This window comes from Habropoda laboriosa, unplaced genomic scaffold, assembly GCF_001263275.1.
Source record: "Habropoda laboriosa isolate 0110345459 unplaced genomic scaffold, ASM126327v1 scaffold212, whole genome shotgun sequence".
NCBI lineage: Eukaryota > Metazoa > Arthropoda > Insecta > Hymenoptera > Apidae > Habropoda > Habropoda laboriosa.
The window spans coordinates 2,126,127-2,192,685 of NW_017100509.1; the positions used below are offsets into that span (position 1 = coordinate 2,126,127).

Below are 66,559 nucleotides of genomic sequence, written 5' to 3' on the forward strand. Positions count from 1 at the left end.
TCTCTTCACCCCCCATTTTTTCTTCTCCACTTTTTCTTTCGGAAACACGCGCTCGTATCGAGAGGCTGCTCTATTCGGTGCGATTTCGTGGAATTTCTTATTAGGCTGGATTAGACAATTTTTTGAATATAGATTCCAGGAAACTTTGTTTTGCATTCTTTATCGGTGGAATTTGTATGGATAGAGAAGTAGTTGGGAAAGTGACGAAGTGTTTGAAAAATTTTGGAATAATTTCAAGTTTTAAATATGACACAAAATTCAGGAGAGTTGGAAAGCTCAAAGATTAGAAATTAATTAATCTGTGACAAATTTGCAGGAAAATTGGAAATGTTACCTTATATTTGTTAATTTTGCTTGCTCAGTAATTGATCGACACATTTATTCCAGTAATTTCCTGAATAATTTGGACACGCATATTACTATCTGTTGCTGTGAAAATTAAACGTGCAAGCAAACAATTTTCTTCATTGTTACGATGAAATTTTGCATAAATTTAAATTGCTAAAAATTCAAGAGTTACACTTGCTTAATCTTCATGTATATTTCTATATCAACTAGCACAAAAAAATGTATCTGTCACTTTGCTGAATTTTTCTATGTTCTCCTTCTGTGAAAAGTTTCTTTAGGAAATTACAAAGTACAGAAAGATAGATACAGAAACAACAATTTACTCTCCAACTACTTATTACGAAACTTATAAGCAAGAATAATTCATGCTATAAAAAGTGGTTCGTGCAAGAAATGATTCGAGATCGTTTAATTAATCGGGTCGTTTTTCCGTAATTTCAAGGGCTGATTCACATGGGCGATAAAACGAGTCGTTCGATAGTTGTTATTTCGCGACGGTGTCGCGCGAACAAACTTGGCGATTTCAAGTCGAGTATCCTTAAATATCCTGAAAGGCAAGAAAAGTTCAAGCGCATCGAGGTCAGACCTATCGATCTTCCCGACCTACGCCTTCGCTCTACTTCCCATTACTTCTGAATCACAATCGACCCTTGGAGATGCCTTTAAGGTCTAAACGCCGCCTCAAAAAGCAAACCTTTTGAACCGCGTAAATCATCTTGATGATAACAGTTTCTCCTTTCGAAATTCTTACGTCTCACATATGAAACACAAAAAATCTCAATCATACTTTAAAGAAATATACTTTCAAAATGAAGCAATTGAAACGGTCCCAAGATTTTCTCTGTTTATTTTTCCGTGTGTAAAATAAAAAGAGCACACTAAATTATACGTAAATTATTTTTCTCAATTTTTCCCAAAAATGGACTTGCGCCATTTTCATAAATAGTACAGTAGTGCATGCATAAGCGTCCGCATTTAACCCTTTCGCGACTAGCGCCGGTTATATCCGGCATCCACTAAATGCTTCACACTGGCTAGCGCCGGTTATATCCGGCATCCACTAAGCGCGTCGCATTGGCTCGCGCCTCGACAACTCAAAGTGAAGATTTATTTTAAAACACAGAACAAGGCCTCGACAACATTCCCTTTATCCGATACATCCTTGAGTCCTCTGTTGTTCCAACGAAATCCTCTAAGATTTGAAAAAACGCGAGACACTCTTAATGTGTACGGTGTGCACTAATGGCACGACGACCCGTTCGTTAGCGGCGTACCGATGGCTAGTTCCGCCGTCGCGAAATTTTTGGAAATGGGACTTCGGAGTGGAGTTCGAGCGTTCCGACGCTTGATATATCGGTATCCCACTCAGACACATCTCCTCTCTTTTGTTTAGTTCAATTCGCACAAGTCACCTCCCCGCTTAATTCGGTGCCGACTGCGGACGCTTACGCGTGCACTACTGTAGATACATATACTTTTATTTGATAAAAATTCTTACCTGTTTTGCAACGCATCCATTATTCTTCCTTTTTCTATAGTTGAATTTTTTCACTTTAAACAGAAGGATAATATTAATTAACCCTTTCGTTACTATTGGCGTTTTGAAAATTTGCTCACACCACACTATTGGAGCCTTTTGGTTCACTTCCACCTTAATTTAATACTTCACTCTATCCTTTAACACACTTTCACCTTAATTTAGTAAACCGAATTTTAAAAGGACATGGCCAAAATAAGAAATTTTGCAGCGGTGGTTAAAAATCTACCAGTCACGTCACGCGTTAAAATTTGTCGCAACGAAAGGGTTAAGAATGAACGCAACTGGAGTGGAATCAACTGACTCCTCCGGATCATATGGATAGTTTATTTACAAGAGTAAAACATTATGTACAAGAATGCGTCGAGAATCGTGTGAAAACAATACGTGCTGAGGGGGACGTGGAAAGGGAACACAGTTTCGTTCGTTTTCTTATTATTTTTTTTTCTCTTCTTTTTATCGGCTTTGTTAATCTCACGCTGGAAATTATACAAAAGTTCAGATGGTTCACACACAGAAATTTTCCTATGTTCTTACAATACTGTGCGCTTTACGCTTTCACCTCCTTCTTCTTCTCTTCTGAACTGCTACCATGCTTGCTCTCGCGAATGTTCAGTCTCGTCTCAACCCTGAAGTCTAGTAACGACAGCTCCGTTCAGTGCAAAATTAAATTTACCGCAAATTATTAATCAGCTTAACTTGAATTTTGAGAAATTTCGCTGGAAAATTGGAGAAGAAAAGTTTCAAATTTCTTCTGGTTTTATTGGAAATAAATAACTCGAGATTTTTCACCCTTTATGCATTCTTGGAAAGAATCAGAAATTAATCTTCGTGAAAAGTAATTGTGTTCGGTAATTTCAAATTTACAAATGGAAAGTGATTCACGTTACGAAGATTGCATTAAAAATATTTCAAGCAACGACAAATTTTTCACCCTTTGTGCATTGTCAGAAGGAATTGAAAATGAATTTCTTCGAGAGTAATCTTCGCTAATTTCAAATTTCCCAATAAAAAGGACTAAAATAATGAATTAGAAAAATTTTCTGTACGTCAAGATCTAAATCAGATAATACCTCATTCCCATTTTTCAAATTTACTCATTCACTCATCAACGAGTGTTAATTTTCTACATAAAATAACACAAAAAATAATTTTCTACATCTCTATCTCGCAGTCTAAATTTCTCAAATTAAATTACAAGCTTACAAGCTTACACTTGAAATCGAGAAGAAATCACGAAGACAGAATGACTTGGAATACAAATCGGAAACGATGTGACAAATCCACACGTTGCTCGATCAGGGTTTCAACGCTGTTAAGAGTCCGGGAGCGTCATTAAAACCTGGGAAATCGTTAAAATCGCGACGGGGACAGATGAATATATTTGGTATAAAATTCGAGGCGACGACACATCGAGAAATTTTCGTTGCTTCTCGTATATATGGAACAAACGAGAACCTACTCGATGGTAGCAGTTCATTCAGCAAGAAATTCTCATTTTTCTCTCTTTCTCTCCTTCGTTTTACGTTAACACTTACTCTGTAGTAGAAAGTATTTCGTCAAGGGATAGGGCGTAAATTGGGGGAAGGTGGGGATAATTCGGTGGACGTCGTTTTCCTACGTCGACGTCTGGCCTTTTCTTTGGTTTCGCTTCTTTCTTCGGGGGACAAGGGAATTTTAATACATTCTTCGTCTACTTAACGCTCCTCTTACAAGCTCTCCTTCGTTCTCTCTCTTTCGGTTCATTCGCTCTCTTTCTTTCTGCTCTTTATTTTCATACCCTCTGTCACGCGACGAACCAGCGAAATTAAAGGGACGATCGCACGGTGCATCGGAAGTTGCATTTAAATGCACGATAAATCGACGTGATTGTACATTTTATTTAATACAGCGTAAGTATAAAATTGTAATGAAATTTATTATGAAAATTTTTTCAATTTTCAATTGAATTTATGAAAATTTTAATAAAATCCTAAGTTGATTAGAACGTGAAACATTGTTAAATGTTATTTTGTCAAATTAAACCATTGAAATAAATGTGTAATATGGAACGTGACATTTTTAAATTACTTCTTGTTTAAGTTGATTAGAATGAGAAACACTTCTGAATGCTTTCTTTGTAAAATTAAACAATTGTAATGAAAGTTTAAGTTGATTGATTAACTTCTTGTAAAGAGTGACAATGGTAATGATCAGTATTATTCAATTGGAACAAAATTTAGATGTTATTTTGTAAAATGAAACAATTGAAATAGATGTATGACGTTAAATGTGATATTTTTGAATAGTGCTTCTTGCAAAGAGCGTATTCAAGTTAAAAAAAAAAAATTCTATGGAGAACATTCAATACGCCCATGGCGCAACGAAAATTGAAAACGATCGTGATCTACTTTTGAATTAAATTCTGATATTGAAATATGTTGCACTGAAACGGCGCACATTGTACAAATGAAACGCGTTTATTCATCGAAACCTTTTAACAAACTGTGTTCAATAAAACCGATTTCTAAGTATGTAACCCTTTCCAATTGTTTCATTATACTTTCAATTAAAATCCTGCACAAAAACAACAATACGTATTAACTTTCGTTAATTCCCCTTTAAACGTTCCCTTCCAACATATTTCTATTTAAAAAAAAAATACCTCTGGAAGAAAAATTTCTCATTACCTAAAGTGATAAACCAGAATTCAATTAAAAATCTCCTCGATTTTCGTCCATTTCGATACACCATATTTTTCCGAAAGGAAAAAAAGGAAGAAAAAAACGTAGAAAATTTCTCATTTGTATCAGACACTCGTTCTCGATCGATTCTGAGATCCTTGAAACGAAACTTCCCCCGGCGATTCGATCGAGACTGAACGTCGCACTTGAACGACACAAGTCGAGGACTTGAAAATCCTTCTGGATTCGACGAGGAACGAACAACTCGACGATAGGAAAGAATAATTGGTACGCGAACGAGAAGGATTCGTTTCGCCTCTTTTACGGCTACTTAACCCTCCGCAGAGAACTCGCTATTTTAATTTATCACCGAATCCAGAGCGATTTTCTCCATTTCCATCGCCACGTCGCTCCTGTAATTCCTCCGTGTCCTGTACAAACTCATTCCGTTCACCGTACAGACGTGTGTTTTTCTGTATACATACTCATTTGCGCGAGAAAATTCGCGTTACAAAAAATCTCGCTTGATTAATCGTCGAAATTACGCGTAGCGATTTATATTTATAATTAATATCCATCGTGGTACGTAAGCGTACATCGCGCGATTCTAATTCAGGTGAAACTTCAAATTAAACTCCTTCATTCTCAGTAGATCATTTTTGGGTGGAGAAACTTTTCTTTATTTTTTTATTCGTTTTCTTTATTAAACAGCTGTTAGTTAGAATAGTTGAGCTTCTGTAATTTGGCGACTGTAAAAATATCGATGATAGAAACGGTGTAGAAAAAGATTGAGAGAAATGATAATGAGTAAACGATATTATGAGACACTTTTAGATTAATTACGATTGAGACTGAGCCACTTTTGATCGACAGCGATTTGGTTCGTGAATTGTCGAATAGTCTTTGGTAATTAACAAGTAGAATGCTATTGGGACAACAGATCGGTGAATTCGTTCGTTCTAAAATGATTTTTAATTAATAAGCTGTGTGATCGCAGGTTTTCTACTTCTGCGAGATATTTTTGAAAATTGGATGTTTCATAGCGAGGAAAAACGAAAGAAAAACACCGTTAAACGACAAAGAATCTCGTTGGAGTACACAATTCAGGCGTCAATGCTCGCTTTGTTTCCTCTTCGGCCAAGAATCCTTTCTTCTCTTAGCCTCAGATACGAGATCGAGTTATCTCACCGCAAAAACAATCAAACAAACTCTTTGTACCACAAAGACATTTTGCGTGGATTTGCCCGTAGGAGAGCACGTTCGAACGTTTCCAAAGGTTTCCGCAATGAAATTCACAATCGACGCTGTTGATATGCGTGTTTGTCGTAAAAGAGGTCCACCCTTTTTCTTCCTCGACTATCCAACAGCGTCGTATTCTTTAATTCTCTTCCGTGTATCGTAAAAGAACGGAAAAGCCACTATTATTTGTACACCGAACTGTAAATTTTTCCGAAGAATCGGAGATGCATTCCACCGTTCTCTTCTCGATTTCCTAAAGCCGAAGATTTCGATAGTTTCACGTTACGTTTCTGTGGCTTGGAGATAGTAAAAGTTTATTTCTGCGACAGTTTTGTTACAATGCTTGCTGAAAAAGTAACTTTTGTGAAAGCAAGCTTTGTCAAATTTACCATTTTGTTACAGCTGAATAATACTGTTAATTACTGTAATAGTGCTGATCTGTCATTACTACAATAGTAATGATCGGTATTGTTCAATTGGAATAAAATGGCAATTTTGACAAAATTTGCAAAAAATTTACTACTTTACTAATATTCTGTAAAATTTGTCTTGGCAAAAATTGTAACAAAAGTGTCACAGAAATAAAATTTTATTACTAATCTACTAATTAATGCTCTGCCATTTTTTTTTGAAAGCCTAAAGTATATTCCGATCACTTCAAATCTTACGAATTCCCATTTTTCAATTTTCCAAATATTTCAATTTAATAATTTCGATCATATTTGCCAATTTTTTGCAAGTCTAAAATATATTCATATCCTCTCAATTCACCAAATATTTCAATTTAGCAATTTCGACCAAATTTGCAATTTTTTTGCAAGCCTAAAATATATTCGTATCCCTTCAATTCTTACGAACGATTCTTTCTCAATTCGCCAAATATTTAAATTTAGCAATTTCGACCATGTTTGCCATTTTTTTGCAAGCCTAAAATATATTCGTATCCCTTCAATTCTTACAAACATTTTTTTCTCAATTCACCAAATATTTCAATTTAGCAATTTCGACCAAATTTGCAATTTTTTTGCAAGTCTAAAATATATTCGTATCCCTTCAATTCTTACGAACGATTTTTTCTCAATTCGCCAAATATTTCAATTTAAGAATTTCGACCATATTTGCCATTTATTTGCAAGTCCAAAATACAAGTTCTCACGAGCCCTCTTTTCTCAATTCACCAAATACCTCGACGAGCTAAGAAACAGATAAAAGTAACATGTGTATCATTCCACGGAGTTACCTAAATTCGTCTTTCGTTCCCTTTCAAGTCCTCCTCGAATATCGACGAGAATCTCGCGTTGTTACATCGGCGGAGCATCTGCAACGGGAAATGCATCTCGTTCAAGGAACACACAACGAAAAGTGAAATTTGATTTGCCCGAGAATCCACGGGTCTTACTAGAAAACGGCGGCGTGTTATCGTGGATTCGTTGTAATATCAGAATTTTTCCTTTTCGTTCAACCTACGAGAGCATTCGCGAGAGAATCTCTTGTCAATATTGGCTTGCGTTACAAAATAATGCCAGCAGCGTCTTCTTTGTTGTAGTTGAAAGCCCTATAGCTGGACAAAAGGAAAGAAAATGAGCGTGTGCTCGCATGAAATTCCACCGTCTTTACCTGTTTTCACATTCCTCATACGCCTTCCAGATTTACAGCGTACGCCGAGAAACGGGGAAAACCGGTTAATTGAATTTTTAACAATCACCGGACTTTCACGATATTTGCGAAGGTTGAAGAAATATAACAACGAGTTAGAAAATATTATTGCGTTGAAGTGAGATTTCTTAGCTTAAATTCCACCTTTTTACTCGATATTTTTGATCCCGTTGATTCAGAGTCAGTCAATTACTCAAAATTACCATCCTTTCAAGACCTAAGCGACAAAAGGAATTTCGATAATTCTGTATTGTCCTATGACAATCTGTGTGTCCCATTCATAATATTGCTTTGTTACTTTCTATTATTACAGTTATTTCTTTTTTCAAAATATATAATCATAATTATTTTCCAAAAATGTTAAGAAAACTCTGATCAATTCGCAAGGTTAGAAAACTGTGAAAAATTCAATTCTCAATAAATACTCGAACCGACCACGAAAATACAGAAAAAAATTTGTCGAATAATTTCGGTACACCGAAAATCTGACTTTTCCTTTTTCCCCCAGAAAACAGAAGACACAACCTCTCGCAGGAAATTTGCACAGCCATGAAAAAGAAAAAGAAATTCATCAGCACACCATTTACCAACGAACGAATTTCAGCCGGTCGAAACGATCGCGTTCGTCTTCGCAATTGCAATATACATAATCGTCCCTACTAATCCGCACACTTACACACCGAACTATCATATTCGAGCACACACGTTCACACGCAATATTATCCTTGTTCATTGTTGAATCGCCATTTACAACACACCATGTACAACGTTATCTCGATACTTCATTTTTTTTTGGATTACTTCGACGACACTAGAACGCAGTAATAATCTGCAAGTTATTACACATATCGAACCTGGGATACTACGACGACGTTCTCGACAGAGTGTCCGTTTTCCTTTTATCGGACGCACTGTGAAAGTCGCGATTTCCACGTGAAACCGGCTGCGACAGAGTTCCTTCATCGTTGATCTCCCTCTTTTCTTTCTCTCCGCACCGAAAAATCGTGGTGTCGAAAGGAACGAAAAAGCACGATCAGAGAGACAGTTATTCCCTCGTTTGCTTCGTCTCTGTCGCGGTGGAAAAGAAAAAAATTGAAATCGGAAGAAGCTTTCCCTTTCGTTGTTATGTGAAATCAACGTCTCGTTCGAAATGTTCCTCGGAACAACTCAATTTTGCGTCGAAAATTCTGTGAGTTGGATTTTCATATTAGAATTGAACGAAAGTTACCCGAATTCACGGGGAGAATTAGATAGATCTACTATTTCAACAGTTGCATAGAAATTTGCGATTAAGGGTAAAGATTTCTTGAGCAGCAATGTGGTTCAGTGTACTTATCAATTCGTTATACTTTTACAATATTATCTCTTACATATTAATTACTTTATTACTGTACTTTCTATTAGACGAAAGAGTCCGCGAAATTTCCCTCCAATGAATCCAACTCCGAAACGAAATCGTAACCGCTGTCTCGAAATAGTCTTTTGAATCAGAAAGTACAACAGAAGAATACTGAAAGAAAACAAATTTCAGAAAATCAGATAACGTAAAACCAACTCACCAGACAGCCTTGTTCGTGAAACGTCGAAAACGCAAGCGGCGCAAGGAAGCTTCTTAATCGATGATCCTTCCGCTGCATACACGGTCGTCAATTAAATTTCGATCAAGGTACAAACAGGATAGTGGGTGTCCTACGTCTTATCGTGTCCAACGATCCATCGAGTTTCACTTTAATTCTCGGCATAAGATTCATCATGTTCGCGGAAACTCGCATGTGCACACCTTCCTCCATACACTCTCCGACGTTCATACACACGCACAGGCATACGTACACGTACGTTACAGAGCACACACAAACATGTTGGGGCCACACGCGCAAACACGTACGAGAACACACATTATCTCAATTGACCCAAAAAGAAAGCGAGCATTACGAGGACTGTCTTCGATGTTGGCGAGCCTGCTGCCGTGTTCCCGTGCTGCATTGCAGCTGGATGCTCTTCTGGAACAAGAACAACAAACGTCGGATTAGTGTCTGTCCTGCACTTCCGGTTTCCAACCGGAACACTTCGCTTAGGCGAGGACGAAAGGGGATAGCTTTTCTTTTCTGGTTCTCCCTTTTTTCTCTCTCGCTGTTTCTCCTTTACCTTGGTTCCGGTGTTGCGCCCGGAGGGCTGATTAATTGATAAATCGCAAGAAGCGAGGGTTTTGGGGATGTGGTTGTTTTGGTTCGTTGTGAAATATTTGGAAGCGGAGAATTTTCTTGGTAAATATAGACAATTTTAGTTGAATATATTTTTGTTAATTTAATACCGATTTTTAGTGGATATTTGGCAAAGGAATACGTGTGTTTAAAGTATTCTTTAAAGTGGTTTATTGTTAACCCTTTCGTTACTATGGGCGATTGAAACCTGAGTACTCCGAGTACCGAGAACGTGTGAGTTATTATCAGAAAAGTATTGTCAAACATTGGGAAGTTTAAAAAAATGAAATTTTAAAGCTCTGACTGTTTAATTGTACGCACGGTAATTCGTAAGTATTAAGACACCCGTTATCTTCGTGCAGAAAGTGTCATATGATTTAAATTACATTTTCCCGCCAAAATTAGCGTCCGATATTAGTAACAATATACATGGGTATTCGTTACACTTCAAGATTCAAGAATGAATAATTTCTTTTTAGGATTTCAATAATTTCACAATGACTCTTGTGAGTCAAATAATTTTCTATCAAACTTGCAACGACAAACAGGCTCGCTTCACATTCAGTGCGCACGAGATTTCGTTTGATTAATTACGAAACCCGCCTGACTCCCCAGAAAAGGGATAAAAGTAATTTTCAAGTTTCGTTTAAGCATTTACGGCAGCATCGAGCGAAAACCACACATGTTGGAGAAATAATCACCCGGGAAACATCTATTCTGAATATGTCAGAAACATCCAACCCGAGTAATCAAGCGAGGGATGAAATCGAACTTCTTCCAACGGCCACGTCGTATCTTTCTAACGATCGCGATAAACGATGCTCGACTTCGAAAGTTAACGAATAAAAAGAGAAGGGACTATTTTTTAAATTATAATACTATAAAATGCTAATAATATATTACATTATATCGTGTAATATCTAAGTTTACTATAGCAGCTACGATATAACTAATTTTCCAACAGAAAAATACCATTCTTACATCGCCTTTTCTTTCCACGTTCGCCATATGTTCACTTTGAAGATTAAACCGTGACTGATTAGGAAGTTTCAGAGGCGATTTAGAGCTCACTGTGGACCATTAACGGCGATTTTTGATTTTCAGGAAAAAGCCGGCTGACTGTTTTCTGATTGGCGTGGAACTTTAGCTTAGCAAGAACAGGATAACCGTTCTCATTAAATAGGTCACACTTTAGGGTATAAGAAACCGCGAGGTAATGCACAAAAACATTCTCCGCGCTTCTTCCAAATGGTCCCGAGGGTCGTAAACTCATGAAACATAAACAGCTTGCTACTGGCTTAAATGGACAAACTTTGGAAACACGCGGAGATACTCAAAATACGAACGAAATTTGCGGGAACATAAAGTCGCGGTCGCTTCATTACTAATATATTGTCGTGCCGTTCCGAAAAGTATTTCACATCAATTTTTATACCGACGTACAATCGGAAACTTTACTCGTCGTTTTTTATAATCGCCCGATAAGTGAGCAATTTCTTTTAATTATTTTCTTTGCGTATTACGTTATGCTTTAATCGGTGCAATTTTTTTGAATTATTTTCTTTGCATAGTAGGTTGTCCTTTAATCGGTGCAATTTTTCACTTTCAATATTACGCTATCCTCTCTATTATGGCTAAAACGTAAGTTGCAGCATTGTAAATAACAGCAAACTTATTTTTACACGCCTGGAAATTAAATTAAAAAAAAAAAAGAAAAAACAAAATTGATAATTTTTGTCACATCGAGTTGAGAAAAATGTGATCGTTAAAGGGTTAAATACCAAAATTTTCAGATATATTAAATATTACAAGATACCTAAGTGTACATTTTTAAATACCCACGATTTTTAAGTAATTTGTTGATTTTCAATTGATCGAAGAGACCAAGAGAATTTTAAATTACTCAAAGAGATCAGGGGAAAATTAATTCTCAATTAATCGAAGAGACCAGGAGAAAATTAATTCTGAACCAAGGAAACGGTAGAAATTTCACAATACACCAGAAAGGAGCCAATAAACAACGACTCAGACGGCTAAAACGAGGCTGCATATATCAGAACAAGAGGACGACAATGTGATAGAAGACATTCTCGACTACAATCGCATTCTTGATTGATTTCTCGCTAATAACTGCAAGCTAGAGCGACGTTCGTTGACGGGATAAGCCAGAGAATTACTGCTATCGGCTACAGGAGAACCATGATGTATACCAGATTAGATGTCCATTTCGTATAGGCAATTAGATAGTAATTGCATCCAGCAGGCTTCAATGTGCTCTACAGATGAATCGAGCGCGTTGCTTCCGCTATGAAAAATCCTATTCAACCCCTGGCGCGGTTCAATATACACTACCGGCCAAAAGTTTGGAATCACTGAGCACTGCAATTGACACAAAAATTTCCAGAAAAAAGTCAGCGACTATGAGAATTTTTTATCGTTCGAATCAATTGACATGAGATACATTGATAAATGTAGAATTGAGATAAACTTCAAATCTATAAAAAATTAGCAGCAGGTTTAATATTGACGAGAAGTGGGAGGTGATTTCAAACCTTTTGCTGGTAGTGTATACTGAATTATTTACCGAATAAATTGGACTAATTTTGTTAAAAATTAGTAATGAAATAATCCCAACGAATCCTCAAATCTACATTTCCACGATTACCATCTTCGCTCTATCGTTTCTCCAATTCTACCATAATTCTTCCAAGAAGTATATCTTTCAACCTCAATTTCGTTTCACAGTGAGAGAGCAATACTATTCTCCTCAAAGCTTCTCAGTTTATGACGCGAGCGCTAAACGAAGCTATTTCACAGTTTAAAGATCTTCAGCTCATCGTTAGCAGTGTTGATTGCTCCGAGTTTTAACAGTTCACTCTTCTCACCTTCCATAATGTGAAGACGTGTTATAAATCTACGGACTTGGTGTAAAAAAGAGGTAACTAATACAATTGCTGAACTTATTCGTCGAAACTGAAAATTCAACATGTAAATCGTTCTTCATTAATCAGGCAAAAATAATATTTATCCACTGACAGTGAGCAAAATTTTGGTGTCACTATCTTATCTTTGTCAATTTTTCCAGCAATAGCTAATTAATTTGAATTCAAAATAAAAAATTTTCTTAAAATAATTATTGGAAGATCCTTCGATCCTTTATAAGTGGAATCTAGAAATACTGAAACAATAAATATTTAATAATATCCTGACTATAAATTATGAATATTCTCAAATGTCTAACTACTTTTCAATAATTATATGGATAGTTACTTTTATCTTTGATAAAATGAAAAGGATGCACCAGCAAGTGAAACGCAACTTCACTAATTTTAATTAGACGTGTATTACAATTTGTATCAACCCGACTAGAAATTTCTGTTAGGCAGATATTAGGTCCGTTTTAGGCTAGCCTAATTTGCCTGTTAGGCCCGCATGCGGTATGTAACGCGGAATATTCACGACCGCCTAATTGGAAAAGCCGCGTTAGGGCCGCATTAGGCCCACATTAGAATAGCTTTATTAGGCTGTCAGTGGGAGACATTAATGAAATCCCACGAGGAATACCGTAAAAACTTTTATCTTGTTGAAAGCTCTCACGCAAGCGTACGTCCGACACTGAGATGTCTGTAAATATTCCTACGTATAAGTTTGAGAGCCCCACTCCACCTAACTTAGGTGTGCTCTCGGCCATCCCCATTCCAGCCACGTATGGCAACTGTTAGGAATGCCCAACCTAAGCGTGCGCTCGGCCACCCGTATTTGGGCCACGTATGGCACTGTTAGGAATGCCTAACTTAGGCGTGCGCTCGGCCATCCCCATTTGGGCCACGTATGGCAACTGTTAGGAATGCCCAACTTAGGCGTGCATTATTCCTTCCGAATTAGGACCTAATGCGGTAACGATTAGGCTTGCAGCATTTAAGTATGCCTAATCGTTTCCACATTAGGCCCACATTCGTCTTTAGGCATGTCTAACTGAAATTCTAGTCTGGAAAATTATTAGCATATTTCTGAAGCACTTTGTAATACAAAAGTGCCAAACAACACCTGAAAAATCCCCCCCAAATAGAAGCAAAAAATCTAGAACACATTAAAAAGTCCAATTTTATCCGAAATGACCAGTTACACTAGTTCCAGCGGAACGAGAAAAACCGAGAAACAAAGGTTTGTTAATATCTGCATAGCTCGCGGAATCGCGTCCGATTGCGTCCACTCTCTGTCCTCTAATGGACGCGAAAAATCTCTCTAACCATCGCGCATCCATCGTTGATAATAGAATATTTAATGATTCCGGCAAGCCAGGGAAATCGCGCGTCGACTACTACGTGAGTCCCGTACCGAATGCTTTTAATTATCGACGGTTAACTAATTATATTTTGGACGGTGCGCGTATAGTCCGTAACGATCTACATTCCCAGCACGAGTATTCCGGCTGGAAGCGTCGAATTACTCGTACTATGTCTGCCCGACGCAATTCCATAATTGACCGTCTAATCGATGCTCTAATTCCTGTTCTGTCGTGACGCTTTAGAGGGGGACCATCGCCCTACGCAATTGACGGCCTGCCTGATAAACGTCGCGCGTCTTAATTCCCAGCGAGAAAGGGAATTGACGTCGCTGATGAGAGATCACGTTCTGCCACCCACCCGATATCGTGAGCAGAGGAGCCGGCACAGATTGAAGAGGGAATCTGAGATCACAGAGCTATCAAAAACGTGTTAGCCGGAGAAAATTAGGACACAGCGAAGAGTAGTGATCGGTCGAGGAAGCTGAAGTGAAATTACTTGGATCATTTTTGTTCTGAAAATGACTTCCGAAAAGGTTAGAAAATTGTGGCGGTTCCAAGAGTGGCCCGAATTGAAGCTGAAGAAAGTTCACAGGGCTATCAAAAGAGAAGAGCAACGATTGGTCAAGGAAGCTGAAATGAAATTACTTCGATCATTTTTGTTTTGAAAGTCAGAAATTTGGAAAGGTTAGAAAATTGTGACGATTCCAAAAATGTCCAGATTGAAGCAGAAGAAAGTTCACAAAAAGTTATCAAAGACGTGTTAGAGTACTCAGAGAAGGATAACGAAGCGAATTGAAATTACTTGGATCAGTTTTGTATTGAAAATCAAAAATTTGGAAAAATTAGAGAATTGTGACGGTTCCAAAAGTGGTCCAAAGGTACTCAGATTAGGGTATACTATTACGGTACTCAGAGAAGGATAACGACTAGGTTAATCACAAGATAGAACTAACACAATCTCAGTTTATTCGTACTCGATAGTCAGATGAGTAAATCACCGGTAATTTGTAAATTAACCTAAGTTTCGAAGCGAAGTTTAAGTTACGATCAGTTGTGTGCGAGAAAGCTTGGAGTTTGGTATTTAGAGGTGTCTAATATTCATTTGGTCCCTCTGCTTTTGATAAAGTTGCCTTCTGTTGTCAAGGCAAGATAATCTGCATAATCGTCTTATAGTATCTATGAAGACTTCGTTAATCCTAAGAGTAAAGGATTGCGAAGAGAAGGGTAATAGGTCACGATTATGCTGGATACCTTCTCTGGAACAGCGGAGAGATCGTTGATTATGCGATGTTTGAAGAATATTCGATAGAGGTATGAATTTCATATGAAACATGAAAAGATTTTTGGCGAATAATAATCGTTAGCTACGATCGTGGAAATGCAGATTTGAAATAATACGATTTTTCTCGGAAATAGTACGGCTACTGTGAAAGGGAGCAGGCATTGTTGACGAGATAATGTCCATATTATACTTGATGAAGTCCGCGAACAGAGGAAAGAAGATTTTGTGCTTCATTTGAAGTAATACTCCCGAAGGATAATGAAGATTGTCCACACAGAACTAATCTAAATGAGAAGAGGAGGAGATTATCCTCGTTACGATTTTTTGCAATTTAGGACGAATTAGATGAAATTCTCGTGGATATATTTCTGACGTTATGGAGTATATTATATTTTTACGTCGATCTAGTAAAGAAGTAATCTTCGAGTTTGTATCAGATATCTTTCCGCGAACGAAATTTTGAATAATTGGATCACCTGTATTAATTACTTCGGGTTTATACCGAAACGTAAACATTTACGTGCTACTGTAATTATAGTAATTAGTAGCTTTGCTAATTGCAATATGATTTAACGAGGAAGTCTAGAGCGGAAGTAAAACAAAACTGATTAAAGGGAAATCAATATGCCGACTGCTTCCTTTTTTCTCTTTCCTTTTCCGCTTCGAGTTGAGGAATTTTGTAAGGGAGTGTAACTTTTCTTTTTAAACTTAACACAAATTGTTATTAAGTATCGCGTCTTCTTTGGGAGGTATACAGCTTTATTTTAGTCGTAAAATTTATTATCTATTTACCTTTTACAATTGCAAAATTCATAAATTTGAAGATTTTAAGAATGTAAGGTTTAATGCTACAGAACTTGAAATTTCCAGAGATTTAAAGTCTCAAAATTTCTAAATTTCTAAATTAAAAATTTCAAGATCCTAAAAACCTAAGGTTTAATATTTTAGAATTTTAAATTTCCAAAGATTTAAAGTCTCAAAATTTCTAAATTTCTAAATTAAGAATTTTCAGATCCTAAAAATCCAAGATCTAATCCTCCAAAATTTGAAATTTCCAAAGATTTTAATTCTCTAAATTAGAGAACTCGAAATTCTAAGATTCCATAATTAAAAAATTTCAATATTCCAATTCTCCACAATTTCCGAATTCTGTATATTTATTATTTCAAAATTAACTCCACAACACACAATTACTACATAAACCCAACATCAATCTATCATCCTCTATAACATTTCACTTCCAATTTATCACAGAACAGCTCTCAGTTACCTTTTCTTCTTCAATTTTATCATCGAAACGACCGACAGTCCTTTCCTTTCACCTTTTTAAGAGCGTTAGAATTGCACGAGCTCTATTTAGAACGCGTTAACCTCGAATCAGTAGTGTGATATTTTCGTTTGGAATTACCAGGTAAGGGAATGCAGGCTTGTTATGGAACACTGGGAAAGCTCGTCACGAGGCCGTCCACGTCACGTAAATCGTATTGCGCGTGATGTGCAACTGCAAGTAAGGTGTATGACGGGCTGAAATTAGTAGCGAAAGCAAGCCTCGCCCTCGTGTCCGAAAATACATAGCAATTTTATTTCGGCGCACCTCGAAAAATGGGGAAAAAAAGGAGAGACAGAGAGAGAGAGAGAGAGAAGCAGCCCCATGGCGCGTGATAAATCACGAACCGTGACTGTTAAATAATAAATCAAAGCTACGTATGGCAAGATCGCCGTAAAATTACCAAATATTTCCTAGATCGATACAAAAAATGGAACAACTAATGAAACGGTTGTTATTTATATTAAAGAAAGTAAATTGCACTGCGGAGTTATTTTTACTTTAACTCCAAAATGATCGATAAAATTACGCGAGGATGACTGGGATTTAACGTTAAGTGGAAAACTTGAAGAGCTAGTCGAATACTTAATTTTTATCGATTGTGAAAAAGCTACAACTGGTTCTCAGTGATTTTTATATTTATTAAATAAGGAATTTTAGATTTAAATTCACAAGTGTTAAATAACTTAGTATTTTTGTTGCTACGAAATTCCACGCTAAATCATTTTTTTTTTTTTGGATTTTAATAATTTTGTAACGGCGATCTGTTTTCTTCACAATCAGCAAGTACCCTAATTTTTATAAACGATAGTGTACATTCGTCCGAATCGCCCATTTTTTTCGAACGTAACTCCGAACTTCAATCAAAACACTTCTAAAGTCAGTGGAAAAACAGCTCTGAATTCTCCCGTATTTATAACTTCTTCAACGACAGCTCGTCTCAATTTCCATCTTTCACTTTTATCGTTTCTCCTTTCCCGAAAGCAGCGAATTTCTTGCGCGAAAACTTTCAAACGACCAGGAAGGCGAAAGTTCGAAGGCAAAACAAATCGTGAACCAAACAAACGAATAAGCAGCAGCAGCAGCAAGCAAGCAAGCAGCATTCTCTAGCTTCGTGGCCGTTATGCATATCTGAATATTTATCTTTTCGCGATGTCCAGTGCATTCATCGAGCATGGAGGAGAGATGGATTCATGCACTTTGCTCGAGATAATTACGGTTCGAAGTGAAGTCCGCAGCTCATTTGCACCGGCGGAACAAGAAACGCGATTTTTGACGGTGAAAGATTCCTCGCGGTTCGTCCAATCTGCATATTAGCTTCCGTTTCCGATCTTCAACAATTCTTACGCTCTTTTCCTTTCATATACATCGTTCTTTATAAGTATTGCAACACTTAACGATACAATATTTTCATAAACCTAAAACCCTGTTTTATCAACTGAGTTTAAAGCTTCCACTTGTTCCAGAAATTCAACAAAGTGACTATTCTGTGCTGAATAATGTTTGCAGCGGACAAATACTCATATATATGAATAAAATTTATTTATCTCTTTTATTTAAGCACGAATTCATCCAACAATATCTCAAATATCATTGTGAAACACAAAACAATCAAAACCTTTACGAAACGGAAAATAAAAAAGATGGAAGATTTGATAATTACTTAATCTCGTTAAACGATAATTTCGCTTTAGAATAAATGAGAATAAAGGCTGAGATATAATCTAAAATTTTATTTAGATATAACAAAGATTCAGAATAAATCAAAGATCGGTAGAAACAATTTCCTCGATCATTTCCGCTGCAAGTTTTATTCCAGCGAAATCGTAGACAGCGTTTTTTCTTTCCACGCGAAGACATTGGGCGGAAAAGTTTGCCGGCTCCTGGTGAACGATATTAAATGGTTCGCAACAACGCAAAACTCAGCGAACGCGGAACCAGCAGGGTGAGCCGAGCGAGTTTGTTCCCTTTCGCGGAATTCAACAGTTTAAGAGCCTGGCAGCGAATTGAAATCCGCAACTTAGTCGAGTCATTCCAGCTTGCGTAAACCCTCGCCTTCTGGCCCACGGTTTAGAACACTTTTCATGCAATACGACCGCCCTTAGGGAGATATGTTTCGTCTAGCTCTCGGAACGAGGCCAGCCGAATCGCGCTTAGAAAAGTCGGCGGAGTCTTCGTTATTTTAACACTAACTGCACAGGTACTTGTTTATTATCTTCTGGTAATTACAAATGGATGATAGTAAAGAATGTCTGATATAGTGAAACGCACTTTCTTCAATTGCACACGTGACTCGCGCAACATTGCGAAAAACACACTCATTAATCAATGGCGCACATGTTCAAAATTAAAATGAACAAAAACACGCCTAAACGATAAGTGAGCTCGTGGAATATCCATTCAACGTGTTCCTACCGTATTAAAAATCTAGAGATATAACTAAAGACCGTAATTTTCCGAAAGAAAACTTTTACAGGTGATTGTCAATCTAATATAGGAAACAACGCAGAAAATAGCTTTTAGATAATAATAAAAAAAAAATTACGCATCAATTTTAAAAATCGGTCATTTGACCAGGCGTGATGCGGTTTAGTGTTAAGGAAATTTAACTCTTTGCGGTCGAATTTTCCGAGTTTTCAGTATTTTCCGTAGGCATGGTAGCTCTACTGGTCGAAATTATTTTTCAGTAGCGCGTGTTCACTCAAATATTGTCTAAAAAACATATAAATTTTATTCAAACGAGTTCCCCATTTTTGCAGGCAAACGGTCCACGAAGCGTTTGGAAAATAAAAACACCTTACATCCCGTAGTTCGACAGCAAAGAGTTAATATTTATCGCGTCGCTAAAAATTAAAAAAAAAAAAAAAAAGGAATTGCAAGATTTTTGTGTATAATCTATTTGGTAGATAGAAACAAGTGTCTCTTTGATACTGCATTTTGTTGCAAATCGATATTTCAATCGGTTCTCGAGATATAAGACGCGAAAGTACGCAAAGGGCATGAATGGCGGACGAGCGGAGTGACCTACATTTTTTCTTAGAAACGCGTACGCTACGTAGTAGTAGTAGTAAAAGGCATTGGCTGGGGCGTCAGACAATGACCACTGTACGCACTACTGACTTGGGGTAGGTCAGTGGAGGGGAGAGACTGCGAGAGTGGGGGGAACGAAGCGGTGAAAATTGCACTTCGCTTTGAACGACGATATCTTCGCAACGAAAAGTCGTATTTGCGTGAAATAAAATTTATTACAAAGAAGAAGCTTGTATCTCTCTTACGAACCTAGTTTCGTCAAAATATCTCGACTAACTTTCGAGTAATAATATTGTAAACTTTTATGTATCTTAACACGTGGTAGTCGTATAAGAAGGTACTTAAAAATGGCTAAAGTTTGGGAATTTTTTTTTTAGGTAACTATTAAACGAGAAGTTTCAATCTTTTTAGAGGGTATAAATGTAACTTTCGGCTTTGCTCTCCGATTTTTTAAAAGTGAAAATCGTACAAATGGGAATTTTTATTTAATTTTCAACGAAAGTGGTTAAAATTCTGAAATCTTCGAATTTACGACGTTACAATGGAGAGTTACGAGTGGAATGAGTTTAAATTCGCGATATCTGTTCATAAATCGGTCCACTCGTGTGCATTGTCGAACAAATTTTGCGCGAGCACCGCTCGAAATTTCTGATCGATCCGTTAGGAAGCAACAAGCCGGATAATCCGGTTGTTTTTCGGTCGATCGGGCCACGCGCGTTAATTACGAGCGCGCATCGCAAGATTACAAGCAGCTTTTCGATGCAACGTTCGAAACTTCGGATACGTTGGAAATTTTGCGGTTTTCCGAGTGGAGGCTTTTCCTGTTTCTCGTTATTCGCGAAACCGCTGATATTCCGAAGACAGTTTCGCCTCGATTCATCGAGAAATCGGGCCAAGATCGTTTCTGGTTTACGATTTAACGACAGTTCGCGGCCGTTAAATGATATCCGGAAGCGTAATTTTGGATTACTGTCGCGAGCTGCAATTGCTTGTTTCTCAGAAGTTGTTAATGAGAGTTGATGAGAGTTTTAGCTTGCTCTGGATAGCTGTGAGGAATGTTCTGGATGACTGTTTTGCGGTGTCTTAACACGCCAAAGAACTGTACTATGTGTACCGTTACATCGTTTCGATAACAAACGCGACAGTGTTTTGTCCCTCTGCATGTAACGATTAACCCCTTGCCTTATGGCTTTTTTAATCACTCGACATACCTATTGTTGACGCACTATGAAACTAATGGCAATACTACCAAAAAGGTCCTCCTACATAATTTGAAATGTTTTACATTTTTCTCAGATATAAATAATATTCCCTGTGAACACATTTCTTAGGAAAATTGGACACTTTTGCTGGAGATATTATCGATATTATCGAAAATAATTTCAGTTTCATCACGATAAATATCACGATTATAGTCGCATAAATTATACAAAGGTTGTTAAACGATTCTGCTTGCTTGTGCGACTAAAAATGAACAATTAAAAATTCAAAAGTATCTCTGTATTTAGTATTCTACTTCACTCTGATTGCTCGACTGGAACAGATCGTAATTCCCACGACGTTCTACCTGAAGCGTATACAAATGATCTCTCCTCGCGGCACGCAAATAGAAATCGTCTGTTCAGTTTTTTTCGGCTATTTTCATGAATCAGCAGCTTTTTGAAAAGTCACTCTGGCACATATATCCGCGAAGCTGGTCCCTTTAGAACAGTCCCATTGAGACGTAGAAGCAGCCTCGACGTTCTTTGATCCGACATTGATTTCGTAGCAGCCGATCAAAGGCAAAGGGTTTATTCCGCGAAAAGGGAGCACGGCTTTGGGTTTATCACGCGTCGTTGAATCCGGAAAAAAGACCACCGATCCCTGCGATTCTACGAATCTTCGAATTATCAGCGAACCGGCATGGAACCTTCGAATGCGATTGTCTTTTTTTCTTTCATTTTATTTCGTCGATGGCAAGAGCACTATTCGACACATGCAAAGTAATCAGAATGACAATTCTGCTCTTGCAAAGGAACATCCCGAAGTGATAATCTATTTTTTATCTAATCGAGGCATTTAACAATTAAAATTTTTTTAAATACACGAAATACTGAATTTCCTCAGAAATTTCCAAGCACCAAAGATATCGAGCGTACACAATAACGCGAGCGTGAATACACCTACGCCGGTAAGATTTCATTGAAATTGTCGCATGCGACTTAAAATGCAAACCAGCAGCTCAGAAACGCTTTATTTCCAGCGTTATTCTCCCAAGCCGGCAGCTGACCTTCGGCAGGAAGCTGCTGATCCTGCTCGAATTAATTTAGCCGTGAAACGTGACGGCCACGAGTCAGGGCTTTGATGCATTCGCGGAAATAATGCAGCAGCCGCGGCTTCAAAGACCGGGGCTCGACGCGCCGCGAGTAATTAATGAAGACGAATCGGCCCACGTTTCCCTGCCGCCTTCTCTCTTCTCTTCGTTTCGCCGCGAAAGATTTGTCCTCCTACAAACTCGCCGCGCTTCCTGATGAATCACGCTTAATTAAGGTGAATAACGAGCTGAGAATGGTCGCCGCTTCTTGCACGCTCTCCTATCCGTGTATCGTTCTTCCTTACGATTCTTAATTTTCGCCCGTTATTAGGCACGGAAGAACTGCAACTCTTTCCTCATTCGTTTCTCTTTTTAATTCTACATTCTGCGTAATTATTGTTCCTTTTCGGAGCTGTGTTGCATTTTATGTAAATAGATCGGCGTAAATTGGACGTAAATATGTAAAATTAACCAGTGTATGGTATTTTTGTTGTATTTGATAATTGGAAATAAAATTTCTCTACGAAAAGTTTTCTATATTTGATTTCCAATTTATTAGATGACGACTAAAAATATTGTTTGTCACCTGGTTCAGCTTTCCTCTTTCATAGTCGAAATTTACAAGAATCTGATGTCATTATCTTGCAGCTAAAGGTTAGCGAGATCATTGTGAAACATAACTCAGAAAACTGCAGTTAGTTTACGCCAATAGCAGTTAGTTTATGTCGGAAATTCATCAAGTCGACTTAGCCTTCGAAGTCTGTTACATACATTCCATTACAGTTAGAGCAGGAAACTGCTGCTGAAATCTATCTTGTTACAATATAACCCTATATACACTTGTCTTCTTGAATCCAACGGGCATGATGGATTTCCATATTAATCATGCCATACTCCAGTTTGTTTTAACGCAATCCAGCCGGTGAAGGGACAAAAGAAACTTCATTTCAACAAAAATTTCTTGCTAAATTCAATTAATCAGACACCTACTTTCAAAACTTCTGTGTTTAATGTCTCACATTATGGTTGTAAAAAATTTACGAGAAGAAGATCGATATGAGCAAATTTTGAAGCAGAAATGTTTTTCAAAAATGCACACAATTTTGAATTTACCCTTTTTTTTCAATATTTTGCACAATTTCGTAAATAAACACAATCTTTTCTCAGAGGATGGTTTCATTGCCCGAAACAGATTTCGTAATTAACGTCACTTGAACTACATTTCTACGAAGTTTCCCCCCAATTTCCCTCGTCTATTTTTATCTCCCACATTCCGCGCAATAAAGGCGCAAACCAAACGCGGTAGAATGAAAGAAACCCGTAAAAGATTGAATAAAATAGAAAAAAAAGGATAAAACCACTGTCGTGTACTCGCGTCGGTTTGAGTTATGTTTCAAACTTGGATCACGAGAGAAAAATCGGACTGTTTTCTAACGAGGTCTGAAGCGATCCCGGAATACCCTTTCTCCAACGTTATAATATAAACGACTTGATTATGCGTTCAGCGCTCGGACTGACTCAATACTTGGTTGTTTAACGTTCAGAATGATACTGATTCGAAATTCAGAGGAAGTCACGCATCTCAGCTACTGAGGGCGGAGTTTAATTTTGGAAGTGAAAAATGGGAGAAATAAGAACATTAAGTATTGGTCGTAGGGTGTGGTGGTTGGAAGTGGTGGTAGAAGGTGGTGGTAGAAGGATGAGGTGTCGGGGTTTTGGGGAATTCCGAAAAAAGGAGATAGGACATGAGAGAAGGAAGACACTAGTTCAGTAATTGGAAAATCGGGACAATGGTTAATAAACTGAGTTCTGGTGGTGAAATTACCGAGGGTACGCGCTTAATAACGGCCCCGGCTAATCCTATGGGTCGTGGATTCTTCAGGCCCGTCTTACAATTTCCTTAAGCTATAAAAATAAAAGGAGAAAGGCTCGATGCGAAAATAGACAAAAAAATGTTCGGTACGGAACAACCACAGCTATTAAACATTCTGGGCAATCTGATTGCCACCTACACAGAGAGACACGGATACAAAGAACGTGCCATAACTCATAGACAATTTTCCCTCTTACAAGTGCCTCTCTTATCACTTGTTACTCCTCGTATACCTCTCTCTCTCTCGCACTTCTTTCCCTCGCCCTATCTACTTACTCTACTCCTTATCTGTTCACTTCACTCCCTTCCCACCGCGGCCTCGATTATTTTTCTTCGCCCTTGCCCCATTGTCTTTCGACCTTTATTCCGCTCGAAAGCGCGATTAGAAAGAGAGCGGTCAAAGGGCGGCAGATAATTGCCTTCGACGAATTGCTGGTAATTGTACCTGTTAAGGGAGCATTTGAATTCATTTCATTCGGTCCATTAGCGAGGGGAAAAAATTAGAGACTCGGTAACTGGAGAAAATTGGATTTCTTCAACGGCGAGATAAAGGCACGTGATGCACGATCCGGCAAATAAAACGTAACTCTCGAGCGCCAGCGCAAAAGAATTAACAGATTTCTATCTGTTTCTCCTCTTTTTCTTCTCTCGCAAAAGTTGCAGCTCGCTTCGACCAGCCTTCGAGCGTATTTGTTCCACGAAAAATCTTCAAACGTGTAAAATTAATTAGACGTAGAGAAGGAACAATTTATAGTACAGCGTGTAAAACGCATTATTCCATGGTAGCAGAGTAATTAGCGGGGAATGTAATCCAGGTGAAAACGAATGCATAGCTTAAACGGGAGTTTAAAATAATTAGCGTGCCATTTACCGTTTCAAAAGCTGTAACATTGCATGTTGTTGAGGGGTTGTATTAAATAAATAACTCGTGCGGAGTGAGGTAAATAATTATATTTTAGAAGATGTTCAGACAGATGTAGCCAAGACGGGCGCACAATTAGAACTGCTTATGGAGCGTGGTGACAGTGTGCATTTTTATACCTGGGGTGTTCGCAGGCCCCCCCAAACCATATTTATCGGACGTGTCATAAACCTACCAATATTCTAGGATGTCGATTTTTCCATGCAGTACTCGTAAATCATTTTGCTTCAGCACATGTTAATTGAATGTTCGGTAACAATGTTACACTGCTGCATATTACAAGGCAACGCTCGTTGTGAAATATCGCTAGAGAAATTTATTTTTCATAAATTGCGGAAACGGCGTTTCTTTTTCAAACAGTAGTCGAAGTTTCTGTGGAGTTTTCGGTAATTGAGAAAAATTGCAAACGGTAGAATTGGAATTGTAAATTGTAATTAGAATTACTCGTCGTTCGGAACAATAAAAATAAAATACTGATAGGTGTGTCGTTGATTATGGCACACCAAAAATTGTCACCAAACTGAGTGAAGATTTTTTATTTCAAAATTTTTACTTGAACATGAAAAAATGTATATGACGTTAAAATATAATATTGAAACATAGAATGTGTTATACAATTAGTAAGAATTACGATAGTGATCATTTCAAGGATCGTTAATTTTCGAATTTCACAGAAAATTTGGAATTTTTATAAAACAATCGTTGCTACGTCGACGTGGAATTAAATAAATAAATAAAACAGATGATACTCTGTCGTTTTTCTTTTCTCTAGAAAACTCTTTTTCTGAACTTGAAAATTCTGAACTTGAAAAAGTGTAGATCTAACAGAATATTAAAGGATAAATCATATTATACAATAATACGTTGATTTCACAGAATAATCAATTTTTATAGAACATTCTTACATTAAATGCCGGATATTTCTCGTTTTTTACCAATTCTCTTCTCTTCCGAGAATCCCGTTCTCTAGGCCCTTTAACCGTACGGTATGACTTTGATTAAATCTAACGCATTCGAACAATTCTGTTTCGCGTATTTAATTTAGCGTGACGGTAAATTCACTCTTCCTCTTTTCTCTCTGACGATTTATCGCGTTAAGCGTTTTCGTCGAAATTAAATTACCTCTCACATTTTAAACGCAAATCGATCATTTTAAATCAACCCCTTTCCATTTTAACCGTTTCCATCGACGATAAATGCATCGCTATCGAGTGCAAACACTATGTACCTGCTTCGAAAATGAATTTAACGTAATCACGTTAACGCAAGAAAAATACTCGATCGTGCGGATAAACCCTGCCGTTTTCCACCTTTCATCTCGCTTCGCCCCGCCTTTTCCCTTTTCACTTTTCGATTCTTTCGAATTTAAATTACAACCAGCTCCATCGTGCTTCCCGCTTTAAAAACACTTACTTCCGGAATTATTATAATTTATTGGGACTCCTTCCAGTTTTATTTAGACAAACTCGCGGAACAAGTGAAGCAACATATACGAAATTTAATATAAATTAAAGATAATTATTAATTTCTTCGAATTTGTGATTGTGATAATTGATAATTGAAAGTCTAGCTAAATATTTGCTGTAAATTAATTTTCACATTTTCTGTAAATCACATTTGTGGATAGAAATTTTTGGAAAATGTAAAAATAATACTTTTCACTGCTAATATTGTTACTTTATTTTAGAATTATTTACAAATGTAACAATTGATGATTTTTGAGGATTAGAAGAAGTAATGCTAATTATTACCGTGAGAATTAATTTGAAACCAGAAGCAGCGTCCTAACCTAATCCTTCTGAAACGAGCATTAATCCCCTTGAAACAAATTTACAAATGAGTTAACATTTTCATGATTCTTTCTATCAGAAACCAGCTGGTATACAATTAGTGAAGAATGTAAATTTCACCGAAACGCCCGAAATTGTACGTGTTCTTTGTTGTTCAACGTTCGAAGCAGCTCCCTTTCATTTACCTAATTAAATCACATTCAGCTTGCTATAAATGTGGGTCACTTCCTCTAAGGGACCCGTGCTTTGACGAAATTTTTATCGAAGTTTCATTGTTTCTGAATTATTTCATTCAACACTCGACTCCGTTTCCTTTTCAGGGCTGTTTAAAAACCAGGCAAAAAAGTGCCTCCATTTCTAGAGGCTTTACCAGGATTTTAAAGGCGTTCTTCAATTTTGTTGAAATATTTTCTTCCTTCTTGTTAACGACAATTACACAATGTTAGAGTAACCTTCGTAAGGATGAATTAATTATTTCGTCGCGATGAAGGAAGGAATGAATCGAAGTGTTTGTCGAGAAAGTTCGTAAAGCTATTCAAACATACTATTTATGATAAAACATATGTGAGTACAAATATATTTTGTGAAAGTGAATCTCCGTCAAGTGTCTGCAATTTATAAGTAAATTTTCTATTATCTTATTTCAATTCTTATTCTTCTCATTGAATTAGAATTCACTGTTTACCCTAATGTTGCTTTAGAAGAAGAAATTTTCTTGAATTGAGAATTTGAGAATTCGAGAGAATTGAGAACTCGAGAATTGAAAATTTGAGAATTGAGAACTCGAGAATTGAGAACTCGAGAATTGAGAATTTGAGAACTGAGAACTTGAGATTTGTGAACTCGAGAGAATTGAAAATTTGAGAATTCGAGAGAATTGAGAACTCGAGAATTGAGAATTTGAGAACTAAGAACTTGAGAATTGAGAACTCGAGAGAATTGAAAATTTGAGAATTCGAGAGAATTGAGAACTCGAGAATTGAGAATTTGAGAACTTGAGAATTGAGAACTCGAGAATTGAGAATTTGAGAACTGAGAATTTCAGAATTGAAAAGAAAAATAAAATTAAAATTCTCCTAAAATACACAATTCCTTTCTACCGTATTTTTTCCATATCAATCTCATCTAAAAAATTCTAAAAGCCATAGCTACTCCACTTCACACCACTCCATTAACCTAACCTCCATTTCCAAAGAAGTCATCTCTTAATTTCCTAGACGTCAATGTCTAAACGAAACAAAAAAAAAATTTCAAAAAAAGAAGAAGAAGCAGAAGAAGTACGCGGTCAGATAAGACCTCAGCGATTCGCGCAAGAAGCCTCAGCCGAGATGAGATGATTTCCTTTGAGAGGGGCAGATTTCTTAAGCTCTTTGTTATTGTCTTCGTTTTTATTCTTCGCCTGTCGTTTGATCTTGCCGCATGCACACCGCCTAGGACAATCAAAGGGAAGGTGTCCCTTGCATTTTTTACGAGGAGATTCGGTATCCTCGCGAGATCAGCAAAGCAGCAGGAAGCCGCCTACCAGGCCGAGGACAGCTTTTTTCTCATCCAACTCTCGCTCTTCCTTTCTTTCTGGCTTAAAGGCAAGCCTTGAACACCAGGCTTAGACTGTCACCAGCTGAACATCACGTGCAAATCTCTTCGCCATCCAGGATCAGCTGCACGAGTATCTTTTGTTGGACGTTTCGTGGTCAACAGGCTAATTTCGTAAAACGAACGAACGAAAGGCGCTTTCTAGGAGCTTGAAATCTTTGGTCTGTGCACCTGCGAGTGTCTAATTCTCTGATGGGCAGAGAAGCTGAGTGTTCTTTGTCGTAAGCGAGTTTCGAATGCACTTTGTGCACGCGTTTTCTTGTCAGAAAACTTCTTCATTCCAACTATTTACCAGTGACAGTGTATTTCACAGAAGATACTTAGATTTGTGTACGTTCTGTTATCTTCTCGTTTACTATAAAAGATCAGCTAAGTTTTCATAAGATAATTAATTTCACAATGAAAAAAAGATAGCGTAGTATCCTAAAATATTGGTCTTTGCCTGTATAATTCCAAGGGGCGCAGGAAAAGAGCTACAACAGAGAAAGTTAGAGAAGTGTCGACAGTTTTTAAAGGGAAGAACCTAAAAGTAGCTTGTGTGTTCGGTGACAGAAACTGAAGAAATGAAAGGAAGTGTCTTCCTAGCGAACAGTGGCATGAATTGTGTATTATAGAAAATGGAGAATCTTTCCTCGATATTTATCATAGATATGCATCATAGTAGATAACAGACTGACTTGGAAACAGGTCATTCTGAGCACTCCCAGGCAACTATCATCCATCAGAGCACTGTACCCATTAATAGGGAAAGGTAGCAAACATAAAACCCATCTATACCCAGCATGGGTTAGATCAATTCTCACCTAGGCTGCTCAAGCATGGTGCCCAGCAGCCAAATCATAGATTCCTGCGTATAATCCTCAATGCCCCAAGGGACTTCCCTGTCCACAAGCTACACGCAGAAACTAACATTCCTGACCTACTCACACACGTCAAAGCTCTTACCCAAAACGTTTTCAATCAGTCACATGGTAACTTAGGAAACTGTGATTAAATATCTCACTGAAATCAAAGCGCAGCATCCCCAAACTCCCAAAATCCGTCCTCAATTCTAGCGGGACATCGTGCTGACAGGTTTTGGGAATTTTGTGACACAGGTAGGCAATAAAGTATGTACCAAACACGATTTAAGGTGTAAAAGTGGGTTTAAGTTCGAAGGTAAAAAGTTGGTGATAATCACTCGCACAAGTGAAAATGAATAAAAAAGTGAATGTTTTATTGAGATGATCAGTGTAATATAGAGAAAAATGTACGAATTGTTTAAGAGTTGTCTGAGTTCCCAGAGTTTGAAGAAGAAAGAGAAAATTATTATTATATTTACTTTTCATATTTTTTCAATTGTCACTGCTGCAAGGTACCACATTTACAAATGATCCGAGAAACACTTAACGGTGAAGGTTCCACAATGGGTTTTCTTTAACGAGTTTCTTTCTTGGAATTGAACAGGAAGTTCCAAGAGAAAGAGGAGATCCCGTCCCTTTCTATTTAACGATCTTCAAAAAATGATAAATCTCAGGCTTGCTTAATCAGTGAGACAGTTCACAACAAGCTGCATCCATCGCGAAGGCAAACTTTCGTGAAATGATGCAAAACCGAAACTTTTTCTCGTTCTTACTCTTGCAACTTCTTGTTCCCCGCGTGTAACGCGTTTCTGAAGAATTGCAAAGGGGCTGGCGGTTCCTTTGTCAACTTCCCGTAGTCGGAAAGCTTTCCTTGAAATAACGCCACAGCGCCGTTGTACCGCGTATCAAAAGCATCGCTCTAATTGTTAATGGAAAACAGAGGAGATAGAAGAAAAAAAATAGGTCGAATATCTTACTTTCTCAATTATCTCAACTATTTCAACAGTTCAATTTTCTCGATTTTACACGCACATTCTATTTTACAAGAAAAATATAAGATATCGATATATCTACAATTTCCCGAAAGAAACGACGTATCAAAATTTTCAGAAATGTTGCTTTCAAATGGAAAAAAAGAAAGTAAAAAATTGTGGTTTTATTTTTTTCATCTGCAATGCGAATATAAATTGAAAGAGTGCGACCGAAAAAGCCCTGGGAATTTAGTTACACATTTTTCAAAGCTTCCAAGTTCCTAACCAAAAACGTACAATTTAATTATAAACGATGTAACTGCATCAATATAAATACAACACACTGCGTGACCCCAAATTTTTTATACCGTAGAGTACCTACAGAATTTAAAAGCTTACTGAAAATTGATATTGTTACAAATACGCGGTAGATTTCACCGAAAAATTTGTCTCTGCCTGAGAAAAACATTGCCAGATTTGAAGATGTGAAATCATTTCGTACAATACACCGTGCATTGCAAATTATTTCGCCCACAATTAGTCGCTTCAAATATCGTATTGAAAAATGTTCAAAAAAATTAGAACGAACGAAGAATAACGAAGAATCAACGAATTAACACAATTGACATTCGTTGCTTCGATCCCGCTGTCGCTGGATTTATTTCCGAGCGCGGAGCACAATTCTCTCAGTCAAGATTCGAGCGAACGTGCGAGCGCGTAATCAATCGAACGTCGAAGCAGAAATTTCGAAACAACGAATTAAATATTATAACGGTTCCGTGGGTGGCAAACACGTTCTGGCTGATGTTTACACGCGGCGCTCGCGTCGACACACTTTTCGCAAATATTGAACGAACGTGTGCATCGCGTTCGCGCGTACGCGAATCGGCCGAATCAACAATGCCTTATGAAAATCATTTCATCCGCGGAGTTTCCAACGGAGCGGCCGAACAAGCAAACAATCCGCGAAACGAATAGGCATGACGAGAATTCGACAGCGCGACGCCTCGCGCGAAGACGATTAAAACAAACGCAACTGGATTCACTCTGTACACGTTCTTACTTAAATGGAAAAAATATTAGCGTTCTTCGAGCATTCGTGAGCCAAAAAGATTGGATTAGAATATTTATTAGAAAAAATATTATGTGGAAGGGTCAGTAGTAATGGCTATAAGTCGAAGTGTGTTTTTGTTCATATAATGTGAACAATCTTTTTTGCGAATTTTTTGACATTTTTGGCAATCAGCGACGAAAAATGAATTGCAAAGATATTTCAAGACTTATCGCAATTCTGAAGATTCAAGATTTATTGAGACTTTTTAAGTATCGAATTAAGTTCGAAGTGGTTCGAATTTTCAGAGTATTGTTTCGAAATTGTGATTCAAATGTACATTACTAACTGTGAACCTTCGAGCCAATACTCCAATCACAATCGTTGCTCTCCATTCCGCTGTAACGATTGTTAACGTCCCTTGCCCAAAGCTTGCCCTCAGGACTGCCCGCGGGCAACGACGGGCACTCGTGCCCGCCGCGGGCTTAAATAGTTGAGCGACCCTGTACCAACTGAACTCTCGCACAGTTGTTTGATTTAACACGAATTTACATTGTCAAAAGTACTTAATTTTCGTGTCAATTTGTTCAAAGAAATTTTGTCCAATTATTCCTTACATTTTCAAAAAAACAAACTGCTACTTACACATTTCCCATTCTACAAGAATGAAACCGAAAGAGATACTCAAACCTGACGATGAACGGCCGAGTGAAAAGAGAAACAAAGCTAGAAATATTGCATTAGAAGCGCGAAAGCTTCATAAAAGCTGTACCTTCTTTCCTGCAGTTAAGTAAGAAAGGAAGGTTACGTTGGTATAAAAAATTCATCGAACAAGCTACATTCAATTTCGTTCGAAAAACGAAAGAGCGAAGAAAATAGAACACAAAAGAAGTACTCAAGCGTATTCAATCAGCTCCACGTGCAATTTCCACAACCGGGTTCACATAATTTATGAAAACTGCAATGCACCCAAGCTCAGGATATGGAAACAAAGAAACAGGAGGAGAAATAACGAACTCGATTTCTAGCAACCATTACTATCTAAGTCAAATAAAAACGAATTTCTAGTCTCACACACACACACACTAACGTGCACACACAGAGGAAGAAAAGAAGAGCAAGGAAGAGCGCATTTTGCATCTGCGCCAAACGAAATTCACCTATCGATGAAACTGATGCGGAATCGAGACACAAAAAAATTATAAAAACAAAAATCCTGTCGAATCCTACGTTGGAAGCCACCCCCTTTATACGACAGCTGAAATAAATATCGGAAAAGTAATCAGTTTCTCCGGCAGAGTAAAAATAAATAACGGCCTCGATAATGCCGGATATTAGTTTTCCATCGAGGAACAGCCATCCTTTCGACTGAATTAACTCTTCTCCCAGAGAGTTCTGCTAACGATGTTCTTCCATCACTTGCTCCTTTTCAACCTGTGTTTTCACGCGTTGCCTCTTGTTTTCACAATATTCTTGTGAAAGATGCACACTGTGTATGTACTTGAAAATGTGAACTACGCTTCTCCATGCGGGAAATTCAAAGGTGATTTTTTAGACAGAGACGCGGAAACGAATGATTTACGAGGGTACGTTGGGAGAAATAAAATGTTACCGGGAATGTTGGAAATGGAAAGTGTTGTGATTTCGTTTGAAAGCACAAACATTTGGATGAATTTTGTAACGGAAGTTAAGTGAAAAATTTGTAGGAAAATTAATTTTAGATTTACACTGTAATTATGAAGAAATTATAATTTCCTTTCAAAATTAAATTGTCATTTTTGAAACTTACACAGTGAAACTGTTACTATCCATGGAAATGGGAAGTGTTTGATTTCTATAAATATTCAACAAATTCGGAAGGAAAGTTAAGTGAAAAATTTGTAGGAAAATTAATTTCAGAAATTATTTCCTTTCAAATTAAATTGTCATTTTTGAAATTTACACAGTAAAACTATCACCATCCCCAGGTACAATCTTACAAAATTAATTTCCATTGAGAATTTTCCTAACACTATCTTCCCAAAAGAAAAAACAACCTTTGAAAGCGTAATTTCATCGAGACAAAATAACGCCGATCAGCCAGAAAAACACAATTTTATCAGGTGTTAATGCGTCGATAATGTTCGAACACCAATTTCCAATTAATTCCCTGCCTGGTAATCATCGCCATTATTTCGTCCTGACTTTCCCGAATATCTGTCACGAATAAGCTTTCTTTCAGAGCGGCAATAGGTCTGTTTACGTGGCTTAATAGGCTATTACGGCAATCAACAGAGCAACGTTGCTACTTAAGCGCGAGCGTAATCACGATTCGATTCATCGAAACCGCGATCCAATCGGGGCTGAAGCGTCCCGCTATTCCAGCGCAATTTTCGTTTCATTTCAAAATGGTAATACGCGTATCCACGATGTGGATTAGAATCCGTGGGTCACCTGTGTACTTCGCGTGACTGCTATGATGGATCTCTGCCCGCCACCGTCATGGATCATCCTCGTTTCTGGTAAAACGCATCGAACCTGACTTTCCTTGCACACAGTGCCCGTGAAACACGCAGCAAGGAACGAAAATAGAATATTTCACAACTTTTGTGTGGATTTTCTTGCGTCTATTATTTTTGTTTCCTGGCGAAACTTGTCGAACTTCAATTTTCTTGCGTACTTAGTGTCCATTAAATACATAGCAAGGAAGAAAAATATTTCACAATTTTAGTGCAAATTTTTTTAGATCTATTATTAGTGTAATCTCTGTTATTGTTAATATTATTTTTGCTTTATATTTGGAAGAATCACGTTTTTTAAATTTTTGTATTTCAAAGTGCGAATTTTGATAATTTTGTTAATTTTATAAAGAAGCTTAATTGTGTGCTTGGGTTTTATTTTAATGGACGAGAAAATGTGCTTTTCATGGCACATTAAGGTAATCTGAAAGGAAAAGTAGATGTGCTTTTTGTATTTTAAAGTGAAGATTGTATTATTATTTATTGATTATTACGTGTCTTTAAACGCATCGATTAAAGGGAACAGAATTTGTAGATTAAATATGGAAAATATTCACTTGGTGAAGTATGAACAATTCCGGATGCACGGGACGGGTGGAAATTTGCATTTCTTTAATGTTACGAGAATTTTATGCGGGGGAATTATTTCGTCCTAAAACAACGGTGAAATTGGACAGACGCATTAAATTGTAACAATTACATTTCTACCGTCCAATAACATTAAACTCTCTGGAATGGAAATATAAAATTTAATTAGCCCGAAATAACCCGGAGAATTGTATTTTATAATCTGCGATTTTTGACGATGCAGAAAAAGGGAAGGTTAACTTTTCCATTTGAAAATTTTCAACGTCAAATTACACGTCAATTTTACATTAAAATAAATCTCTAGGTAATGCTAAACAGCGGGAGAATTCTAATATAATATCGTAAGTAGGATTAAACAACTTTTAGCAAGTTTCAGAAACTTTGACAAAGACAAATACGAAATTCCTTGCTCGAACACACAAAAATAAATTCCAGTCTCTAAAAGCATGAAAACGACCTGTATTATCCTCGCGATAAATAACTTTCCAGCAATAAAAAATCACGTTTAAAGCAACACACAGAATTTCCACCAAAAACAGCTCAAGAATATCCTTCCTAACTTATAACTTCCCTCTTCATTTTAATTTACTTTTAAGCTCACGTTCACTCGAAAGACTACAAAGCTCTCCCTACAATTCATCCCTCCATTTTGCAAGATTTTTACTTAAAAAAAATTGTAAAACAAAGCTGAAAGTTCAATTTATATCCTCCAAAAAAATTGGAGCCTTTCATTTGATACTTATCTGTCAAAAAAATTCCAAACTTTTCCTCTCTCTTAGACAGGAAATAAAGTGTCAAAAACAGCTGTTCGAGCTTTCCTACATTTCTGAGCTTCACTTTTGCATTGAATTCGCGCCACCCGGTACATACACCTTTCACGTGGCCACCTCTACACACACGTGTATCCACACTACGAACACGATTATCGCTGTAAAGACGTCCACCTGTATTTATGACCGAATTAACCCACGGAAATACCAAGTGCACCAGTATAAATGTGCTCGTGTATGTAAATGCACGTGACGTTTATACACATATAAAATCTGGTGTACCGGCATGGGTCAAGATTTGCAAAAGGATTGTAATTTATGGATTTAGCGAGAGGTGGTTAGGCGACGGTGAATTTAGCAGGTGAAATCGAGAGAAATCCGAGAAGCATCGGTTTCTATTGAACGTCGAGGCGAGCAAGTGGGGAAAATTCGAGAAGCTTGTGGTCCCTTTTGAAATTTTTTCCCTCTGATTTAAAGTGGCCTTTCCACACATGTTCCTTTTTCACGTCTGCTTTGTCCGTCGACAACTAGATCTTTGCAAAAATTTACATTACTCCAATCTCATTCACGTACCAAAAATTCTACACCAATCCGTCGTCCAATAAAATCCACCAAAACTCGGTTACAATGGAGAAAAAGAGGTAAGAAAGTCTTTCCGTGCAAAATCGTATTTCCCTTCCCCCCCCCAAAAAAGAGAGAAGAAAAAATGGCAATTGATCGACGTCGAAGAATCGCGCGCAGACATCCGCCAGGCGCATCTCTGGAGATGCCGGAAATTAAGTTGACCAGCGAATTATGCAAATGCGGATGATCGGTGGAGGTAACCGAAGGAGACGTATTATCGTTTCATGATCACACAGACAGGCCACGGAGCTTAAGATCGATCCACGGTATTTGAAATTGAAATAGAACGTCCCTGCTTTTAATTAATGCAACGCTGATGTGCGCTCGCACGAGCGTTGGATGGCTTTTCTTTTCACTTTCCGCCAATTAATCTCGCATCGACGCTTCGACGATATTTCATTCTCTTCCTTTCTGCCTGTTCGCACCTCGCGCGTCCAATTAACACATCTTCGGTTAATTATGCGTTCCGCTGCAAGGACATCGACACGACCGGAATTCGGGGCGCAATAAATTTGCGGAACTTTGATCGGGATGATTCGATTCGCGCCTGCTCCATCGACGTCGTCACGCCTCGTAACTTTCGTCACGACGAGACGTGCTCACGAACGAGACATTTAGCTTTGTTCATTTGTTCAAATTCGCGATAATTTGCAGTGCTGTTCGTAAGTATTGGGACACCCGTTGTAAAAATATATACGCATGTTCTGGGAGTGAAATTAACTTGTAAAGATGAAAGCTGCAAAATTACAAATCTTAGGGATTTTAGAAATTCAAATTTAATTTACAAATTTTAGAAATTACAGGGAAAATTGAAGGGAGACAGACTGTAACGTAAAGGAAGTAAGGAAGAACGATTTTGAAATTTTTTATTTTATCCTCAAGTATTTTGAAACTATATTTACCACTTCATACTGAGAAATAAATAAGCTACTAGACTGGAGATTGTCAATTATTAAAAATATTAACGTTGTATTGACGAAAGAAAGAAAAATAATTGTATCAAAGTTTAGTAAAAAAATCTTTCTTTTTTATTTTCTGTGCAATTTCACTGAAACAATTTCTCCCATGTAACTCAAATTTTCCAACAATTATTTCGAAGCGAGCAATTTCCACATTTATCGCAGGTATTATCTCGATACCATATTTTTAAAAAGTACATTATTCCGACGTGAAACGCTTCATTCGAACTGAAACAATATTTTTGACAAGTCTGAATTAAACAAGGGTATCTTTTCCCTGTCTCTCCCCTTTGATATCAAAATTTCTCGGTCGGTAATTCGTTAAATGTACAATTTTATTCAATCAACACGCTCTTTGCTTCTCGAATTAACGTTACCTCGACTTCTTTTTCGATCGCCTCTCGTTAGATGAAATTTCCAATTACCCGAAGAACTCCATTCCCTATAAACGAACATACGTGTTTCTTCGCGAAGAATCGATCGTTCATTATCCCAGCAATGTACACGGTTACTCTTAACTCGTGCCTCTCTGAACTCCTAAGGAACTTTTAAAAGCCAAGTGCTAAGAACACAATAGCGAGAGGAGTTTTCCTCCCTGACACTACACACGTACACATAATCTCTTAGGGCAAGCTTGGTAACTTCCAATTCTCCAACACTTTGTGTCCCTTCTTTTTTTTCCTGTCTGTCACACTTAGTTACTTCTATCAATTTAACAGGTTACTTCTATCTGTGTAATTTTCATCCCTTTCTCAGCTCTTAGGTTCGTTTTTTTATTATTTTTATGCGTTGCTTCGAGACGTTAGGTTATTACCGACTATGAGGAGATAAATAGAAGAAATTACAAATATGTAATAATGAAATTTAATCTATATGTAATGTTGATTTATTTCTTCACAATTTTCTAAATTTGTTTTGTCAAAATTGAAAATTCTTTTCAACCTTAAATCTACTCTTGGAAGATGACATCGTTGCTTTGAAATTTTATACAGAACAATGTTTTTGTTATAAAATTATTATTCCTAAAAGTAAACTTAAAATTTTCATTAATACAGAAAATGCACTTTGCTTCGTATTATGAAATCTTACAATTTATCCTCTTTTTTAAAATTTTTACTCCTGCTGAGAGTAACTGATACTTTCAACGATCGCTATAAATCTGTATGATAAAATATTGAAACGACACAACGTCACGCAAAATTGCACTTTGATCATCAAGTTTATATATTTAACATTAAATATATTTCCCAATCTATATTCACATGAAACAACGAACCACTCTCTCAGTCACTTCTCTATATTCCACTAAAAAGAGAACCGAAACCGGAGTAATCAGTTCTTCATATAAAATTCAATGAAAGCCAAATAAGCCGTCCAACTTTCCATAAACCAAACAGAACCGCATTACCCATCTGCGTGAACGAAAAAGAATGGGACAAAGACAACAGAACAACGAATCGAAAATTGCAAATTTTGAAAATGCATAAAAAACAACGAAACTTTGTCCTCTTCTATTTTCCTCACAAATCTACCATTTAGGACACGTTAGAAATTAATAGAACGAACACCCTGTATATTTTTTCTTATACATAAAACTAACTTTGTCGAAGAAACGTCGATTAAATAATTTAATACTTTTTATACGAACGTAATAGGTGTCCTAATATTTATCAACAACAGTGTATACAGGGTGGACCAATAAGAATTACATTCAGAACGATGAAAGTAAGAAAGGAATTTTTTTTCGTATGAAAAATTCTTTATTACGAGAAAAAAAGTTTTCTCATACTTTCACGATTCTCTCGCAATTTTCAACGATCCGCCCTGTATAAGACAAACCAAGCGAGCGGCAGAACCTTCAACCGAAGTGCCAAAGGAAATTTCTAACAAGTTTTCTGTGAAGAAAAAAAGGTACTCGCACGACTGGTATTATTCACCGATGAAAAGAAGCTGGATCGACGAGTTTCCCGGCTTAATGTAATCGAGATTCGACCAGAGGAAGCCTTCTTTGCGTCTACTTAGCCGCGGAAGTGCGAGTGGCACGCGTTTACGTTTCTCCCCGTTGCTACGTGCCCGGCTTGCTGCTTGTCTACTTGGCCCTGATTTGATTTCGATATCCAGCCGCGTTCCCGCGGGAATTCCGCCGTTTCCTCGCCGCGGAAAACCGGTCGGCGGAGAACTTTCCTATAGCCTTTCGAATCACGAAAGAAGCTCCCTTTGTGCTCCCTCTCTGTTTCGATCGGATCGATTGATCGAATATCGAAATCTTCTACCTGTTTCTTTTTTTCATTCTTTACGCTTTTCTAGGCCAAGATACTTAGTGTCTCTTGCTTATTTCGTTGCGTTTATTTGCGGTGGAATTTTATGGACAGTGATTTGGATTGAATTCGGAAGGTGAGCATTAGGCTTTCCCTTCTTTTCTTTCGTTTGGATTTTGATGTTTCGTGTCGTGGGAGATGTTTAATTTCGTTCTTTGAATTTCTTGTGCGTTGATTTTTAAGTGTGAAAATTTAGTTGATTAAGGAAAGCGAAGTGCAAGAAGGATATGTAGAAAAGAAGATACGAAGGTTCGAAGAAAACTATGCTGATTGAATTGAAAAATATATATCGAAGATAAATGTTCCATTTGAATTGAAAAATATATTACGAAGGAAAATACACTAATTGAATTGCAAAGTATGGAAAATGTAATTGAAAAGTATATGTGGAAGAAAAGTATGCTAATTGAATTGGAGGATATATTAATTGGAAATGGTACAATTGCATTATCTTATCGATTTAATCTCGATTATCCATTACTTATGCACTACAGCGATGCTACCAAGTTGCACTATTAAATTTCACCATTAAATAATAGCACCAAGGTGTATTATTGGCTCGTAATACTAAGCTATGTTATTCGGCTGCATTGCTTCGATTGTAACATTACTTGGATCGGATACTATTGAGTTGCACTACTGAATTGCATTAGTAAGGCATTTTGCACGGTAATTGCACTATTATTACCCGGTGGTGCCACTAATGAGTTGCAGTGTTGAATATAAAATGCCACAGAGAATACTCCTACTCGTTATATTTCCATTAGGACCACGAGATGAAAAAATAATGAAACACTCCTCCGTCGCTAAAGTGAGTCTATGTTATTCCAACGGGAGATCGATATTTTATTCAATTCGACGTGAATGTTATTACAAAAAAAAAAAAATTAACTTATTCCTTTCTTTCAATTTCCAGTAAGTTTCATTTCTCGTTTCGATCTTCCTCCCTTTTCCCGAATAAACGGAATACACATATCAATTGTTTCAAAGCGTTTTCGATTTTCATACTGTGATGCCCGGTTTGCTCCAATTTCTCGGAAATAGGAGCAGATATTGGGGTATCACTGGATTAAAACACTTTAGGATCGTCGTTGCGTAGAAACAGAACTTTATTTGACAGAGGTTTAACGTTACGTGAAGTACGCGTGGTAAAACAGAGAATGAACGCGGAAATGGAGAAAATAGGGCTACTATTTGAGGGTTCTGGAAAGATGGACTTTGGGTTGTGACTATGCAGGACAGTTGGAAGATGAAGAGTCCAGTAGGAGTAATATAGTTGTAAATGATTGCAGGACGAGAATGAGTGAGAGAGAGAGAGAGAGAGATAAAGAGTGTCAACAAACAGTGCCTGGTCTTATCTTATAAGACGGACTCCCCACTTCTCGGTTAACGTACTTTTCGTACATGAGTTTATTGTCGTTTGTTTACTAACTTCAGCCACGCTAATCATAATTAACGCGGTTCCTGATTCATTCGGGGTTGGTAGGGGAAAGGGGTATAAGGATAGGTGCGGAAATAGTCTTAAGTCAGTACAGTATCTTCTCCCGCCTCCTCATCTTTCACTTCTAGACGAGTTCTTTCGTTTTGGAGGTTTTTTGAAAATTTTCCTGCACGTATATATCGGGGCCTCCATGCCCAAATAGGAAACCGACAAGGGAGAATAGAGAGGGGGTAGTTGGCGCAGTGCGCTAAGCCGAAGGTCCCGGATCCCCAGATATTTTTCCGTCGTTGGTTCCTACAGTAATGGAAAATGGGTGACTAGTTGTGAATACAGATAAAACTAAGGACTAAGAATGAAAGTATTTGAGGGTGTAACAATACGATACACTTCGACCTCGTTCCATTATTTCCATTAGAAAAAGAAAGAAAGGAAGAAATTCAATTTGTCGATACACCAATAAATAGATATATTTTAATTTCACCTTTCGTTTACCCACAGATTTCACGTTATTTATCTCGCTTTCGTTTCATTTCGATGGACATTTCGCCGATTTCCCATGGGGTTTCGTTTCCATTTGTGTCGAATAAAAAAAAAGAAGGCACACCAAGAGAGTACTCTGACGCCCACACGAATTCCACGACAAGTTTCTCAATTCCGTTACGAAATTTTTTCTTTTAATTACCAATAATTGTAAAAAAAAATCGACAAATTAGAAAGTTTCGTCCAACGATCCGTTTCCAATTTGTAAAAGGTGGGTCACACAAAAGGCGTCGAATTCTATTATTTGTTCCAATAGCACTTTCGATCATTATTTCTCCATTAATTCCATTAGCTCTCGTCTTCCCCGTAAGGAATCGTGCAGGTTCCATTCCGCAGGGTAGGCGTGTGTCTAAAGTTACGCGGCAGTTTCCACAGGGACAAAAGCTCCGGCACGTTCCAGATATCGCAAGTGTTTTGAGTACTCTCCATGGGTATTCGATATCCACAAGTTTCATACATACACAACGCATCGAATTACCAAGTATCTTCGAAGGCTTTCGGGAGGACACTTCCGGCCGGAGGACACATCTTCGATTACCATAGAAACGCGCGTTGAAAAATCGTACCTAACGTGAGCGTGTATTCTTCAGAGACACGCTTCACTCGTGCATAATATTTACCGAATGCATTTACATTCATTACGCTGTTTACTTCTGTTTCCTTTTTTCCCTGATAGCTTTGGCTCGAATGAAGGGTCAGACGTTGCAGTCTTTGGGTGAAAGTTATTTCGAGTGACGAATTAATTATGAGCAAATTCGAATGATTCGTTACCCACGAATGTCCAATGAGTAAATTCGAATGATTCGTTACCCACGAATGTCCAATGAGTAAATTCGAATGGTTCGTTACTCACGAATAACGAATGTGTAAATTCGAATGATTCGGTACTTACGAATGACGAATGAGTAAATCTGAATAATTCGTTACTCACGAATAAATTCAACATTCACGTAAACGAAGCAACATTTTCGCAAAGAAATCCAAGGGAAACAATGTTAAACGAAAAACACTCATCTCTCGAAAATTTTCCTCAATTACCTCGCACAAAATTAACTCAAATTTTTCACCGACATTGAACATCTCAAAGGATCACCAAGAAAGAAGCAAACGAAGAAAAAAATAACAGTTTCAACTGCTACTTATAATTACAGGAACAGGCGTGAAATATGAAAGAAGATGAAGGGAAGGAGGCCGCAAAGAGAGATGGTTGAACATCAAAGAAGAGTGGTACTAGGTTGAAAAAGCTTTGAAAACGAACCGAATACTAGCGATCAAATCGAGTTGAAGACCATCCTCGACAGCTTTAATCACGTTCATCCCCACGTGTAATGTAAGTAGTGGGATGCTGTTCGTGGAATCAGCTCTAACGTCGCCGGAAGTGGCTGGTGAGTGAAGAGGAGCTGTGGATGGCGATGTGGTATAAGGAAGTGGCGGTGGTTGTAGCTGATAGCAGTGAACGCCATACCGGTATGTGGCCCATCTAAGGGTTAAAGGTTACCAAGCGGATGTCTGAGTCACTTGCAAGGCTGCTGCAAGCCTTCACGATCGCTGCTAATCTTGTTAACCCTTCAGACCGTTCTCCCTTTCTTCCTTCCTCGTTCTACATTACTCTCTCCCTACTCGCTCCGCTCATCAGGTAGATAACTTGTCGAGCTGCTGCCTCGATAATTTTCCTTCGGCTCAATTGGCCGTTCGTTCGAATCGATGAAAAACGTGCCAGACCACCGTCCACAGTTCGCCTTTCATTTCTGACCGTTCCGCACAGATTGCTCTGTGAAAAATTTACGACCGTCTCTTGATTATAATTGGCTCGATATTTTTTTCGCAGCTTCGCAGTTTTCCCACGGATTTTTAAATTCAGAGCAAGTTGGAGAATTTGTTTTTTCCCGAGATGTCCAACGACGAGGATTTATGCGTTTTCCCGAGTAATTTTTTAGGTAGATTTATAATTAATGCGAATTAATTTGTACAAAACTATTCTAGTAATTTGTTCACAATTGCACGGTACAGATTTCATATTATCAGAAGATTATCTGACTTTGTCCCACGTTTGTCACATCAAAGGACCATTCCAGCACAAAACAACGCAGAGCAGAAAAGGGAGAAGCACAGGAGCAAACGAATCTCAACGTGCACACGAGTAAAAAGAACGATTCCAATAAAAATGGATGCACATGATACGAATAATGAAGCCTGAACAACGCCAGATGCCTTTCTGATCGACTTCTATCAGATCCTCGCGGAACCATGGAACTCAAAAAAAGCATGCAAGGTATAGCAATCGAGGGAACATACCGCGGCAGCCTTCAATCACTGATCCATCAGCTATTCATGGCGCAGCGGCTCTCTCGGACGGACATCGTGTGAAAAACAAACCAATCTTACGGTATATCTTGAAAACGAGCGAAACAGGCGAAAAGAGAAAAAGAAGAAAGGACAAAACGACGTGGGGAAAAAGCGAGAGAGAAGAATCCTTCAGCTTCTCGCCATCCTTTTTTATCCCCTTCTCTGTGTGTCTGGACACCCCTACACATCATTCTAAAAAAAAAGCACGCAGTCTAATTAATCTGTCAAACACAGCCGATATCGCGTCGGGCCTCACGCCGCAGAAACGTCAAAGAGCTTGTCAAATCTAGCCGGGCAGCGTCCCGTCAACAGCATTGAGACGCTCGTTAGGCGACAGAGAGAAGTGTCCAAGGAAAACAAGTGTTAGGTGTTTCCTGTAGCCGGATTTATGGCAGAGGCTTTTGTTAGCAATATTCAACGAATTGTTTAAACAACACGGATGGCTGATTTATTATTTCGTTCAGCCTGTTTTGAAGTTCTGGGGCAGTTTCGCTTCGCGGGCATTCTGGCGGGCAAAGGGCGCCCGCCGTTGCCCGCGGGCAGAGTTGTGGGCGGAGTCACTTTAAAGCGAAATGGAGGAAAGACATTTATTTTGGGGGTTTAGGTCCTTCTTAAAACACACTATAACTTATGTAAATATGTATATCTCTAAAGAATACTTTAATTTTCTTTATCAGAATTTTATCTTTCACCGACTACTACAAACCACGTGTTAATTAAATATACTTTGAAAACTCATTCTCCCACTTATCTCGTAATTTCTAATTTGAAAAATGACCTCACAACAATAATATCCTAGATATCATCCATGGAATGAAATTCTTCTGTTGTCTCGTCGTTTTCGATTCGAAAATAATACCGCAGTATCCACGAAATGACTTCGACTCGAAACTGAAAGTGTTACTTTGTATGCGGAATATTTTGGAATAGAAACGAGAAGAAAGGAGAAAGAGAGAGTAGTGATTTAAATCACACAGAGGGTAGGAGGAATTAATATGTAACGATTCGAATTCCACGTCACACGTCACTGAAAATCCTCATTAGGCGACGTTTGAATACAAAACAGCGGCGTTCCGTCCTAATGGCAACGGTGAACGTGGTCGATCAACGAAACCGTGTCATTTGTTATACATCGTGACATCTATTTTTCAATCAAAGCCACCCACACGAAACAGTGACGGATATTTGATCGATAAGCAATCCACTCGGCGAGTGCTCTGGTTGCCCATTAAATAAACAGGTGGCACGGTATCGTTTTATACACTTGACTAATATAAATTAGAGCTGCTCCGATTGCCACGAGACTCGTTCGCTCGAACCCTTCGCGATTTCTTTTGACTTCGATTGTCTGTCGGTTTTTCTTTTTTCTTTTACTTCGTATTACGATTGTTAAACATGGTGGAAGTGATAGAGAAGTGTACAGCACCTTCGTAATATCACAATGAAACAAGCTTCGTCTCGGTAAGTGACACTATAATTACCAACGATCGAGGTAGATTTGGAAAATGACATTTTTATGAAAGAAACTAGAAAATGATAGAAAAATTTGGGATAAATGGAACTATTTTTCTTCCTAATTCTATTGCTTGTTGATTTTGTTTAAAATTTTATAATATTTCATTGAGAACGGTATGAAGTAATTTTACTACTGTGCAGTGTTACAAAATTCCCTAAGTTGGGTTAAAAAAAATAATTATTTCCTGCTATTTTTTGTTACGTTTTGAATTAATTGTGAAGAGAAATGGCAAATTAATGTGATTTAACAGATAAAATAAAGAACTACCGAAGAATCTTTTTTATAAAATATAACATTCATAATAATATGGATAATAATACGCATTCAGTATCCATAATAGTAATACCTTTTCGATCAACATCGGTAAAGCCTTTCAGATATATTGTATCAAAATCGATGTCCTAATCTTCGCGGAGATTTACGGTGAATCATGTAGAATCCGTTTCCCCGGAAGACGAAATCCCATTAGCCCCGCGGTCTAATTTCCATGTGGTTCCCGACGTTAATTCGAATTTGCATGACCGCTTGCGCAAAAGACGCGCAACGAAAAGTGTGTTAACGTCCATCAACGAAAAAATACGACACGGTTAATAGTAGATTTCGTACGTGATAAAGGATTGTAATTATTCTACCTGTAGAGTCACTTTCTAGGTCGATCTACTTTGTCCTAAAAAATAGAAATATGAAAATTTCAATTCTTTCTTTCGAGGAATTATTGATAATTCAAGAAAAGTTTGTCCAATCGAAATTTTCTTACGAAAGCGTGAAAATGCGACAAAATTTTAGTATTATCGAGAAATCAAACATGAAAATAAAACAAACTTTTAATATTATGGAGAACTCAAATATGAAAGTAAGGCAAAATTTTGATATCATCGAGAAATCAAGTATGAAAATAAGGCAAAATTTTGATACTATCGAGAAATAAAATATGGTAAAATTAAACATCGAGAATTTTTACAAATACTGCTATAATTCACAACACTAAGCAAACTAAATACAATTTATGTCACATTTTCACTATACTTTGCTCAGAGATTGCAGCAACTCTTTTCTTCTCAACTCGAATTTAGCGAAGTTTCATTGTTAATTCTCCTTTGCAGGTTGTTAGGACAGCAAGGGGACGATTTTATGATACGTGATTTCTAGTTCAGCAAACCGTTATTTTAAATTTAGCAGACCGGTCAGCAGCCAACATGCGGCACCTAGAATTTCTCAAATATTAAAGAATAGGCTATTGTTCAGTCGGTAAGGCAAGGTATCATAAAGTCACCCTCAAAGGGTCTTCGAAACCGATGCAATTACCGAGGCCTCTCGGTACCTGACCTTCCGAACGAGTCGGAGAGTCAGAGTTGACCTGGCCGGGTTTTCCCCCCTTGTTGTCAAATTTCCATCCAGCAAGGACCAGCTTCGTCACCCCCGCTCCAAGGACGTGACCCAATGGAAGGGGGTGATACGGGGTTGGTCACTTAGTAATTTTAAGAACCTCCCTTCGCGTCCCTTCTTCAAATTTTAGAAGATTTGGAGAAGGGATGACTCGATAAGAAGGCCGACTTAGCTTAAGACCGCAGAGCGTTAGTACACAGACCATCAGTTACATTAGGAATGATAAAGATTCAGTCAGACTCTCAACGCAATACATTCAGTCTTCAGACGGCACCTAGTGCAATATTTCAAGTACGCAGAAATTAGTACCCTAGTGCTTAACACAGGTTAAACACTCACTTATTTTCGACGTTCACCTAGCTCACGGTATAATGACGATATGAATGTAGTTTACACTGTGTGTTGCCAGTTTTGAGAACAGGTACGAGGTTATCAGGTAACATTTCCGTTAGCATACAGCGAGCAGGGACAAACAAGATAGTTTGATAGTTCTATGATCAGGTCAATCAACAATACGTCCTCAGCCAACGTCAAAGAGCTCATTTTCGAAAGTTAATGGATCTGCTTATAATTTCGTGTTTAGCGGCGGACGATAGGTATACCGATGTACTTGAAACGCTTCTCATGTGACAAACTGATATTTTACATCTTCATTCGTCGTTTAACACACTTTTGAAAATAATAATCACCGAAGTGTGTTGTCGTTGCTTCTGAAATTTATTATTGCTAATGTGTTTCAAGGAATAAAGTGCATAACAAAAGATTTACAATTTTTGTACGGTTTTTAATCGGAATTAAACTTAATAAAACGAGATGAGAAGAAATTAAACAAATAAGATAAAATCAATGTTTTAAATTTAAATTTCATTCGATTGAAGTGTTTATAGTTGAGTAAATAGTGCATAAATTTCTCAATTTCTTCACTTTTTTTCCTCAAAATTCACTGAAAACGAGAAAGAGAGAGAAAAACGAGAAATTGAAAATAAAAAGACAGAAGGTGCCTGTTATACTTCGAAATTGACCAAAAAACACCGTCAAGTACGCAGAAATTAGTACCCTAGTGCTTAACACAGGTTAAACACTCACTTATTTTCGACGTTCACCTAGCTCACGGTATAATGACGATATGAATGTAGTTTACACTGTGTGTTGCCAGTTTTGAGAACAGGTACGAGGTTATCAGGTAACATTTCCGTTAGCATACAGCGAGCAGGGACAAACAAGATAGTTTGATAGTTCTATGATCAGGTCAATCAACAATACGTCCTCAGCCAACGTCAAAGAGCTCATTTTCGAAAGTTAATGGATCTGCTTATAATTTCGTGTTTAGCGGCGGACGATAGGTATACCGATGTACTTGAAACGCTTCTCATGTGACAAACTGATATTTTACATCTTCATTCGTCGTTTAACACACTTTTGAAAATAATAATCACCGAAGTGTGTTGTCGTTGCTTCTGAAATTTATTATTGCTAATGTGTTTCAAGGAATAAAGTGCATAACAAAAGATTTACAATTTTTGTACGGTTTTTAATCGGAATTAAACTTAATAAAACGAGATGAGAAGAAATTAAACAAATAAGATAAAATCAATGTTTTAAATTTAAATTTCATTCGATTAAAGTGTTTATAGTTGAGTAAATAGTGCATAAATTTCTCAATTTCTTCACTTTTTCTCCTCAAAATTCACTGAAAACGAGAAAGAGAGAGAAAAATGAGAAATTGAAAATAAAAAGACAGAAGGTGCCTGTTATACTTCGAAATTGACCAAAAAACACCGAAGAAAGCGGAAGTAGAAGTAACATAGAAGCAAGAATGTCTCGTCGAGAGCAATTAAATCGAAACTGTGCGTGTTAATTCGAGTAATCGGCAGGCGACACCGAGAACGTTCTCGTCGCGCAATCGACGATTACGCTCGGTCATATCGCATAATTAAACCGCGGCCAATTGTCCGTTGTTTCGTAATAACCGTCGTTTTCATCGGGATAACAATTTTGTACGGCTGAAAGTCTCGTGAAAATTCCAGCTCGTCCACTATCTCCGACAAAAATTCGCCGCGTATCGACGTGCCATTGCGTCCCTCAACGATGAAACGCGGAGAGAGAGAGAGAGAGAGAGAGAGAGAGATCGAGTCGCGACACGCGCAACAGGCGCATGGATCCTGGATGGAGGATCGATCCGTGGGTTTTCACGAAACAAAGCCCCGAACGACACTTCGTCGTCTCAAATATCGCGGATTATTCGCAATTAAAAGGCTGCGCGCCTGTTAGATAAAGCGCACAATTAACGAACCGTTAGGTTAATTCACTGTTGCCACGTTTCATGGATGATTATCGAATGTATTTATCTATTCAGAATTGGGTCACGCTTGAATTTCAGATTCCAGAATTCAGAAATGATAGATCTCAGATTTCAGACATAGACTTCAGCTTTCAAATTTCAGATATTACAGATTTCAGACATTACAGATATTAAACTTCAGACTTCAGACATTATAGATTTCAAATTTCAGATTTCAGATTTTAGACATTATAGATTTCAGATTTCAGACATTACAGATCTCAAATTTCGGACATTCTGGATTTCAAATTTCGGGTTTCGGGTTTCAGACTTCAGACGTTCTAGATTTCAAATTTCGGGTTTCAGACATTGTAGACTTGAGACTTCAGATATTATAGATATTAAATTTCAGATTTCAGACATTATAGATTTCTCGATTTCAGGTCTCAGACGTTCCAGATTTCAAATTTCGGCTTTCAAGATTTCGGACCATTAGAGGTTTCATCTGTACAACACGCGCAGTCACCTTCGAATAGTACAGCTAACAACTAGAATCACCGTTAGAAAATCTTTCACCGTCAGGATCGACGTTTCACAATTTCTGCAAACGATACCGGTGATCTATTCGAGGCCGACTGAGAATTTGCACACCGGTGCGAAATTGAATTTTCTTCTCTCACCCGTTCGTTTTTGTATTGGTACATAAATGAGACGTTTAAATTCCCCACGTTTCGGAAACCTGTTCGACATCTTTTACAGGCCGGTAAAAACTTGGGAGAAACGAGGGAAAAAAGGGTACAGAGACGAGTCCTGGTTTCTTCGTTCCGCGGATTCTTCGCGATCCGCATGAACATTTTCGTCGGTGGCTCGAAACACGATAAGAACGGGCAAGAAAGTATCACGTGTACGAATCCTGGCAGATTTTATGCAACGCATCTCTCTGCAAGAATTTCTTGAATGTGCGGATTTCGCGAATATCTCGAGATTAGAATTGCAGATTGGGGCTTCTGAACGAACCGCGAGGTTCGTTTCATAATTAATGGGGTCGAGAGAGTGAAAACGAGAATGGGTGGAAAAAGTTCCGGTTTTTCGTGAAACTCCAAGTCGATCTGTTACACATTTCAGTTTCGCCGGGTTTTTTCTTCTTCTAATTTTCAAACAGTACGGGATACTTTTTATCATCCCTTGATGACGATTTATGGCGAAAATCCAAGATTTCAATCTGAAGTCGTAAAATGGATTCGTTTGAAGTTTAATTAAAGGAAATAGAACGATTACATTTTATCCTCCCTCGTGTTCCTACAAAATTAAATTCTCTATTTTTATTCGTAGAATAATATTCAAAATCAAATTTACTGTTAATACTTCGACATGGAACACTATATATTAGAAGTTAATAATTATTATCAACATATTTATTTCCATTTTTATTCCCCCTTATTTTATTCTATTCACTAAAGACTATCGTACTCAAAGAAACATACTTTCTTCCCCTAATTATTTCAGAAAAAAAGCGAATTTCAAAATACAAAAATTCGATAAGCACGATATTAAATAATCTGATTGCATATATCATATATTTAAATCGTGATCTGTACTATAAGTGCAATTTGAGGTCATTACTATTATTAATATGAAGAAAGGGTTAAAATTTGCAATTAAAATTTTATGGTCTGCACTATAAGTGTAACTTGACGTGATCACTATTATTAATATGAAGAAAGGGTCCAAATTAGGACTAAAATTTTAACTGAAATTTGCAATTAAAATTTTATGGTCTGCACTATAAGTGTAACTTGACGTGATCACTATTATTAATATGAAGAAAGGGTCCAAATTAGGACTAAAATTTTAACTGAAATTTGCAATTAAAATTTTATGGTCTGCACTATAAGTGTAACTTGACGTGATCACTATTATTAATGTGAAGAAAGGGTCCAAATTAGGACTAAAATTTTAACTGAAATTTAACTGAAATTTGCAATTAAAATTTTATGGTCTGCACTGTAAGTGTAACTTGACGTGATCACTATTATTAATACGAAGAAAGTGTTAAAATTAGAACTAAAATTCACACCTACTAGACATTTAAACCACGACCTGCAGTACCAGCGTAATTCGACGTCCTCACCATTCTCAACAGAAAGAAAGGGTTAAAACACACTGGTAACTCTAATATTTCAAACAATAGCCACGGAAAGTCACGGCCAAAACGAGTATCCGTACAAACACGTACACAGGATGTGTTTCAACGTGGCGTGCAAGGTTAGCCGGAAGCGAGCTTCCGGAAGTAGAGGCGAACGAAGGAAAATGCACCGGGCAGGGGCAGGTTCCACATGGAAGACTCGATCGAAGATCGAGAAGGGAATCGAATTACGTTCCGCTGCAGCTGGCGTAACAAAAGGGAGATAATGGCCAATGGAAAACTCGAGTCAACGAGATGAACCGAGATCTTTGGATTACAGCTGCACCATCTTGCTCCGATATCTAATTCCTCCTATTTACAAGGTCTCCCCGGCGTGGAACGGCCTTGATGAGGAAACCAGCATGCACAGACCTTTGCCTTTTCACCCGCAGAGCCAAGAATATTTCCACGTAGTGAAATAAACGGATTTTCTTTTTATTCTTGGTAAAATTTCACGAATTTGTTTATCCAGCGATTTTTCACTCGATATTGCAATTTTGTTCTACGTGAAAATTGAAGGAAAATTAAAGAGAAAAGTTCGACTGAATATTTTCCCAATGAAACACTTTGCTTCGAATGTGTTCAGTTTAATTTGAGTCAGAGAATCTCGATTTCGAACAGAAAAATAATTAATTGAATAGTTTGAAAATGGTACTAAAGTTTCTCCAGCGTGAAACAGCCTTAACGAGGAAACCAGCATGCAGACCTTTGCTTTTTGACCAGAGAATTGAAAACATTTCGATGCGGTGAAATGAATGGATTTTTTTTTCGTGAAATTTGATGAATTTCTTTACCATTCAGTGGTATTTCATTTTTTATTTTAATATGTTATTTAATACTTTATTTTAATTTCAGTCTTGATTGTATCTTGAGGCACAGAATTTCGATTTCGAATAAAAAGAAATTTATTCTCAAGGAAGAGTGTAGTTCTTTTTTTTTTTTTTTTTCAAGAATCAGGTTTCGTCGAATGCAATTTAACAATGACGCAGCATTTTTTTAAATCACTATGACGATGATTCATGCTGAGGGAATTCTTGGAGGAGATAGTCAAGGTGCGTTGAACATTTCTTGGAATTTTCTAATTGAACACAACATGCGATTAATAACATACGTTTATACGCAGCACGTGGGAATTGTATAATATTAGTAATTCAATTGTTAATAGTAACATTGCAAGTGTCTCAACAACGAAGAAAATTTACGAACGATATTTGTCAAAGAAGGAGAAATGAATCAAAATCTTCCGCAACGAGAAAGAGAAATTCAATTATTTTACAAAGTCTTCCGTAGGAGAACAAAAAAAGAAGGATTCAATTACCTCCGCAAAAGATTAATTTTTTCAATTGTGTGAAAAACTTTCGTTACCATCAGGGACTTTTGTAAATTCGTTTCTCGGTTTCCCTGAACTTTCAACTTCCTACGTTTTTTCGAAACTTCGACTTTAAGCCAAATGGTTCCACGCAGACCTCGAACTTGCAAAATTAAAATCCTCTCGCGTGTATGCTGTGAAAGTTCGTAAGGAGAACACAGAAATTAATTTCGTACGGTGTTTCAATGCTCGCCATTCGCCAACTTTCTTTTTTTATTTACTTGATGAAATTGCTGTGCTTTTGGAAATATCGCTGATCGATGCTTCTTTGCATTATGTGCAATTTTCGACTTGAGAAATTGAAAAGAAGGACGTTGAAATCGAGGGGAAATCGAAATTAGGGAGCTTCGATCGAATCGAAAATTTCTATTTTCTAAGAAACAATTAAGATAAATAATAAATTCGTAAAACAGGGACAGAGATATGAAACTTTGAACAATTTAAATGGTAAAAAGAATATTAGTTATCCTTCGTTGTTTTTCGAATCGCCATAATCTGCTCAATATTGTAATTTATAAAATTTTCATCTTCTTACTGATAATTCCAAATTGCTGGTATTAATTTTAATTCATTTGAAAGATTTACGAGAATAGTCGAAATTTTTATAGGACATATTAAACCTAACGTTGACTCGGTAATAAAAATCAGAAAAGTGAATTCTCATTTGAAGCAGTGACAAATAGCGTGAAGTATGAACGAACACATTAAATCGAATTTCTTGTACGAGCTGTTCAATTTCCAGATAGAATTCGATCTGAAGACAATCTCTTAAAAATTGCCTTCACGTCCGATCGATTCTTTTTATTTGAATTACGTACGCCACCCTTCGTGACTTCGATTCATGAAATTCGAATGAATAAGATTCTAGGAGAAATGAAAATGTAATAGCACGATATATTTCATTTTATGCTATTACTCCTAGAAATTTTCCTTTCCTAAATGGGAGTTCTCCAAGTATGTTACAAAATGCTTTCACATTTACGTGTTTAAAATATCATTTCGCGAGATTTGTGACTATCGTCGAATATTCAAGTATTCAAATATCAAAGGTAACCGAATATCCTTTGATTTTTCTCGAGGATAATCGTTATTCTTTTATTTTTCTCAGAGATAATCATTATTCTTTGATTTTTCTCGAAGATAATCGTTATTCTTTAATTTTTCTCAAAGATAATCGTTATCCTTCAATTTTCCTCAAACATAATCACTCTTCTTTGATTTTTCTCAAAGATAATCATTATTCTTTGATTTTTCTCAAACATAATCACTCTTCTTTGATTTTTCTCAAAGATAATCGTAATCCTTTAATTTTTCTCAAAGATAATCGTTATTCTTTGATTTTTCTCAAAGATAATCGTTATTCTTTGATTTTTCTCAAAGATAATCGTTATTTTGGGATTTTTTTCGAAGATAATAATTAATTAAAATTTTTTAACTCTACTTAACCACTTATATCTTACAAAATGTTTGTTTCTCTCAATCTGAAAATTAAAAAATTTCTCTAAATCCCTCTTTTTCTATTCTAAATTCTCCGTATTTATACAGTACATACTCGTATTAAACGGAGCATTAAATGGATCTTTAAATAGAGCAAGCTTAGTTTCCCAAATGTCCATACTCGACAAGAAACGTTATAATTCTCCAGAAATTACCGCTACGTTATTAATCTCTTTAATTAAAGGTATTTTTTTTTAAGGAAATGGAGGTTTTTCTGACTGATTCGAGCTTCTCGATAAATCACAGGTGAGTATCACTGTGAGGATAATATGCGATATAATTCTAGATATTCGCGAAATACAAGCACCGAACCGTTCACTATCGAATCACTGACTAAAATACGCAGTATTAGGAGCAACCTTCCGCACAATTTCTATATGCAACTCACCATTAATAACGTGCACGTTGACGGTGGCCCTCGCCGCCACAGTGGGCACGCAACTGTAGTTCCCAGAGTCGCTTGGCTTTAAATGAGCGATCCTCAATCTGTAACAGAATAAAAACAGAAAATATTAGATATAAAATACGGTCGATTGTAATCAATTTTTCGACTAGTCTTTGATCGGGAATTAAAGTGACGCGTGAAATTAATTTACCGAGCATTTCTTTCCGCATTTGGTTTGAATATGAAAAAGTGAAAATCTCGAGAAAATCTTAAAAATCTTAATTTTCACTTTTTTGTCAAAAGTGGAAAATAAATTTTTCATAGTAGAAAAGAAGATGAGAAAAATAAGGTTTTCACTTTTCCGTCGACGACTCATGATTATTTTTCACTTTTCTGCGAACTCACGATTTTCTTTCACTTTTCGTGAAAAATAAGTGAAAAGTGGAAACCTTATCTTTTCTATTATGAAAAGTTTCACTTCCACTTTTACTCATTTATTTGAAAAGTGAGTCCACAATGAAAGCTAAAAATAGAGAAGATGATAGCAAATATTCAAATTTTTCCTCATCGAAGCACGGAAATTGGGTCAATTTCACCCAAAATCGAGCGACGAATTCTTTCTCCTTCGTTATTAAACGTATCATTAGAGCTGAAATTTAATTTAATTTAATTTACCAATAATTATCTAATAAGCATTAATAACGTTTACAAAAGAGAACAAAATTTCATGGAAATCAATTATATTTTCCCTGCAATTTCACAAATTTCGCACGAGAATCAAGGTGAGTACATCAGGAGTTACTTAATTCAACTGTTATCCAGTTCGCTCTAATCATTATTACACCGCATGAAAATAGACGCATATATTTCAACGAGTAATCACGTACGGATGATAGAAATGGCTTTCATTTCACGAGTGGTTATCGATACGCGATTCCGGCATTTCGGTGTACCAAATAATTGATGACAAAATTAACAATGAAACATCGATGATTAGCTATATTAACTGTTGGTTAATAGAGCATGCGGTACGACGAATTTCCCTCCCCCCCTTCACACTCTTTTCTCGGTGAAAAATACACACACGTCCCGTGATTAAACTTCGTTCAGCCATTCTCGACAGCAACTTTAATTACTTCGTAGTAATTCATTAATAGGAACTACTCTAATTGCTGTTAAAAGCCGCGAGTTGAGCGAAACGTTGAGGAGCTCTGAATAGACGGTGAATAAAATACAAGTGCTTCCTGCTTTTAAATGATAAACTTTAGCCAGCTAGATGTTTATAATTTATGTTAGATTTACTTTTCTGTAAATAATCGTGGCTAATCATTTCTACCAGTGTACACTCTTGTTAGAAATTGTAGTCGTTAAATTGTTCTTTTCAATAAAATATGAATTGTAAATAAAGAATTTCGGATTTTTCATGATTCTATGAGAAATAAAAATGTTAAATTACGATATTCTTAGATTTAGTAATTAATTTTCATTCGTATACATTTTTACAATAATTCTCGATTCTTCGTTAAACGTTGAAATTATACATATTCGAGCGAGTCTTTGATATGAAAGAAGGTATAAATGAAATGACAAAATGTGTGCAATAATCTCGTCGAAATGTAATAGATAATCAGAAATTCAGGTCTGGTAATTAATTTGCACCGATTTCAATCTACTTTCTATTTTGTTGCATTGATGAAACGAGAGTAAGTGATGAATGAAACATTTCATTAAACAAACATGATCATCATTATTTCCATTTGAACGGGATTATTAATAAAATGACGTGAACAATTTGATTAATACAAACTGACTCGCTGAAGTCGAGTGAAGAAAATTCACTCTCTTTCTGTTGAAAATTAGCAATAAAGTCCTAATTGCACTCTACAAATTTTTCTGCCAAAAATTAATAATAAAATTCTAATTACACTATAAGAGTACTCGCTAAAATTGAATCAAGAAAATTCACTCTCGAAATTTTTCTGCTAAAAATTGACAATAAAATTCTAATTACACTGTTAGAGTAACTACTAAAATTGAATAAAGAAAATATGTTCTCTAAATTTTTCTGCTAAAAGTTAGCAATAAAATCCTAATCGCACTCCTAGAGTACTCACTAAAATTGAATGAAGAAAATTCACCAATGAAAATGTAAAATGAAACCATTGAAAATGTCGAGTGAAAGCATTGAAAATGTAGAACGAAACCTCTGTTCGTTACAACCAAAGTGTCATCGAGGTGCAATAAATTTCATTGGCCGTGCGAGTGGCTTTCCTAACGACAGGGAATAATTCGACGTCGAATACATTGCTGGTAGGTTAGGGCAGCTCGCAAAGAAGTTCCGGCAACTTGCTCCCAATAGATTATTGATTAATCATTTACTTGCAGTATTTCCCTAGTTAGTTTCATCGCGTGGCATTGTAACGTATCACACCCTCGGGGCTAATAACGATCGTTTAAGGGTTACGTGTCCCGAGTGGCATCGCCTCTGCAACTGTACACGTCTTCTCGAGTATGTAATTATTTTAATACCGGCGAAACTTACTGTTTCCACGTAAAAAGATTATCGAAATCGTAAAGAAGAAAAAAATAGGAAAAACGAACGTATCTGATTATTTCAATATCGGAGGAACCTGCTGTTCCGACATAAAAAGATTATCGAAAATTTCGACGTAAAAAGGTTATCGAAATCCTAAAGAAGAAAATAGGGAAAACTAATTATTTTAATACCGGAGGAACCTGCTGTACCGAAATAAAATGATTATGGAAATATTAACGCTAGAAAAGCTGACCGGGTCAAAATGGACCCATTGACGAATTTCCAAAAAAAGCGAATGGTCAATTCGATACTGGCAAGTATTATTGTTTGTAACTTTCTGACTTTGTTCTCAGCAGGTATACTTCTAATTTTTTAATCATGTTTTAGTAACATAAAGTCACTTATTGAGAGGTTACTAATGGGTCATTTTTGACCCAGGCGATCCTTCGAGTGTCAAAGAAAAATTAGCGAAAAGGAACACAGAAATGGAAAGAAACTTGAAACTTCTACTTCCTCGTAGACGCAAAATTGAGTCTTTTTCCTAATACTATTAAATCCACTCTAAATTTTTAATAATCTCTTCGAACGAACGACAGTGTACGATTCTCGCTACTTTCGTAGCTCGACATTACTCCAAAAGAAACCTACGTTGCACATCCTCGAAAATTTCACCACGAAGTATCTCTCCCGTTCGCCTGAGATCACATTTATTTACATTCTCATTTCACCTTCACCTTACCCTTTAGTTTCCAGCTTTTCACAACTTCTTGCCCAACCTTTTTCCCTCCGTGTATTCTCTCGCTTTCGTCTCAATTACCCTTTTTCCACGGTGTCCTTTGTGCCCAACAAAGGCGACATAGTAATGCTTAAAAACCTACACTTTTGCCCCGTTCTGACCGTAAGTTTTCCTTCCATTCACGCTGTTAGACAGTCTGAGCAAGCTCCCTATAATATTCAGCGGTTCCTCGAGTCAAGGAGGAAACAGGGCCGGTCCTTTGTCAGACAGGCCATGCACCGTGAAGACGCATCGAGCATGCTCTGCATTTCTAGCCGGCCCTTGTCAGCTATGGCGGCGTTTGTGTGTCGCCGGAATATTGCAGCCAGGCTGCGTCTGTTTTTGGACGTGATTGACGATTGTCAGCCTGGCGTTTCACGACGCCGAATTTACGAGGATCTGTTCCCCACCTCTCTCTCACTCCCTCCTAATTCCCTTCAATCTGAACTGTGCGCGGCTCAAGAACCAGGAATTAATTGTCTGCTGGCTGGCATTGCGTGTGACGCGTTCTTCCCCTCTCGTGATACGCTGATTCCTCTGTCGAATTGTCACCGAGATATTTACGCGTCTAACGCCGCGGCCACGAGTTGATCAACCGGGTTAATTTTGATGTATAGCGTCGAAGGGAACGCGCCACAGGTCTGGTTTTCTTGGATTTCTTCGTTGATGTTGCGGTGAAGTAGTAAGACGTTGATCGATGATTTTAGGTTTGTAGAGATTTCGGGTGTTTTTGGAAATCGGGTGTTTTTGGAAATCGGGTGATTTTTCGCGTAAAATTGTCGAATGTTTGAATGAAATTTTACTGTATATTTTCGACTTAATTTTACGTAAGGAATCGCCTATTTCTTGGCGACGTTCAACTGTAATTTCTGGGTCACCCTAATTTAGGGGTAGATTTGTCAGTATGATTGGGGCAAAAGTATGGGAAATACGATTGTCTCAGTTTTTAATTAGAAATTATTTTTAGAGTTAGAGTAACGATTTAGCAATAATAGCACTTTTGACGAATGATTTCAGTTACAGAGCTAAGAAATTTGAAGTAGTGCAAATACGACTTTTCGCATTTCGGTTTGAAAAATTAACGTGTTTTTGAATTTTTTGTAATTTCGGCTCACGAGTGTCTTAAGATTATCGAATTTGTCGATACTGAAAAAATCAACACACTCCTGCGAAAGGTGAAACGATTTCTCACACGTTTCGGCAAGTTCACGTGAATTTCGTATGAACTTTTAATTGGAATGGTAAGTCCTGACGGTGGCATTTACAATTCGTAAAAACGTCCCTCTTTACTAACGAAACTTCCTTGGCTGTAAAAACTTTCCCTCCGTTAGCAAACATTTTCTCTAATTTAAAAACTTCTTTTATTACGAAATCTTTCTCTGCTGTTGTACCAAAAAGGAAAACTCTCATCCACAATAGAATATGTGATGCCACCAAAAGTCGTACTACGTACATTTAAGTGGCTACCATTCGAGAAATTTATTAAGATTTTATTACAATTAAGAATTTTATTTTACAAAATTTAATCACTTCGATTAACTTGTTGATTTCACACTCGTTCAATGTATATTTATTCTGTGTACTTAACCGTACCGAGTGTTAATCTTTGTCACATCTTTGTAATACATTACACAATTTAATGTCAATTCACAAAAAAAAAAAAAGAAATTAATTCGACTGCAAAATTAAAATTTCTAAAATTATTTGCAAAATATCAATTGCACACTCTGATATCCACCAGATCGAGTATTTTTTAAACGAAACTCAATCACTTCTCAAAATTTTCAAATTTTTTCAAACGAAATGAAATCAATTCCACTCCGAAATTAAAATTTCCACAAATCCCACAAATCTTCTATTACACATCGGATGAAAAATTATTCATAAATAAATCACAGCAAAACGTACCGACTATTTTACACGAAAGAATGTTTTCTCTCGTATTAGTTACCCAAAAAATTCTTTCTTCCGTTAATTTTCATTCACGACTCACGCGTATAAAGAGTGGAAAAAATCATACCTTGACGTGAGGGCGTCGCTCCATTCAGTTTCAACTGTGATACGAGGCTCGCCGTTCACGTCATTCTCGGAATGGGGCGACGTTACCACTGGCTGATTACCATGGTGCCAAGCTACTGTGCCCAGATCGTGAGGTCCTTGAGACATCAGGCAAGTGAGCGTGAGAAGACTGCCAGTTTTCATGTAGATATCCGACGAGCCGTTTATTCTGGCTCGTGCCTCTGAAAAAAGAAAAAAAATTCCCCTGATTAGCACATATTTTACAGCCCTGTAATTGAAAAATTTAACACCGAAATCTCAACGATATCAACTTTCCAAGAAAAGATGAATTTTCGATACTGATTTCCACTTTGTTCTGTGCATGTTTACAGAAAAAGTCACTTTTGGAAAAAGAAAGTTTACTAATTGGAGGGAGAGAGTTCCTAATGGGTCATTTTTGACCCAGACAGTCTTTCTAGGATTAGTTATGCTGTACATTAAGCCTTTTTTATTTATTTTTCATAATTTCATATTATAACATTATAATTTCTTCATTTTATCATTAATTACATTCATTAATCACTATTCTTTTTCAAATAGCGATAAGGCAATTTTCTTTCAATTAAAATTTTTCAATTATATCAGTTGTCAATGCTAGATATTCGAGACGAAAATGTTCTCTTTCAAGCTTTCTGCAAAATAACACAGAATTCACGTAAAAAATTGTCCACCATACCGATTCACAAAAAGTGAATCTTGCAACAACGAAACGATTCCGACATTCGAAGGATTGGAAAAATCTTTACAACTCGAGAATCTCTCCAATCCGCTAATAAACATATAATCGCTACATTTCATTTCGTTCCGCGAGACTTTTATTTCCGCAACAGATTCCCGTTCCAAAGTGGTAACAGCCGAGGAAGCGAAGGTTTAAACGATAAGAAGCTAGAAGAGAGAGCGACTATAAGCGCGTCAAATAAACGTTAAACACCACTTTCCGAAGCTGTGTCAATTTTCCGAGACTATTATCCGATATCCAATGCCGATAAATTATTCATATCGCGAGCAAATCGAGTGGTATATAAGCAGCCAGCTATCCTGGGGATTCAGTTCGACCTACTTTCTGATTAGCACGCGAATGTTTCCTCGACACGGTGCATTTATAATGGCCGTGCGAGTAATTATGCGCGAGCGAAATTGTCGCCGAAAACAGAGGTCGAGAGGGCAATGTTTACCGAAACACACGCTAATTATTGGATCGCTTAAAATCAGAAGCTTCTGCTCAAGTCTGCGAGAATTTATGTCTTTCTTTCGGCGTCGAATTTTTGTAGCTTTGTAACACCGTCTCAGGTTGTTGCAAGTGAAATGACCGAATTTTTAACCCTTTCGCTGCGACAGATTCTTAATGCGTAACGTGAGTGAGTGACCGAGGATAAATTTTTAAATACGACTGCAAAATTTGTTGTTCGGCGTTATGGTTTTAAAATTCGGTTTATTGAATTAAGGTGCAAGTGTGTAAAGCATAAAATTTAAGCATTAAATTAAGGTTGAAATGCAGCAAAAGGTTCCGAAAGTATGGTAGCAATGAAAGGGTTAAAGAAATTTTCAACGCGCATTTATAGTTCAAGTATAATATTTATTTATGGAAATTTGTGCCTTCATTATGAGAGAGCTTTGGTTTTCTAGATTTCAGACTATAAATGGCCATAGTGAATTACGAAAGAGACCATTATGTTTTTATTGGAGTAATAATTTAATCGTTAATCATTTCTCATGCTAAATAAAATGAATTCACTGAGAATTAATGATTACAATATTAAATAAAATGAATAATAAAATAAATAATGAGTATAATATTGAAGAAAATTTATCATGCAAATTGTGCAATAATCTTTCAGTACAAGATCGTTCTAAATCCGTGGAAAATCCTTAAAATCAGCACTAAAAGATTCCCACTTCGTTACGGAGATAGTAAAAATTAAAGCACACGAGATTTTCAACGAGTTAGTCAGAGGAGAAGAGGTTGAATCAAGATTCACGTGTATTCAAAGTGAATGGTTAAAACGTCGTATTGGCTTTAGAGCTGTAATAAATCTTTAAACGCCGTTTTCAAAGACGCGTACCCAGTTTTCACAGGCAAAGCTCCTATTCATTTCCCTCCGATCTACCCTTTTTTTATTTGGAAAATACCCATCAATTTTGTCACGGTCAGCGAAGGTTTCTATCGGGATACAGTTCAATGACTTCCAGCGAACGCAAGAAGAATGTGTCTAGTCACTGTTGCGATATCAAATTCGAGCGAGAATGACGGACATCTAATTCATAGTATTTCAATATAGGGATGCATATCGATTTTCGTTTGAAATTTTACCGTGTGATCTTAATATTGCTATTTTTGTGTTTTGATACTATCGTGCGTAGTCGATACGTAGTTTTCCCTTTTTTATGCTTCTTTGAAATTTTGAAATTTTCCCGAATTCGATATTTCTAAATTTAGAAATTTTCCTGAATTCGATATTTCAAAGTTTAGAAATTTTCCTAAATTCGACATTTAGAAATTTTCCCGAATTCGATATTTCAAAGTTTAGAAATTTTCCTAAATTCGATATTTAGAAATTTTGCTGAATTCCATATTTGAGAATATAGAAATTTTGCTGAATTCCATATTTGAAAATTTAGAACTTTTCCTGAATTCCATATTTCTAAATTTAGAAATTCTTCCGAATTCGATATTTAGAAATTTTCCTGAATTCCATATTTGAAAATTTTGAAATTTTCCCGAATTCGATATTTCAAAGTTTAGAAATTTTCCTAAATTCGACATTTAGAAATTTTCCTGAATTCCATATTTGAGAATATAGAAATTTTGCTGAATTCCATATTTGAAAATTCTGAAATTTTCCTGAATTCTGTATATCTAAATTTAACAAAATTATGAAAAATTTCACACGTTAACATTTATGACTTGAACGATGAATGCCAAACGCAGTTAAATATTCACGAATTAATACTGTACCTTAAATTCAAGATTGACTTTTCTCTCTCTAAAAGAGAATCTCTCTAATCTTGTGAAGAGAAAACGTATGCTTTAACTTCAGAATGAAAATTGAACTACGAACTGCTAATTCTTTAGATGTAAAGGAGTCGAGATATTCAGAAAAACATTCTGCATATAAACTCGAAGATGTAAATCCTTGTTGTGTCGTAAGTGAGACACAAAAAAGGAATGTCTGTAATTTGTCAATCTAGACCACAGCGATTTTCCCTGCACGCTGTCAATAGCCACTTCGCTAAATTTACGGCCCTGTCGGGTCAAAAAGTCCAGGTCATTTTTAAGACCACCCTGCTCTGGTCGTTCTTTCAGGGTTAGTGACCTTTCTGAATCTTCTCAATGAAGGTGGACGAAGGGAGAAGTATTTAAGGTGGTACATCACCATGAGGCTTTTAAAATAGGCACAATTTAGGAATTTCTTTCGTAGATAACTACTAAACGAAAGGTTCCAATTTCTTCGGTGGATATAAATGTGACTTTCAGCTTCCTTCTCCAATTTTTAAGAAGTAAAAATGTTACAAAATGGAGGAGTTACTGCAAAAACTCTTCTGCTAGAACATCGATTACTAGCCGCCATCGCTGACAAGGATTGGAACGTCTGAAATAAAAAATTCTTCTGAATTCATAAATGCGAATGTATTACCTACAACGTACCGTAAGATTTTTCAAAAATTATAATTATTATAGAAATGATGGCAGTTTGAAGAACGAAAACCTCTTTTTACCAAAAAAATCAACTTTATACGTCTCTAAAAAATTAAATAATTGAGATATCGACAAAATCATAAGCCACATTGTAGATAATACATTCGCATTTATAAGTCAACAAGAATTTTTCATTTCAGAAGCTCCAATCCTTGCCAACGATGGCGACCAGCAATCGACGTTCTCGCACAACAAGCTTCGCAATAACTCCACCATTTTGCAACATTTCCACTTTAAAAAAATTGCAAAAGTAAGCCGAAAGTTACATTCATATCCCCTAAAAAAATTGAGATTTTTCATTCACTACTAACTTATTTAAAAAAATCCCAAAATTCACCTATCTTTAGACCCTCAGGGGTCTTTAGACACCCCCTTAAACAAGTATTCAAAAAAATAAACCTAACTCCGATATTTCACCAAAGAAAGACTATCTCAGCAACAACAATTTGTTGTTCATTGAACCCACACCAATTTCCCTCCGCAACATTTCCTCCCCCGATTATCCTAAGTGTCTAAAAAATAAACTCACGGCGATCGTTACGGCGAGCATCCTGTATAAACAGTTTCAAGCTTCCAAGGGTGAATTTCCACGATGCTGATCGATCGAACGTTGCCAAGATGTTTCCTCGTTCATCATCGAAAGCGACGAGCGTGTGTATACTGTGTGCCCGATGGGATCGCGCGCTTCGAACTCGCGATTACACGAATAATCGCGGCTCTGAACGGTGCGTATGGGGCAGAAAAGATTTCCCTGGATTTGCCGCGTGACCCGCCGAATAAATGTTCCCGCCCGGCTGCGTGATTTATTTCGTCGCGATCCAAACGGTTAGTTCGAAACAAAGGAATTCATCGCGTTTGAAACCGATGCACGCAGCTTTTTTCCTCCACTTCGATTATCGTTCGGTATTCGATGTTTGCGCGGAAATAAACAATACACACTGTCGCGTTTTTAATTCAATTTTGTTTCAATGAATTATTATGGCCGTTGTGTTTTGATGGAGGATCGAGTGCTGGTTTTGTTTGGCTTTTAAGACGGATTGTTGAGTGGAGGAAGGAGAGAAGAGGAGTGGAGAATTGAGAGTGAAAAATAGAGGACAGAGAGGGGTAGGAATGGAAGGAAGGATGAAAAGTAAGGTGGAATATGGAGCGAGAAGTGGAGAATGAAATGGAGAAAATGAAGAGTAAAGGAATGGGGTGGAAGAATGATTGTTGTTCAGATGAGATTATTTGGATCTTTGAATTAACTGTGCGAATTATGAAGTGACGAAGATTTATGTTATATTGCAACAGTTTATAGCGAAGATTTCGAAATTAAAATTATAAAATGCAGAATTTGCTTCAGGAAAAAGTAATGAAAAAAGAAAAATCGAGATTTGAGTATCGAGGGAGGAACCAAATAATTCAAAACAAAAATTTGCGAGAAAAGGGTTAGAAGAATGAAGTTTCACAATATTTTGTAACAGTCCATAACGAAGATTTCGAAATCAAAATTAAAAAATACAGAATTTGCTTCAGAAAAAAGTAATGAAAAAAGAAAAATCGAGATTTGAGTATCGAGGGAGGAACCAAATAATTCAAAACAAAAATTTGCGAGAAAAGGGTTAGAAGAATGAAGTTTCACAATATTTTACAACAGTTCATAATGAAGATTTCAGGATGAAAATTTAAAAATACAGAATTTGCTTCAGGAAAAAGTAATGAAAAAAGAAAAATCGAGATTTGAGTATCGAGGGAGGAACCAAATAATTCAAAACAAAAATTTGCGAGAAAAGGGTTAGAAGAATGAAGTTTCACAATATTTTACAACAGTTCATAATGAAGATTTCAGGATGAAAATTTAAAAATACAGAATTTGCTTCAGGAAAAAGTAATGAAAAAAGAAAAATCGAGATTTGAGTATCGAGGGAGGAACCAAATAATTCAAAACAAAAATTTGCGAGAAAAGGGTTAGAAGAATGAAGTTTCACAATATTTTACAACAGTTCGTAATGAAGATTTCAGGATGAAAATTTAAAAATACAGAATTAGCTTGAAGAAAAAATAATCAAGATTTGAGTATTGAGGAAGGAGTCAAATAATTTAGAATAAAAATCTGCGAGTAAAGGGTTAGAAGTACTTTACAACAGTTCATACTGCAGCATTCCGGATGAAAATTAAAAAATGCACAGTTCAATAAACCAGTTTACAAATTACAACCTAAGGAGTGGTAAAAAACCGAGTCAACAATGTAGAGTTAAAAGTCCAGTGTGAACTGTGCTTGCAAGGCAAGAAGTGCAAGTTAAGTGGCGAAAATTAAAAAAGCAAGAAAAAAGCGAAGAGCAGAAGTTAAGAAGAAAATTTTAAGTGCAAGCAGGCAAAAAAAAAAAAAAAAAAAAAAAAAAAAAACAAGGGGGGAAAAAATGAGAAATAAAGGGGGTAAAGGTGAACTGGTAGTAAAAAATTTCGAGCAAAAACTATACAAATAGCAACAAACAGAGACAGAGAGAAAAAGAAGAAGAAGAATGCATAGAAAGTATTGCAAGGGAGCTTCAAGTATTGAAGATTAAACGTTAAAAAGAGGTAAAAAATCATGTGAAATGCGAGGAAATGTTTCGCCGAGAATAACTCGTAAAATGGTGAAAACGTAGAACAAAAAGCTGTCGTTGATAAAAAGCAAGAAGTAGTAAAGTGAAAAGTGAATAGGAGAAATAAAGAAATGGGAGGTAACAAGTGAATACAAAAGACAGGAAATTCTACAGCAGGATATTAAAAGTAAACAGTATAAACAGCACAAAAGTGAGAAAGAAAGGTGCTAATTAGAGTAAAAGTCAGACAAATTACGATACTCAAAAGATACAATCAAACAAAGGAAGCCTATACACAAATTATTTCACCAGCTATTTCTAAAAAAAGAAACAATTTCATTCACAAGAATCGAAAGATAAAAGACATGTAACACGGTCGAAAAATTCGCCAGAAACTCAACTCTTCGTAAATTCAGTTGATCTTATTAACGAGAGAAAACGAATGCAATTTATTTCCACAGCAATATAAAGGGTGTGCTGTATAAAACAGCCCACCTAATTATCTTCTCCAGCTATAGTACCTACCACACAATTTTTATACGTAATTCAAATAGCTTCAGAGTCACAAATTTTTCTTTTTTTTTTTTCAAAATCACCTATTTTTTAATACACGAATGTATATTTCTTTTATACGATCCTAAAATTACATCGAATACTAAAATTGTAAATCAAACATAATGCTTCCTTTCATTTTCTATCATTTTTACAACAACAAAATTTGTCGTTCGTTTCATTTGCCATTTGAAACAATCTGAATCACGCGTAAAAATTTCCTCCTACAATCTTTTGGAAGTGACGTGGTGCAAATGATTACTCGCCAAGTGGGTAACGAAAATATATTTATTTAAACGTAATGCTCAAACTAATTCCAAATGTACTACGTGATGCGCGTGCAGAGAATGTCTACGACAAAAGGCCTCGTGCCTTTTTCGGGGCTCCCTTAAGTAGCCCCTTTTCCCTGGGAAAGTCCCAGGAAGTGGGGGCGCGGGCCTGCAGGACGAAGAAACTCGGAGATGTTTGGAAAAACATCTCTCGATTCTTCGCCACGAGGGCCAAGAGTCGCCAAGCCAAAGTGCGTGGCCCCCCCGTGGCAGTCGCCACAGTCTGTTTCACTTGCGCCATCCTATATATCGAGCAGCACTCCTTTTAATCATCGATGTTTCACAGGGTGTTAGTCATCGCTCTTCAATCTTTCACCCTTTAAAATACCGATCAAAAGCCTCGGTGTAAAAAAATGTAATGTCCATATTGAATCAGAGAGAGGTGATGTCCTCCCTCCCGCCTTTTTTTTTTTTTAACACCAGGGAAAAGAGTGATCGA

General features: G+C 37.0%; 1 protein-coding gene across 1 annotated transcript; it reads right to left on the bottom strand.

Moving 5' to 3' along the window:
* Nucleotides 1–9,339: 9,339 nt before the first annotated feature.
* LOC108576273 lies at nt 9,340–59,155 on the bottom strand. The gene is made up of 3 exons (XM_017939232.1): nt 58,941–59,155; nt 53,613–53,710; nt 9,340–9,443 (listed from the first exon to the last, which is right to left on the bottom strand). Exons 1-3 carry the CDS (start codon nt 59,120–59,122, stop codon nt 9,340–9,342), a joined length of 384 nt encoding a protein of 127 aa, XP_017794721.1. The 5' UTR covers nt 59,123–59,155.
* Between the last annotated feature and the right edge of the window lie 7,404 nt (nt 59,156–66,559).

What these genes read in the sequence shown, in the direction of transcription:
- LOC108576273 (XM_017939232.1), bottom strand. Translation starts at nt 59,122, where the DNA reads ATGAAAACTGGCAGTCTTCTCACGCTCACTTGCCTGATGTCTCAAGGA. An exon ending in AGCGACGCCCTCACGTCAAG is followed by an intron (nt 53,711 to 58,940) that starts GTATGATTTTTT and finishes ATTCTGTTACAG; the next exon opens with ATTGAGGATCGCTCATTTAA. An exon ending in CAACGTGCACGTTATTAATG is followed by an intron (nt 9,444 to 53,612) that starts GTGAGTTGCATA and finishes TTCTTGTTCCAG; the next exon opens with AAGAGCATCCAGCTGCAATG.